The 72089-nt window shown below is 42.9% G+C and overlaps 2 protein-coding genes across 4 annotated transcripts; one reads left to right on the plus strand and one right to left on the minus strand.

The window, feature by feature from the left end:
* Positions 1-14323: 14323 nt before the first annotated feature.
* fli1b.L (Fli-1 proto-oncogene, ETS transcription factor beta L homeolog) lies at positions 14324-39676 on the minus strand. Of its 2 annotated transcripts, none has more exons than XM_018226569.2 (9): positions 39509-39676; positions 22900-23084; positions 20639-20802; positions 20336-20539; positions 19985-20062; positions 19056-19118; positions 18052-18111; positions 17896-17943; positions 14324-15353 (listed from the first exon to the last, which is right to left on the minus strand). In XM_018226569.2, exons 1-9 carry the CDS (start codon positions 39524-39526, stop codon positions 14842-14844), a joined length of 1332 nt encoding a protein of 443 aa, XP_018082058.1. In that variant the 5' UTR covers positions 39527-39676; the 3' UTR covers positions 14324-14841. The 2 variants fall into 2 exon arrangements, with proteins under 2 accessions (XP_018082058.1, XP_041425774.1); XM_041569840.1 differs by lacking the exon at positions 39509-39676 and adding an exon at positions 39133-39403.
* Positions 39677-65770: 26094 nt separating this feature from the next.
* Positions 65771-71785, plus strand: etv2.L (ETS variant transcription factor 2L homeolog). 2 transcript variants are annotated; one of them, NM_001096131.1, is given in 7 exon segments: positions 66049-66327; positions 68295-68367; positions 68646-68834; positions 69109-69477; positions 69653-69790; positions 70087-70208; positions 70865-71785. In NM_001096131.1, coding segments are annotated over 6 exon segments (1107 nt in total). In that variant the 5' UTR covers positions 66049-66327; the 3' UTR covers positions 71081-71785.
* The last annotated feature ends 304 nt before the right edge of the window (positions 71786-72089 follow it).

Here is a 72089-nt window from a genome sequence, read left to right on the forward strand (position 1 = left end):
AACAGTACATGTATCCCTTAATATTAAGGAATTAAAATAGCAAAACTCCTTAGACCATTTACCAGTATCATCAAAATTTTATTAAAAAAAATTCAACTTTAAAATCGCAAAGTCTTTATTAAGAAATAAGTTACCAAAACTCTGCTTGCTCCTCTTCAGAAAAGGCGATCGCGATCCATTGTGCGACGCTCTATTTCTCCTCCCTGCCTTCCTTATAGGAGATAGCCAGGGAGAAGAAATCGAGTGGCGCATGATGGATCGTCGCCCAGTCTGAAGAGGAGGTTTTTGGTTTTTTTTTTTTCAAAATGTATACAATTTTTAAAAAAAAATATTTGATGTTACAGGTCCTTTAACTGTCCGTACAGTGACATCTTCTGGCCACTCTGTGCAGTGCAGGTACAATCGTTGATAAAAGTGATGTTGCCGTTGTCTGTAGAGTGGAAAATTCTCAAATTTTATAAAACCACAGCCTTTATTTGTCAAAGGGGAGGGTTTTTTCTTTTGTTTTGTTTTTTAACTATTTTAGATAACTTAGTCAGGGCCTGGAAATGAATTATTTCAATGAGGCTGAAGAGGCAGTAGGTACAAGGGGTGACTGTACTGAGACACTGAACATCTGTAAATTAAAGCTCAGAGGAGAACTAATTAAGCTGGAGATGTTGTATTTTCTACACAGAACTGACTGTACCGGCCCAGAAGATCAGCAGCCCCACATCAATAATGATCGACCTTCAGCGTTATCCCCAGCAGTTTCCCGTCTTGTTGGGTCGTCTTGTGAGTCAGTGACTCTGCACATGCTCAGTGGGCTCTGGGCGGCTGCTGAGAAGCTTAACTTAAGGGGTCATGGGAAATGATCAAACTATTGGCAGAAAGTGAGGTCACATCTGTCGTAGAAGTTGCTGCTACAGGCAGTGCTGGAATTGGGGTGGGATGGCGGCATCCCGCTACTTCTTTTTCTTCTGTAATTTCCATCCCCTCAGGTGGGATGCCACATTTTAGAATACTGGAGCGGCCGGATGGAGCTTTTTCCCCCCCCCCCCCCCCAAGAAGCTCCGTCTATGGTGGCTATTTTGGGACATCATCAGCCGTCAGGAGAAATCACTGTAGACTGTCTCCCCTGGCAACAGAATGGCTAAGGAGTGAGGGTCTTGGCTCCTGTTTCTGTCTTGGGGGAGGTTACTATTGGGGTTGCCGCGGGATCCGGTTTGGGGGTAACTGGCCCCTCCCAGCCACAAAACCAGCCATGGGCCCGGAGTCAGAGAAGGCAGTGGTCGGTGAGGGGACTCCGAGGGCTTTGTGGGCACTGGTAGAGGCCACTTGGCCAGATCTAGAGGGTAGGGTTGGTTTTCATGGCCGGGCACAGACACAAGGTGGGAGAGGAAAGGTGCCCCTATGCCACCCTTTGAGTTCTGAGGGATTTATACATGAAATCCTGATTTACCTGATTTAATTCCTGACTTAATGGAGGTGTGGCTGCTTGACCTTTTGGTGGGTGTGTCTTTCTCCTGTGGGTGGGGCTTCACATTCCTCACACACTATTGGGAGAGGGTCTCTGAGCTCAGGTAAGTGACAGCAGCGAGTACTGGGGATCAGCAGAAAAGAAGATGGGGAGACACTGGTCCCTAAGAGACACAGATCTTTACTGCTAAAGGGCTGTGGGGACATTAGGCTGGTACAGAAGCACAAAACATCATGTACAACATTAGCACCAACCTTCCTAAATCTTCTACAGTTACATATTTAAATTGTGTTCAACCCCTTCTAATGAAAACCCAGCCCCATACTCACACCCCTCCCTACTGTCACATAAATTCTATATACCCATATCTATACTAACTATAGAGTTTAGTATCACAATAGCCTTTGTATTATGTCTGTCCAAGAAATCATCCAAGTCCCTCTTATAGTCATTAACTGAATCATCACCCGGCAGTGCATTCCCCAACCTCACTGTCCTCACTGTGATGAACCCCCTACTCTGTTCCTTTAAATGAAACTTCTTTTCCTCTAGTCTGAAGGGGAGGCCTCTGGTACGTGATTCTCTTTATGGGTAAAAAGGTCCCCTGCCATTTGTCTATAATGTCCTCTAATGTACTTGTAAAGTCTAATCATGTCCCCTCACAAGCGCCTTTTTTCCCCCAGAGAAAACAACCCCAACCTTGTCAGTCTCCCCTCATAATTTAACTCTTCCCTCCCTCTAACCAGTTTAGTTGCACTTAGTCTCTGCACTCTCTCCAGCTCATTTATATCCCTCTTAAGGACTGGAGTCCAAAACTGCCCCCATACTCCAGATGAGGCCTCACCAGGGACCTATAAAGAGGCATAATTATGTTTCATCCCTTGAGTTAATGCCCTTTTTTATGCAAGACAGAACTTTATTTGCTTTAGTAGCCACAGAATGACACTGCCCAGAATTAGACAACTTGTTATCTACAAAGACCCCAAGATTCTTCTCATTTAAGGAAACTCCCAACACACTGCCATTTAGTGTAGAACTTGCATTTATATTATTTTTGCCAAAGTGCATAACCTGCATTTATCAACATTGAACCTCATTTTCCAGTTTGCTGCCCAGTTTTCCAGTTTAGACAAATCACTGTGCAAAGTGGCAGCATCCTGCATGGAACCTATAGTTCTGCACAATTTAGTCTCATCTGCACAAATAGAAACAGTACTTTCAATGGCCACCTCCAGGTCATTAATAAACAAGTTGAAAAGCAAGGGACCTAGTACAGAGCCCTGCGGTACTCCACTAACAACACTGGTCCAATTAGAAAATGTTCCATTTAGCACCACTCTTTGTAGTCTATCTTTTAGCCAGTTCTCTATCCAGGTACAAATACTATGTTCCAGGCCAACATTCCTTCATTTAACCAGTAACCTTCTGTGTGGCACTGTATCAAATGCTTTAGCAAAGTCTAAGTAAATCACATCCACTGCCATCCCAGAATAAAGGTCCCTGCTCACCTTCTCATAAAAAGAAATTAAGTTAGTCTGGCAAGATCTATTATGCATAAAACCACGCTGGCACAAACTCATAGTATTATGATTTGCTATGAAGTCCAGTATCTTATCCTTTATTAACCCTTCGAAAAGCTTTCCTACCACTGACGTCAGACTAACTGGCCTATAGTTTTGAGGTTGAGAACGGGATCCTTTTTTGAATAGAGGCACCACATTAGCAATTAGCCAGTCTCTCGGCACTATGCCAGATCTCAATGAATCCTGAAAAATGAAGTAAAGAGGTTTGGCAATCACAGAGCTAAGCTCGCTAATTACCCTGGGATGAATACCATCTGGCCCCGGACCTTTGTTTATCTTAACATGTTCAAGTCTCTTTTGAATTTCCTCATGCAATAGATAAGAAGTCAGCACTCACCGAGTTCGTGTGCCAATCAGGTGCAAGTCTCAGGCAGCCACTTCAAGCCGAAATTTTGCAACTTTTGTATATAGACGGTACCATCCTAAGTAATTTTTCTTAAAAAGCCTTTATTTAAAGGGCTTCATCTCAGACAGAAATACAGCTCAGCAACGTTTCAGGCTTACACCAGCCTTTCCTCAAGCTACTGATTGCACTTAAGTGACCACATTTTATACAATTTGGTATAGCGCCATCTATTGGCTACTTAATACTTAAATACAAACAGGTGAAGTTCCTTCTAATACATCAGTCGCAATGTTACAAAATGACATTATATACATTTCGACATCTTATCATTGTTCTCTTCCTTTATGTAGTGGATGTCCATGCTTCCTACACCAGTCCAGTATTTTAATGTCTGAAAAATATAAAAACAATTTAAAATCTATTACAAGGAAATTTACCGAAAGATTTTGTGTAATTCATATTCCCTATTCAAACCTGATGGTGAAAGGGTCCCCAATAATCTTATCCACCGCGTCTCTTTTTTTTACCAACTCTTTAACTCTATCACCTCGGCGGTGCATCTTAGGGACTCCATCTACAACTTGAAATTTCAATTGGTGGATACCGTGTCCCTTTTCCAAAAAATACCGGTAGTTTTCCCCACATATGTGAATATCTATAGGAATAATTTTGAGACCACTTATGTATATACCAACAAATTATTTGAGGAATATGGCTGGCATTGGGTACGTTTTATCGATGATATTTTCTCCTAGTCAGCTTGGGGGACACAGGGACCATGGGTATAGCTAGTACCACTAGGAGGCAGGACACAACCCTAAAACAAAACTGACTCCTCCTTCACTGGCTATACCCCCAGTAGGCGGAGCTTAGGTCAGTTTGAGTTGTGTCCTCAGGAGGTTAGGACGTTTTTTATTTTTTGCTCATACTTCTATGTCAGCTATGCTAACACCAGGGGCAATGCGGACCCTTTACACTGCGTAAAGGCTCTAATGTCATCCCCCCACGTGGGAGCCTGTCTCCGGGGTCACCTTGTGCTCTGGCACAGACCATCCAGCTCTACTGATGTCTCCCTTTCCTTGCAGGAGGAGCAAGCTGGCCGGCAGACAAGGAGAGTACTGGATGCCGTGGGCTTGAGGTAAGTCTGAATCCTCAGCCCCTATCCCTCCCATACCTGACAGGGCGCCAGTTTCTTCCCTATTCCCCTACAAGTCTATTAGGGCTGGGACTTATTCAGGGGGCGCTCAGGCAGAGCGCTCTATGGGCGCTGAACTTCTGTCATTCCCCAGGGGTGTGTGTGTGTACTACACGCAGCGGGTATGTCAGGCCGTAGGGTAGCGCCGCCATTACTACAATTGTACGGAGCGGCGCTTCCCTTCTTTCTTCCTTGGCGGTTTTTTCCCTGCGCTGCGCACACGCGCGCATGCGCAGCTCTGCCAATGACACCATACGCGTCTCCTCCCCTCAGTGCGTGCCGCCATCTTGCAGCATAGGAGCGCACTGTGCAGATTCGCGCGCTTCCTCTTCTCTCACACAAGGGCTGCACGCAGGGGCACAGGGACCTCCACAGTACTCTCTGCCTTACCCGACCAGGCTACTCCTCCTTCCCTGCCTATACCTCGCAGGTTAGTGTGTAGCTCATAGATTGGGGGTGAGTAAGGTTTTTTTTTTTTTTTTTTTTACTTGAACCAAAGTTCAACTACCTCTGACGCTTCCTAGCCATTATCATGTCTGAGGGGCCAAGTGAGGGCCTTTTTACCAGGGCAGCACCCAATGCTTCTGTTACTTATTTGGCCTGTGCCAAATGCTGCAAACGTTTGCCACGGGGCCACAAGGACCCCTTATGTACAAAATGTAAGCCTCAGGTTACTGAACCCTCAGTTCTTACTCCACCTCAGGGGAATCAGTCTCAACAAGGTGAATCCCCAGCCTCCAGCAGACATGCTTCCCCGATCAGAGGACCTTCTACTCCAGAATGGGCTTCTCAATTGGCCACCGGAATTCCAAAATTGGCTCAGTCACTAGATAAACTACTTTCCCGTCTAGATAACCCTAGGCATAGACCTTCCAAACGTAGAGCCCCTTCTCCATCCGATGAAGACAGCGATTCTCCTCCCAGACATCAGTCTCCCTTTCCACCAGACTCTGAGGATGAGGACCGTTCGGATGGGGAACTTTCTTGTGGTTCCGGCCATGATGCGGAGGATTCACATAAATTTTCCTCAGAATCCGTGGATTCCTTGATTTCCTCTGTATTGGAAACTCTTAACCTCCAAGAAACGGAGGCCACAGCTGAATCCTCAAAGGCTCTTTTTAAAAGACACAGTAAAACATCACCTGTTTTTCCCTCTCATTCTCAGCTTGACCAGCTTATTCAACACGAATGGGACAAACCAGAGAGACGCTTCCAAGCAAACCGACGTTTCCTTAAGCAATATCCTTTCCCGGCTGATATCACTGACAAGTGGTCGTCCCCGCCATCAGTCGATGCTCCTGTGTCTCGACTTTCCAAAAATACGGCACTGCCAGTCCCTGACGCTTCGTCTTTCAAGGACTCTATGGACAAGAAATTAGAGAGTTTGCTACGTTCTGTTTTCTCTGCTTCGGGTTCATCCCTTCGTCCAGTCATTGCCATGGCGTGGGTCAGCAGGGCCATACAATCCTGGTCCGATACACTCATCGCTGCCATAGCGGAGGGAGCTCCGCGTCACGAACTGTCTCAATTAGCCTCACAAATTAAGGAAGCGAACGACTACTTATGCGAAGCTTCACTAGACGCAACACAGGTCATCAGCAGGTCATCAGCTCTTGCAGTTGCTGCACGAAGATCCCTCTGGATGAAATTATGGTCCGCCGACCTTTCCTCCAAAAAGTCTCTTACCTCCATCCCCTTCAAGGGTAAGCTTCTCTTCGGACCTGACCTCGATAAGATCATTAGCCAAGCTACCGGAGGTAAGAGCACTCTGCTACCACAACCAAAGGCTCGTCCCACCTTTCGTAGAGGAAAGTTTTTTCGTGTCCCCCACTCCAAGGGATCGAGGTCTTCTCCTCCACGAACATCATTCACGAACAAGGGTCGGTTTGGGAACAAGCAACGACCTTCCTGGCAAAACCGGAAGCACACCTTTAAGTCCACAGACAAGACTACCTCAGCATGACGCTATGTCCCTGAGTACTACGCCAGTGGGGGGGAGGTTAAGACTTTTTTCAGAAACGTGGGTTACTATCACCCAAGACTCATGGATTCAAGAGGTCGTCACCAGAGGTTACCACCTAGAGTTTTCTTCTCCTCCCCCTCCACGGTTCTTCATGTCACGCCTTCCGCAGGAGCCAAACAAACGATTAGCCTTCCAGAATGTGATTGCCAGTCTTCTTCTCGCAGAAGTTATTATTCCCGTACCTCCTGCGGAGCAATTCAAGGGATACTACTCAAATCTTTTCGTAGTCCCCAAAAAGGACGGATCTGTTCGACCTATCCTGGACTTAAAAGAGCTAAACAAATTTATCCGTCCTCGCAAGTTCAAGATGGAATCCCTGCGGTCTGTCATCGCAGCGATGTCACCAGGCCAATTCCTCATGTCTCTCGACATAAAGGACGCTTACCTACACGTGCCCATTTTCCCTCCGCATCAGAAATTCTTGCGGTTTGCTTTCAAAAATCGTCATTTCCAATTCACGAGTCTGCCCTTCGGCCTCACGTCGGCTCCCCGAGTCTTCACCAAAATTATGGCGGCAGCCACGGCAGAGCTTCGCAGCGAAGGGATAAACATCACTCCCTACCTGGACGACCTGCTGATCAAGGCACCTTCCCTTCAAGAGGCTCAACAATCTCTTCGGACCTCCATCATCAAGCTGCAGGACCTGGGCTGGGTTCTAAACCTCACCAAGTCTTCACTAGTACCCAGCCACTCCATGATTTTTCTGGGTATGACGTTCAACACTCAATCACAAACGATCTCTCTTCCAATGGAGTAAGCTGGTGACGACACTACTCCAAAAGCCACGTCACACAGCGAGATTCTGCATGAAGGTTCTGGGAGTCATGGTATCCTTGATCGAAGCAGTGCCATTTGCTCAATTCCACCTCAGGGAACTTCAGTGGAACATTCTCTAATCCTGGAAATGAAAATCGCTTCTACAGGAGATTCAACTTTCTCAGCTGACGAGATCCTCTCTCCTCTGGTGGTTACAGATCCCACATCTCACCAAGGGGAAACGTCTAGGGGAACCCTGCTGGCGCATTCTGACAACGGATGCGAGTCTCTTCGGCTGGGGAGCAGTTCTCAAGGGCCAGTCTGCCCAGGGACGGTGGTCGCAATCCGAACGCCGGTTGCAGATCAACCTGCTCGAGATTCGTGCCATACGGCTGGGTCTCCTCCACTGGCAACACGTCCTCAAAGGCCAAGCGGTGAAGGTTCAGTCCGACAACTCAACGGCTGTGGCCTACATCAACCACCAGGGCGGTACAAGAAGCAGGGGAGCGCTCAACGAGATAAAGCTGATCTTTCGGTGGGCCGAAGCTCAACAAGTTCACTTGTCGGCCATCTACATCCCGGGGTTGCTGAATTGGGAAGCGGACTTTCTCAGCCGTCAGTCCCTAGACCCGGGCGAGTGGTCCCTAAACGACGACGTCTTCCAGGAGTTAACGCTAAAGTGGGGCGTCCCAGAAGTAGACCTCATGGCGACCAGGCACAACCGGAAGGTTCCGCAGTTCCTGGCTCGCTACCGAGATCCCCTGGCTCACAACGTCGATGCCATAACGGCTCCCTGGCCCTTTCGGCTGGCGTACGCCTTTCCACCTCTGCCACTCATCCCCAGAACCATCAGAAAGCTTCAAAGAGAAAGGACCACCCTCATTCTGATTGCTCCACGGTGGCCCAGACGGGCTTGGTTCTCGGATCTCCTCAATCTATCCGTGGCAGAACCGTGGACCTTACCATCACTTCCAGACCTTCTCACCCAGGGACCGATCCGGCACCCAAACCTAAGCAACCTCTCCTTAACGGCATGGCTCTTGAGACCAAGATCCTAACCCAAAAGGGTTTTTCTGCAGCGGTTGCACACACTATGTGTGCAGCACGGAAACCGATTTCAGCCAAGGCGTATTATAGGGTTTGGTCCACCTACCGCCAGTGGTGCTCTAAATCCAAGGTGACGTTCCGGACCTTATCCATACCGCACATCCTGGAGTTCCTGCAAGACGGTCTCTCCATGGGCCTGTCCTTGGGGTCTCTGAAATCCCAGGTCTCTGCCCTTTCGGTTCTCTTCCAGAAACGGCTCGCTCTCCTTCCAGACGTCAAGACCTTCATGCAGGGAGTAGCTCATGTCGCTCCGCCAGTTCGCGCACCAGTTCCTGTGTGGGATCTGACCTTGGTTTTACATGCTCTTCAACTGCCTCCATTCGAACCACTCGCTTCTGTGCCTCTCCAGTGGCTCACCTGGAAGGTCGTTTTTCTACTGGCCATCGCCTCTGCGAGACGTGTCTCTGAACTCAGTGCACTATCCTGTACAGCTCCTTACCTCATCTTCCATCATGACAGGGCTGTTCTTCGGACTATTCCATCCTTCCTACCGAAGGTCGTCTCGGAATTTCACCTTAATCAGGAAATTGTCCTGCCGTCTTTTTGTCCTGCTCCAGCGAACCCTAAGGAACGAGCCTTGCACACCCTTGATCCTGTGAGAGCCCTAAAGTTCTACCTGCACAGGGTTCAGGACATCCGGAAGTGTGATGCGCTGCTGGTGATCCCTTCGGGACCCCGCCAGGGTACTCCCGCTACCAAACAGATCATTTCCAGATGGGTCAAACAAGCTATCCAACGGGCTTACACGGCAAAGGGGAAGGATCCCCCACACAGAGTCACTGCTCATTCCACCAGGGGTGTGAGTACCTCCTGGGCGTTCCGTAACCAAGTTTCGGCTGAGCAGCTGTGCAAGGCAGCTACATGGACTTCTGTCCATTCATTTTCCAAATTTTACCACTTTGATACCTTTGCGGCATCTGACACTCGCTTCGGCAGACGGGTGCTGCAGGCCGCGGTGGTTTCTTCTTAGGCCTCTTATCCCACCCGGTTCTGGGGACAGCTTTGGTACGTCCCATGGTCCCTGTCTCCCCCAAGCTGACTAGGAGAAAAGGAGATTTTGTTTACTCACCGTTAAATCTCTTTCTCTTCAGTCGCTTGGGGGACACAGGGCTTCCCTCCCTGGTTTGAGGCCTTCACTTCCGTCAGATGTTTTCTGGTTAATAAGTGTTATAATTGTTTTGATTGTTTATTCCAAAATTGGTTTTATTATTCCTGTTGACTTTGGTACAAACTGACCTAAGCTCCGCCTACTGGGGGTATAGCCAGTGAAGGAGGAGTCAGTTTTGTTTTAGGGTTGTGTCCTGCCTCCTAGTGGTACTAGCTATACCCATGGTCCCTGTGTCCCCCAAGCGACTGAAGAGAAAGAGATTTAACGGTGAGTAAACAAAATCTCCTTTTCGCATTATGGACGGGGCCACGTTGGGCACTTGATACATTTTTGCAATATTTGAACTCAGCTTCCCCTAATATCAGGTTTACTATGAATGTTAGTGGTGATAGCCTTTCTTTCTTAGACTATGATAACCCTGAGAGAAGGGGTACTGTGGCCGGATCTATACACTAAACCAACTGTTCCATTTTGACTCTTTTCATCCTTCCCATGTGAAGAAGGCTTTACCTAAATCACAATTTACAAGGGTGCAGCGCATCGTATCCGACCATGAGACTCTACAAGGGAGGCTAGACGAAATGTCTGTGAAGTTCCAGGAGAGAGGCTATCCCCCAACGTTATTAAAGGAACAGTAACACCAAAAAATGTAAGTGTTTTAAAGTAATGAAAATATTGTGTACTGTTGCCCTGCACTGGTAAAACTGATCTGTTTGCTTCAGAAACAATACTATAGTTTATATAAACAAGCTGCTGTGTAGCCATGGGGGCAGCCATTCAAGCACAGGATACACAGTAGATAACAGATAAGTACTACTATAGTTTATATAAACAAGCTGCTGTGTAGCCATGGGGGCAGCCATTCAAGCACAGGATACACAGTAGATAACAGATAAGTACTACTATAGTTTATATAAACAAGCTGCTGTGTAGCCATGGGGGCAGCCATTCAAGCACAGGATACACAGTAGATAACAGATAAGTACTACTATAGTTTATATAAACAAGCTGCTGTGTAGCCATGGGGGCAGCCATTCAAGCACAGGATACACAGTAGATAACAGATAAGTACTACTATAGTTTATATAAACAAGCTGCTGTGTAGCCATGGGGGCAGCCATTCAAGCACAGGATACACAGCAGATAACAGATAAGTACTACTATAGTTTATATAAACAAGCTGCTGTGTAGCCATGGGGGCAGCCATTCAAGCACAGGATACACAGTAGATAACAGATAAGTACTACTATAGTTTATATAAACAAGCTGCTGTGTAGCAATGGCGGAAATTGAAAAAAGGCTACATGGCACTGGTTAACTAATGGATAACAGATAACACCATTAGACAGACAGAGCAGGGGCGTAACTATAGAGGAAGCAGACCCTGCGCTTGCAGGGGGGCCCAGGAGGTATAGGGGCCCCACGAGGCCCTAATTCATATACAGTTTCAATAAATATTGGTAAAACAAGTCAACTGCTAAAAATTTTGGGGCCTGAAAATAATTTGCTGTGGGGGCCCAGTAGTATCTAGTTACGCCACTGAGACAGAGCTTATCTGCTATCTGCTGTGTAACCTGAGCCTTTTCTCCTTTGAATAGCTGCCCCCATGGCTACACAGCAGCTTGTTTATATAAACTATAGTAGTACTTATCTGTTATCTACTGTGTATCCTGTGCTTGAATGGCTGCCCCCATGGCTACACAGCAGCTTGTTTATATAAACTATAGTAGTTGGAGAGCAACTACTGGTTGGGGATCACTGTATTAGAAGGAACTTCACCTGTTTGTATTTAAGTATTAAGTAGCCAATAGATGGCGCTATACCAAATTGTATAAAATGTGGTCACTTATGTGCAATCAGTATCTTGAGGAAAGGCTGGTGTAAGCCTGAATCGTTGCTGAGCTGTATTTCTGTCTGAGATGAAGCCCTTTAAATAAAGGCTTTTTAAGAAAAATTACTTTGGATGGTGCCGTCTATATACAAAAGAATTTCCTCATGCATCATTAGTTGTATTACTAGAATTGGGACTATTCAGAAGGGATAATTAACTGGTTCCTTAACAGTTCAGAATCTCCACTTTTATTCTGCTCAGTCTTCCTGTTCCACTCCAGGACTCCATGTCTGTTATTCAGGACTCCTGCACTCACTCGGCCCCAGAAGAGCAGAATATGGGGGTGCTACAATGGTGAAACCCTGAAGGTAAGTGAATGAGTATTGGGTTATATCTCATTATGGGAAACCAGACATTAGCCTTAAATACCAACCACCCAGTTTGTTTCAGAGTGCGGCGACTCCATGTTTTCTGTGCTCTCTGCTGCCCCTTGTGGCCTGGGCACATGAACACTATAGTTACTGGAAGCACAGGAATAGTGCAACTACACTGCTCTACTTGCATATACCCTGGGTACATTTCTTTCTATTCCTGCCTGGGCTAATACATTAGTGACTATAATTTTTGAATTATTTGTCTTCTCTTTCCAGCTTCCAAATGAGGGTCACTGACCCCATCTAAAAAACAAATGCTCTGTAAGGCTACAAATGTATTGTTACTGCTACTTTTTATTCCTCATATTTCTATTCAGGCCTCTCCTATTCATATTCCAGTCTTTTATTCAAATCAGTGCATGGTTGCTAGGTAACGTGGACCCTAGCAACCAGATTGGTGACATTACAAACGGGGGAGCTGCTGAATAAAAAGCTAAATAACTCAAAAACAACAAATGAACAATAAAAAAATGAAAACCAATTGCAAATTGTCTCAGAATATCCCTCTCTACATCATACTAACAGTTAATTTAAAGGTGAACAACCCCTTCCATGTGTGTAGTTAATATGCAAGTTCTCCGGGCAGCACAGGGTTATTAGAGAAGGGCAATGGGTTATCAGTGTTACCAACCCCAGGTTAATAGCAGAGCCCTGAGCTCCATCAATAAATTGGGGATTTATTCTATGGCAGGGCTAATGGATGGGCCCAAATCTGTCAGGAGTCTGAATCTGTTCTACGAAACTCCTTAACGAGAGCTCCTGATTGGCCGACAGAGCCTTGGAGAGGAAGTGTGGAATGATCCTCCAGGAAGCAGTTAATTACTTTCGAATTGGGAAACCAGCGACCCAATCAGAGAGAGAAATTGTAATTACTCAGCAGGCTCCTTATCAGTGGGCGGAGGAACGAGGATAAATATACAGTTTTTATTCAAGGTTAATGCAAAATTGGTTGTTTTTTTTTTCTTTTACAAGTTTAGAAGAGAAACCAGATGGACATTCACATAAAGGAGATGTCGCCGACCCCACAGACACGTGGGAATCACTAGTTACAAACAATTTCTTTGTACATAAGTATCAGGAGTCACAGTAAATGATGGAGGCACAGACGGGCTATTTGATTGGCTCAGGAGGGGGTTGTCCCTTGGGGGGAACAAGGGGCTGATGTTGAGGTCCCCAATACTTTCATTACATCGATTGGTTTTTAATTGTAGCAGTTTGCTCTTCTCTTCTCTGCTTTCCAGACTACAGAAATACTTCCCTTTAATTCCCACAATTCTTATGTTGCTGCTCCAGTCTGTGAATCAGAGAGCATGATGGGCATCAGCATTGGACTGGGGTCCCCCCCACACACGGCCCCCCACCGCCCCAGACACAAAAGCTCCTCTTTTTTTCCCCCAGCCCAGTCTGACCCTGCGAGGCATGATGGGAAGCGGAGGAGAGTGGTGGGAGTAGTTGGGAAAGCATCAAACTGCTTTGAATGGGTTTTAAACCCAGTGAGAATGAGGAATGAATGGATATTGGGAAGTTGTATCAGGAGTCAGAGGCAGCAGTGCAGAGAAAGGGACAGACACAATGACAGTTACACAGAACTATAAACCCAGTGAGAATGAGGAATGAATGGATATTGGGAAGTTGTATCAGGAGTCAGAAGCAGCAGTGCAGAGAAGAGAAAGGGACAGACACAATAACAGTTACACAGAACTATAAACCCAGTGAGAATGAGGAATGAATGGATATTGGGAAGTTGTATCAGGAGTCAGAAGCAGCAGTGCAGAGAAGAGAAAGGGACAGACACAATGACAGTTACACAGAACTATAAACCCAGTGAGAATGAGGAATGAATGGATATTGGGAAGTTGTATCAGGAGTCAGAAGCAGCAGTGCAGAGAAAGGGACAGACACAATGACAGTTACACAGAACTATAAACCCAGTGAGAATGAGGAATGAATGGATATTGGGAAATTGCTCAGATTTAGATTTTCTGTTGTTAAAGGATAAGTAAACCTTAAAAAATAAGTGAATGTAAAATTGATGAGGGGGATATTCTAAGCACTTTTGCAATGTACATCCATTATTTATTTTTAATGCCAAGATATTAAGGGATACATGTACTGTTACTATGAATGAATTGTGTTACAACAGCGCCACCTGCTGGTCATTTTCCCACCAGTCTGACCAGCAAGTAGTCAAGGAAGTTGTCAGGAGAAAGAAAGAGGCTGATGTTCTTCTGCTTAGGAAAGATGTGAGAAAGGTTTCTAATTTTATTCCTAAGCAGAAGAACATCAGCCTCTTTCTTTCTCCTGACAACTTCCTTGACTACTTGCTGGTCAGACTGGTGGGAAACTGACCAGCAGGTGGCGCTGTTGTAACTAAATTCATTCATAGTAACAGCACATGTATCCTTTAATATCTTGGAATTAAAAATAAATAAATAATGAATGTACATTACAAAAGTGCTTAGAATAGCCCCTCATTCATTTTACATTCACTTATTTTTAAGGCTTACTTATCCTTTAAGGGAAACTTTATTTTTGGGTTTATTTCCCCTTTAATGAGTGAGATTACAGACAGGAAGTAGAACTATGACAAGCAGCCATTTCCTGTGCCTCCCGATGTTCGGTTTCGGTTCTGATCCTGTGATTTTGCAGTTGGACCTTCTGGTCTGTATTTCTGGGAGGAACCCAAAGTGTCTGTAATGCCGAGAAGGGGCCAAGTGAGTGGCCAGTGCTGAGCTCAGTCTTTTGGGGGTCCCACTCTCAGTCGGGCCCCCCACGTATTTGTTACAAAGCTACAGGTATTTGAAACCATTGGAACCTCTTGGCCCAGATGTGAGAGGGTAGAATTCAGTCGATTAGGGATCAGCCCCAGAGGTGCTTCAAGCTCGAGTTAGAGGAACGTCTATGGCATCAATAAGCCCAAATTCCACCCAAATTGGACATCAGACTGGGGCCCCTTGGTCCAGTCCTGCAATTTGGAGCCAGTGGAGTCGTCTCTCTGCTCAGTAGAAGGTCCCCAGGTGGGTTCCCAGTTGCCCCCCATGTTGCCTTGTGATGCCCTGGCCGGGGTACAGTCCCCCAGTGGGTGCTGAGCTGAAGTACTGGACTGGGATGAGGGTGGGGAGGGTGGGAGACTGAGGGTGATGGGAAGGTAAGGGCCCGGGGGGTTTGGCTTGGGGTGAATAATAGTTCCCTTCAGGGTATTTGGGGATGGGGGGGTCGTTGTTATGCGACTGCTGCACCACCTGGATCCCCTGGAAGTCAAACCTGTAGGCGTATCTCTTCCCATGAACTTTACTCATGATGTTCTTGTCATAATAATAGCGCAGGGCCCGGCTCAGCTTGTCGTAGTTCATGTTGGGTTTACTCTTGCGCTCGCCCCAGCGCCGGGCAACTTCATCGGGGTCCGTCATCTTGAACTCCCCGTTCAGTCCTTCCCACGCGATGCAACTGGAATTGCAACTGTCAGACAGGAGCTCCAATAGAAACTGCCACAACTGAATCTGCCCACTGCCTGTGGGAACACACAGAGAGAGAGGGGGTTAGGGGCAAATGGGACCCAGAATGGGGCAAAACAAAAGAGGGGGTTAGGGGTAAATGGGACCCAGAATGGGGCAAAACAGAGAGAGAGGGGGTTAGGGGCAAATGGGACCCAGAATGGGGCAAAACAGAGAGAGGGGGTTAGGGGTAAATGGGACCCAGAATGGGGCAAAACAAAAGAGGGGGTTAGGGGTAAATGGGACCCAGTCTGGGGCAGGAACACACAGAGAGGGGGTTAGAGGGATGTGTTTGCCTTTGCTAAAGGATTGTGCACTTCCCTATAGGATATTTGTATATATGTGATTATTCTTATGAGTGGGGGCAGCCATGATTTCTCGTATGAGTTACATCAGCCACGCCCTCTACTAATACAGGTCCCTGCAGTGGCCAAATCGCTGATCTTCATTGTCCTATAGTTTAGGGACATCCAATACAGTAACAGATCCCTCACCCCCTAACCGGCCTTTGGGAATGTCCCCTCTACCCACTATTTTGGGCCCCCAGTGTAAGAACCACTTCTCTAACGTTGCACTAATCACACCTTCTCTATTGTATATTTATAATTGTGACACGGGGCAAGTTGGATCTGAGGAAAGCCTTTGCCTTTAAGTGGAATCATTGTGAAACCTGAACTTTAATATAATCTACTCTCTTTCTTAGTTCCCCTTTAAAGAAGACTCACTGCATCTATAGGGGGGAGGACTCCCCATCAGAGATTACAAATTGCTGTCTGTCCGTCCATCGTTCAGTTAACGAGCTCTTGTCACATGGTCGCTAAGTGGCTTTGCTCCAGTAATTAAAACACTGGCACATTTGTCCCCTAAATCCGGGGATATTAAAGTGGCAGACGCACCATGTGGGGCGAGAATTAAGCACTCGCTGCCTGCTGGGCCCTTTATTCAGCTAATGGGAAACAAAAACACCAGGGGCCGACTGACTAAATACATTTGTTCAACATGATGATGGGGGGGGTTGAAACCTGAGCCGGGAGGAAATAGGGAGATAATTAGTCAACTAATGAAATAATCAGGTGCTTAATGGGGATTACACAGTTGTTTGTTTATAGACACGCTATTGGCTAATCCAGGGACGACATGGGGCCCCTGTAACAACCGTCCCTGAATTCCCTCCCCTGGGAGACAAGCAGCATCCAGGCAGCTAATAATATTATTGGATTTCATAAAAAGGGCTCTTCTCCTTTAAATTAACTGTTAGTATGATGTAGAGCGGGATATGATGACAATTTGCAATTGGTTTTCATTTTTTATTATTTGTGGTTTTTGCGTTATTTAGCTTTTTATTCAGCAACTGTCCAGTTTGTAATTTCAGCCGTCTGGTTGCTAGGGTCCAAATTCCCCTAGCAACCATGCACTGATTTGAATAAGAGACTGGAATATGAACAGGAGAGGCCTGAATAGAAAGATGAGTAATAGAATTAAAAAAAGTGTATCCTTAATGAGCATTTGTTTTTTAGATGGGGTCATAACCCCCCATTTGAAAGCTAAAAAAACTATAAAAAAAGAAAAAAGTAACACCAATTGAAAAGTTGCTTAGAATGGGCCATTCCATAACATACTAAAAGTTAACTTAAAGGTGAACCATCTCTTTAACACTTGGGGCCCAATAAGCTAGGGGTGCACCGACTCCACTATTTTGGATTTGGCCAAACCCCCAAATCCTTCTCGAAAGATTCGGCCGAATACCGAACCGAATCTGAATCTTAATTTGCATATGCAAATTAGGGGTGGGAAGGGGAAACATTTTTTACTTCCTTGTTTTGTGTCAAAAAGTCATATATTTTCCCTCCCCACCCCTAATTTGCATATGCAAATTAGGGTTCGGTTCGGCCGGGCAGAAGGATTTGGCCGAATCTGAATCCTGCTGAAAAAGGCCGAATCCTGTCAGAATCCCGAACCGAATCCTGGATTCGGTGCATCCCTACAAAAAGCACTACAGGGGCCCCAAGTATCGCTCTGTTTCTTGTCCCATGAAGGGGCAGAAGTAATAGCGCCCTCCTCATCCAATGGGATCACTAGTGCCCAGTCAATTACTCTCTACAATATGGAAATTGACCCTTAAAGGCACCACTAGTGATGGGCGAATAAATTTGCCGTCGAGAATTTGCTGTGAATTTCCGCATTTCGCCGCTGCAAATAAATTAGTGAAACTGGCACGAAAAATAAGCTGGCGTCCAAACATTTTGGACGTCGGCGGAAATGTCGCTCGCGTCAAAACCGCCGCGCATCAACATTATTCGGAAGCCCATTGACTTTAATGCCTGCGTCAAAATTAACGTTTTGCAATTTGTACGCTGTTTCGCGAATTTCGTGAGAAATTCGCACATTTTTTAGCAAAACGAAAAGGGAGAAATTGGCCCATCACTAGTGACCACCAGGTTCAGCTTTTTGCCTCCCCCACTTGCCCCATTACAGAAGTGGCCCCTGACTGATATTATAAAGGGGGTAAATGAACAGCCCTGCAAAACTTGAACTGGATTAGAAGCGATTGTGACTCACCTGGATTAGAGAGGCGACTGCTCGTGGGCCCGAAAACCTGGTAAGGATCTGTGGGAGAGAACGGAACTGGTTATTCTTTGTTTGAACAATAAGAACAGAAATAATAGGGGTATCACCAAAGACCCCCGTTAGATTGGCTGTAAATTCAATACTCACCTTCAGTGCTGCGCCCAGTGTTAGTGGTACTTGTGATTCCTGGTGTCAGCGGAGGGGAAACTGTGAGATAAAACATTTCCCTTGAGATCATACAGTAAACTAATTATAAAAACACAGTATCACCCCATTGGGGTCACAACACACATACCCCCCCATCCAATTTTGCTCATAGTCTGTACAGAGAGATCCCATAAAACTATGGCAGCATAGGTATTCCCTGTACTAAGCACAATTCAGCAGGAACAGCCCCTAAGTTTGCTCATAGTCTGTACAGAGAGATTCCCATAAAACTATGGCAGCATAGGTATTCCCTGTACTAAGCACAATTCAGCAGGAACAGTCCCTAAGTTTGCTTATAGTCTGTACAGAGAGATCCCATAAAACTATGGCAGCATAGGTATTCCCTGTACTACTCATTAACCCTAGTAAAAGACAAATAGGTTGAAGGGCTGTATGTGTGTATGTGATATATTTAGAATATAGGATGAGACCAAATACTATTTGTACATAGTGGATAAGGATGATCAGTAATTATTTGGAGCTTAAAAACATTCCTGGGGGTGTTCTGACTCCCTTCTGCTGCACACATGTTCCTTAGTGAGTATCTGGGAGGTACAAACTCTTCCCCTATAACAAGGTGTCACATAGTTCAGCCCAATGATGAATCCTCAGACCCCTCATTGGTCAGACCTTGGGTTACAGGTGCTCAGCTGGGCAGTGTTTAATAGAATAATAATAGGAATAATAATTCTTTAGGATTAAGATTAAATATATTCATTGATTACTCATTGTCATTAGGTTAATTGAAATGTAAATTATGGAATTAAAGTCATGTCTATTCTCAGCCACTGCCTGTCCCAAACTATTCTGTGCACTGCTGGTTATGATATCTGAAACAATGTAGCAGAGAACACAAAGGGTCGGTCAGATACTGCTCTCTGCATATTTATGTACAACTACCTGCCATAATTATAAAGCCAATGTATAGAGAAATGACATCTTACCTCTATGGACTGTACCACCCGACGAGCTCCAGCTCTGTCTCCTCACATCTTCATACAGGGGCTCTGTAATGTAACACAATAAAGTCAATAAAGGGCAACAAGACATTTACTTTTCCCCTGCTGCCATAGTTTTATGGGATCTCTCTGTACAGACTATGAGCAAACTTAGGGACTGTTCCTGCTGGATTGTGCTTAGTACAGGGAATACCTATGCTGCCATAGTTTTATGGGATCTCTCTGTACAGACTATGAGCAAACTTAGGGGCTGTTCCTGCTGAATTGTGCTTAGTACAGGGAATACCTATGCTGCCATAGTTTTATGGGATCTCTCTGTACAGACTATGAGCAAACTTAGGGGCTGTTCCTGCTGAATTGTGCTTAGTACAGGGAATACCTATGCTGCCATAGTTTTATGGGATCTCTCTGTACAGACTATGAGCAAACTTAGGGGCTGTTCCTGCTGAATTGTGCTTAGTACAGGGAATACCTATGCTGCCATAGTTTTATGGGATCTCTCTGTACAGACTATGAGCAAACTTAGGGGCTGTTCCTGCTGAATTGTGCTTAGTACAGGGAATACCTATGCTGCCATAGTTTTATGGGATCTCTCTGTACAGACTATGAGCAAACTTAGGGGCTGTTCCTGCTGAATTGTGCTTAGTACAGGGAATACCTATGCTGCCATAGTTTTATGGGATCTCTCTGTACAGACTATGAGCAAACTTAGGGGCTGTTCCTGCTGAATTGTGCTTAGTACAGGGAATACCTATGCTGCCATAGTTTTATGGGATCTCTCTGTACAGACTATGAGCAAACTTAGGGGCTGTTCCTGCTGAATTGAGCTTAGTACAGGGAATACCTATGCTGCTATAATTTTATTATATTGCTCTTCTATATGTGATGTCCAACAAGCTCTTGAGATCTCTCACCTGTTTTCACTGGGTGCCGTGGTGCTACCTGGTGTGCGGGTGCAGCTGGTACGACTGAGTAGGTGAATGTTGGACTGTCTGTAAAATAAAATAAATAACAATATGAATCCAAACCCATAATGAAACTGATACTATATTAATAAATAGATTCTGCATTTCGCCACTAGGTGGAGCTTGCATTGAGAATTAACAGCAGGGCAAATATTTGTGCTTAAGGTGTTGGAATATGGCATTGCTGCAAAGGCTCCAGATGCCAAAACTGAGCAATTTTATTGCTCAGTTTATCATTTAGGTTCAGGAGCCATTCAACTGCCCAACCAGGTGGGTTTAGGAATTATGACAATTACGTACTCTGACGCAGGTAGGCCAAGTGTGACATCAGCATTTCGGTGCTGTAAGACGAGGCCATTCGTAGGAAATCTTCGCGCGTCATACGACACAGTTCCTTCCCATCGACTCCCTGCATCAGAGAGGTATTTACATCACACAGTCCGTACTCCTTCACTGCCCAGTCCAACCACTGGGAGACGTGGTCCTGACTCCACACCAGAGGGTCTGGGATTGGAAAAGGGAAAAGTCATTAGTAGTCGGGCCTTGCGATTGGCTCTTACTCACTCTTTGATGGACCAATCCTGTTTCCCCACAACCTCTTACCCGCTGGCACTATCACTCTCTTCTCTTCATCCCCATTGGTGTGAGGTGGAGGGGCGGAGCCGTTGGTCGGGATGTCGGTGTAAGTGGAGTGGTAGGTTGAGTGCACCGCGTTGTCACCGACACCTTCCGTTTTATCAACTCGTATCGATCCCACCGTCTGGATCCTGAGGGCAGGGACAGAAAACAGGCAGTTGGACCATTGCCCTTTACCATATAGGCTCCCTCACTTTGGAGGTATTAGGTAAGGTTAGTTGGGTTCAGATTTGGGGTGAATAAGAACTTTATAAGATCACCTTAGAAAATGGATTCAGAGCATTGCATTAACCTCAGACATGCTGATAAAATCACTGCAGAAAACTGATTCAGAGCATTCGCTTTAACACCAGTCATGCCAGTAAGATCACTGTGGGAAATAAGTCAGTGCATTGTTTTAACCCCTAGACATGCCAATAAGATCACTGCAGAAGATAATTGAGAGCATTACTTTAACCCCAGACATGCCAATAAGATCACTGCAGAAAAAAATTGAGAGTACTGCCTTTACCCCAGACATACCAGTAAGGTCATTACAGAAAACTGATTCAGTGCACTGCATTAACCCCAGATAGGCCAGTAAGATCACTACAGAAAACTGATACAAAGAATCGCCCCACCCACTTTTGCAGAAGCAAATTCCCAGAGGAACAAAGTTGTGGTGCTCTTTTTTTTAACTGCAGAAAACATGATAGGCGCATTGCTTTAATGAAAAGTTCAGTGTACAGATACAAACTGGCTAAATAGATAGGCTGTGTAAATAAAAAATGTATCTAATATAGTTAATTAGGCAAAAATGTAATGTATAAAGGCTGGAGTGACTGGATGTGTAACATAATAGCCAGAACATTACTTCCTGCTTTTCAGCTCTCTTGCTTTCCACTGATTGGTTAAGGGTAAGGACACACGAGGAGATTCAGGGAGATTTTGTCGCCTGGCTACTAATCTCCTTGTCTTTTGAGCAACTATCTCCCTGAACTGCCTCAGCGTTTTTCCCCATAGGCTACAATGAAAAGTTGCCTGCGCTAATGCACACACGGTGATGCGTTTTCAATAGTTGCCCAAAGTTGCCTCAGTGAACTGCAGAATACTGATTCAGAGCATTGCATCAACCTAAGGCATGCCAATATGCCATGGATGTTAGATCACTACAGAAAACTGATTCAGAGCATTGCATTAACCCTGGGCATGCCAGTATACCATGGCTGTGAGATCACTACAGAAAACTGATTCAGAGCATTGCATCAACCCCAGACATGCCAGTATGATCATTACAGAAAACTGATTCAGAGCATTGCATTAACCCCAAGTATGCCAGTAATCCATGGCTGTTAGATCACTACAGAAAACTGATACAGAGCATTGCATTAATCTCAGGCATGCCAGTATGATCACTACAGAAAACTGATTCAGAACATTACATTAACTCTGGGCATGCCAATATGCCATGGCTGTTAGATCAGAAAACTGATTTAGAGCATTGCATTAACCCAGTATGTCATGGCTGTGATATCACTACAGAAAACTGATTCAGCAACGATCCAGCCTCCTCCACCATCTCTAACATCACATTATGTATAAAACTGCTGTGTGACACGTAATAACCCCCCGCATTACCTCCTTCTCCCTCTCTCTATTTTCTACACTTTCTTCTCTTTCCTTTTAATTTGTTTTATTTTCCTTGTCTCTGACATGTTGCCATATTTTTATCAGAAACCTGCGCTGCAATGACAGATTTGGGTCTAAAATACTGTAGCAGCAACAGTGTAAGTTTCCTTGTTTATTTCTGTTCTTTTTATTTAGAAATCCAACAGTTTGATATAGAATATGAGATACAGACAATAGCAACAACCCCAGTCATGTCAGTAAAAGAACTGCAGAAAATGGATTCAGAGCATTGCCTTCAGCTGATAGTCTAGCTTTTAGCAGTTGCTGGTGGGTGCTGTGGATGCTGTGGGTGCTGATGGTTGGAAATGAGTGTTCTACTGTTTTCTAGCTTGTAAGATCCTAATAAGGATGTACGGCACGTGGACAGGGTTGCCAACTTTTTTGGAAAAAAATACCGGCCTTCCTATATACTTCGATTTTTTCCCTATTAATAACATTGGGGTCAAGCTTCATTTTTACCGGCCAGGCCAGTAAAATACCAGCCAGGTGGCAAGAGAACACGTGGAAAAGCTGCACAGAAACAAGTACAGGTTGAAGCAGTAAAACCGACACAGACTCACCTTGTTCCAGGTATATCCTCTGCCTCCTGCTTGATGCTATGATGCCTCTCTGTGGATGGCACCCAGGGGTGCTCCGTTAAGGCTCCGCGCTCTTTAATGCGAGGTGAATAATCGTCTGGAATCTCCGTCTTGAGCGGCGGGTGAGAAAACATGGTGTGATCCTCACTGACCACTGACAGAGCCTCCTGGGAGGAAAGAGAATCAGTGGTGAATTAGCCCTCGGACACTTTTCTCTTAGAAATGTTAAAATTGGTTCAACTCCAACTTCCCCTTCTGCTGGTGGGTGCTGGGAGTCACAGATAAACAAAAACAGTGGGAAACATTCATTTCCTATCCCAGTGTAATACCTCATATCAGTACTGAAACCGTTATCAACCAATCAGCAATTACCTCTCATCTGTCTAGTGAAGGTAGAATAATGAAAGCAGACATCTGATTGGTTGGTAAAAGAGACCATTTAGTTCCAGGTACAGAACAGACTCACTTTAGAGTTCATTGTCCTGACCCATAAGAACTATGCTGCCAAGATTTTATTGGAACTCTCTGTACAGACTATGAGCAAACTTAGTGGCTGTTCCTGCTGAATTGTGCTTAGTACAGGGAATACCTATGCTGCCATAGTTTTATGGGATCTCTCTGTACAGACTATGAGCAAACTTAGGGGACTGTTCCTGCTGAATTGTGCTTAGTACAGGGAATACCTATGCTGCCATAGTTTTATGGGATCTCTCTGTACAGACTATGAGCAAACTTAGGGGACTGTTCCTGCTGAATTGTGCTTAGTACAGGGAATACATATGCTGCCATAGTTTTATGGGATCTCTCTGTACAGACTATGAGCAACGCTTGGCCTGTACAGAGATAGAATTAGCCTGTGTAGCAGAAGCCAGGAGTAAACAGAATTGGAGGAGAACTCACTTTTGCTACTTTGTGTCAAGAGTCAGAACCAGAAAACAGAAAGGGAAGGACTGACACAGTGACAAATAACCATAAGGCCAGTGAGAATGAGGAATGAATTGATATTGGGAAGTTGCTCAGAATTAGATTTATTTTTATAATAAATGGTCCCAGGACAATGAACCCCAGAAAGAGATCAGAGGGGCACAGAGGTGACAGTCAGGGGGAGTTGGTACAATGTATGAGGTGAGAGGAGTAAAACAATAGGAGGGTCGGATACAATGTTGGGTCGTATGAGGAGAGAGATAGGAGGGTCGGTGCAGCATCTGTTGCCTCTTCCTGTTTATTGGGGGTTCCCTGCAGTCTATAGATCAGCCCAGCACTGACACTCACAGCTATTTCTGGCTGATAAAATACGAGAAACAGTTAAACTCAAGGCTGCGGCACTGCCTGCGACCCACTAATAATTCCCTATAGGAACTTGTTCTCATACACGACTTCTGCCCCAAACCCAGGGAAACAGAAGGGGAAATGTTTCTCACCCAGTCATCCGTCTCCCCCAAACTCATTATATATTCCTCTCATTTATATAATGTCTCCCCGATATCCATTCATTCCTCAGTCTCTGTAACTGTCATTGTGTCTGTCCCTTTCTCTTCTCTGCACTGCTGCCTCTGACTCCTGATACAACTTCCCAATATCCATTCATTCCTCATTCTCACTGGGTTTATAGTTCTGTGTAACTGTCATTGTGTCTGTCCCTTTCTCTGCACTGCTGCTTCTGACTCCTGATACAACTTCCCAATATCCATTCATTCCTCATTCTCACTGGGTTTATAGTTCTGTGTAACTGTCATTGTGTCTGTCCCTTTCTCTGCACTGCTGCTTCTGACTCCTGATACAACTTCCCAATATCCATTCATTCCTCATTCTCACTGGGTTTATAGTTCTGTGTAACTGTCATTGTGTCTGTCCCTTTCTCTTCTCTGCACTGCTGCTTCTGACTCCTGATACAACTTCCCAATATCCATTCATTCCTCATTCTCACTGGGTTTATAGTTCTGTGTAACTGTCATTGTGTCTGTCCCTTTCTCTTCTCTGCACTGCTGGTTCTGACTCCTGATACAACTTCCCAATACCCATTCATTCCTCATTCTCACTGGGTTTATAGTTCTGTGTAACTGTCATTGTGTCTGTCCCTTTCTCTTCTCTGCACTGCTGCCTCTGACTCCTGATACAACTTCCCAATATCCATTCATTCCTCATTCTCACTGGGTTTATAGTTCTGTGTAACTGTCATTGTGTCTGTCCCTTTCTCTGCACTGCTGCCTCTGACTCCTGATACAACTTCCCAATATCCATTCATTCCTCATTCTCACTGGGTTTATAGTTCTGTGTAACTGTCATTGTGTCTGTCCCTTTCTCTTCTCTGCACTGCTGCCTCTGACTCCTGATACAACTTCCCAATATCCATTCATTCCTCATTCTCACTGGGTTTACATTGTTTATATTCACTGCACTGCTGGTTCTGACTCCTGAAACATTAGCAGAGCCAGCTGGGGAAAAACGGATTTATTTGTTTATCTGTGGTCTCTTTTTGTCTTTCTCTTGCTCTAAACTGGCCCCACCCAAAGGTGCCACTATAAGAACGTGAGGCGCGGGGGGGGGGGGAGTGGGTCTCATAGAAACTGCAGCGTTTGCTGATACAACGCTTTGCCTTTATCTTGTGGGGAAATCAATAGAGCAGCTTTTATTTTCCTGTAACATCTCTCCCATCATCTCCCATGAGCAGAACATTAACTATTTATTGTACCCCCCCCCCAGTTCTGCCCAAAGGCCCCAGAATAATGTAATTTAGAGCACAATGACGACAGTTACAATCTGTTCCCCCCTCTCTCTCTCTCTCTCTCTCTCTCTCTCCCGCCTGGGACTCGTATTCGTCTCGACTTCTGAAATCTGGGTAACCACATGCAGCGTCCCACCCATGCACCCCACCCTGCGATCTGTCTGCCTCCTCCAGACGTTACTGATATGTCAGAGCTGGGAAATAACAATGAGATACGGCACAATCTGAGGCAGGGGGGACCCTAACCCTGTGGGAAAAGTTTGTAGTTGGGACAACAATGTTGGATGTTGGGGGGGAGGGGTTACTGACCCTAAAAAAACAGGGCAGTAGTTCACTTAATATGTGCACAGGGTCCCCCAATCAGGAGTCTGTATGTCACTCCACCTCCTCCCACTGCACCCATAGGAATTCTGTGCTTCAGTCTCACATAACTCCACTGCTGCAACAATAAGTTCTCCCCTTACCCCACAGTAATACACCCCAGGGACACTTACCCCTCCTGAACCAACAGCAGGACCTTCTTTATTGTGCATTTAAATTACTCCCTCTCCTACTCACAGTCGCTTCTACCCCTAGTGCAATTACACCTGCTGCACCCACAATGGATCATCCCCTGAAACTCTCGCCCTTTTTCAAAGGGGTTGTTCACCTTTAAATTAACTGTTAGTATGATATAGAGAGGGATATTCTGAGACAATTTGTAATTGGTTTTCATTTTCTATTTATTTGTTTATTTGTCTATTATTTGTGGTTTTTGACTTATTTAGCTTTTTATTCAGCAGCTCTCCAGTTTGCAATTTCAGCAGTCTGGTTGAAGACCAATTGAAAAATTGCCTAGAATTAGCCATTCTATAGCATACTAAAAATTATCTTAAAGGGGAACCAGTCCTTTAATTAAGGCTGATAAGGACAGGAGAAATGCATTTAATTATATGTACGTATGTGTGCATTAACTAACCTCTACAGGGATTCTTTAACCACTTCCCAACACCCACGTGCACTGCTCTGTCTGCCCAATGAATTGAGAAACACCTTTAGGTGAAGCAGTAATGGCCCTTATCTGCCCAAAGCAACTTCCTCTTGTCTGTTACTTCTCCTTTAACTCGACTCTCTCGGCTCTGAGCCAACCCACCCCCAATAGGAGAGTAGGACACCTTCAAGTTAACTTTTAGTATATTATAGAATGGCTAATTTTAAGCAACTTTTAACTTTTTTATTGTTTTTGACTCATTTGCCTTTATCTACTCTTTCTTGCTTTCCTTTAGAGGTCACTGACCCCATGTCAATTGTTATTGCTACTTTTTATCCCTCATTTTTTTTTATTTAGGCTTCTCCTATTTATATTCCAGTCTCTTATTTAAATCAATGCATGGTTGCTAGGGGAAATTTGGACCCTAGCAACCAGACGGCAGAAACGGAAGAGCTGCTGAATAAAAAGCTAAATAACTCAAAAACCACAAATAATGAAAAATTAAAACCAATTGCAAATTGTCTCAGAATATCCTCATACTAAAAATGAATGTAAAGGTGAACAACGGCTCTCTGTTGCATTGCTTCAGGAGTCACAACTAGCAGTGCAGAGGAGATAAACAGCCAGAGGGATCATTAATTAAATCGATTTAAAACGAGTGAGACAATGGAATGAATGTATATTGGAAAGTTTCTTAGAATTACATTGCCATCTTTTTCAGGATTACATCCTTAGGGCTGGGACACACTGGACGATTTGGGGAGATTTAGTCGCCTGGCGACTAATCGCCGCGACTTTTCTCCCCGAATGCCTCCCATCGCTCTGCGCCTGGATAAAATGAAAAGTCACCGGCGCTAATCACACACAGCAATTCGTTTTCCAAAGTCGTCCAAAGTTGCCTCATGAGGAAACTTCAGGCGACTTCGGAAAACGAATCTCTGCGTGTGATTAGCGCAGGCGATTTTTCATTTTAGCCAGGCCAGAGCTAGGGAAGGCATTTGGGGAAGATTGGTCGCGGAAAGTCGCGGCGATTAGTCGCCAGGCGACTAAAACTCCCCAAATCACCCAGTGTGTCCCAGCTCTTAAAGGGAAAGACACAGCTTTGACAATAATATAAAGAAATATGGAATGGGGCCTCTAGAGGGCTCAACATGTAGCTATTGTAAAACTGCAACTCCCAGAATCCAAACTTGAGTATGTTATGGTAGATTTTGCACCTGCAATTCCCCAGCCCACCAGCTGGGGGCCCAAGTGTACCAGGCTGTACATTATACCGGTGCTTTATAGAAAGTTTATAGTAAAAAGTAACAAGGCGCTGATTTCCTATACACATGTCTCTGGATAAGGTGGGGGTCGAGGGCCAGTTGGGGGTTTGGGAGGAGGTGGGTGCCTGGTAGAGACTCAGGATGCTGAGCCGGAAGTTTCAGGTCTTCTGGTGCTTGTGATAAGCTCAGATAATGACTGTCACCCTCCTGCTTCCTGTACTGGGGGCGGCAGTTGGGGATGGGGAGGCTCTGGCTCGATTGAAAATAAGGAGAGATTTAGAAGAGAATAAAAATAATCATTAGTAGAAACTCTCTTTCCCAGAGAGAAGTAAATTTCACTTTAATTAGTGACAAAAAGTGAGATTATTGCCACCAAAATTCCTATTTTATAAATCCTAGCTGAGTGGGGAATAGAAAATATATTGAAAATAAAACTGGGGACAGTAAAATGGTATACACCCATTCAGATTGTAAGCTCTGTGGGGCAGGAGCCTCCTTCCTCGGCTGGAGCTGTCATATTGCTTCCCTCAACCAGTACAGCTTATTGTGTGCCCAGAACTTCTCTGTATTGGAACATTTATAACTACTACTTAAAAGTAATTGTATCCTAAACTGACTCAATGGACACAACTAAATATCAAGGCTGCAGGCTGAGTTATACAGGGAACTCTGAGTATCACTCATGTATTATAAGGAATAATGTACCCCCTACTGTAAATGATAAGGATATTAGAAGTCACTGAGGGGTTGTTCTGTGACCATATAAAGGCACAAGGCTGCAGGCTGAGTTATACAGGGAACTCTGAGTATCACTCATGTATTATAAGGGATAATGTACCCCCTACTGTAAATGATAAGGATATTAGAAGTCACTGAGGGGTTGTTCTGTGACCATATAAAGGCACAAGGCTGCAGGCTGAGTTATACAGGGAACTCTGAGTATCACTCATGTATTATAAGGGATAATGTACCCCCTACTGTAAATGATAAGGATATTAGAAGTCACTGAGGGGTTGTTCTGTGACCATATAAAGGCACAAGGCTGCAGGCTGAGTTATACAGGGAACTCTGAGTATCACTCATGTATTATAAGGGATAATGTACCCCCTACTGTAAATGATAAGGATATTAGAAATCACTGAGGGGTTGTTCTGTGACCATATAAAGGCACAAGGCTGCAGGCTGAGTTATACAGGGAAGACCAAAGGCCGAGTGCTTTTCTACAGGGTAATTACTAATATCATATATTTATAATAATACACAAATTTCAATGAATCATGTAACCAAAATGACATCACTAAGCACAGATTATAACTAAGTGATATCATTAGTGTATTCTATGGCATAATATACCCCCTACTGTAAATTCTAAGGATATTAGTAGTTACAACAGGAAATTCATGCCCATATAAAAGAATTCATACACAGGTCATGGAACAAAGAGGTGATTTCTATTCTCATATTTAAATGTAATGTAACGTATTTCTGATATTACACAAGTTTCAGCAAACAGAATTCTCATTAAATGTCAGTTGTCAGTGACAGGTTAAAGCTGAGCCCAAACTGCCAGATCAACAGATTGTGGGAGATTCTTTTCTGTCGAATTTAACAAAGACATTTCCTGCAATTGTTCAGACTGGGAGAGGCATTTGCTAATTAGGGGCATGAAAATCAACCAAATACTTGTGGTTTCCTTATGCAAAGCTACATTTGCATTATCAGAGCAACCTTGTGTAAGTGATGGACAGAGCTCTGTCCACTGTGTAAATGGTGGTGATAAGTACTAAATACTATATATTCACTATTCCCTAATGAGACAGTTAGAAGAGAGATAGGGAGATAAGAGGCAAAGTTGGGCAAGAGAGGGACAGTAGGACAAGATGGAGACAGTAGGACAAGATGGAGACAGTAAGGTAAGATGGAGACAGTAGGGCAAGATGGAGACAGTAGGACAAGATGGAGACAGTAGGACAAGATGGAGACAGTAGAGCAAGATGGAGACAGTAGGACAAGATGGAGACAGTAAGGTAAGATGGAGACAGTAGGACAAGATGGAGACAGTAGGACAAGATGGAGACAGTAGAGCAAGATGGAGACAGTAGAGCAAGATGGAGACAGTAGGACAAGATGGAGACAGTAGGGTGAGATGGAGACAGTAGGACAAGATAGAGACAGTAAGGTGAGATGGAGACAGTAGGACAAGACGGAAACAGTAGGACAAGATGGAGACAGTAGGACAAAAGGGAAACAGCTGGACAAGATGGAGGCAATAGGTTGAGATGGAGACAAGATGAAGACAGTAGGACAAGATGGAGACAGTAGAACAAGATGGAGACAGTAGGGTAAGATGGTGACACTAGGACAAGATGGAGACAGTAGGGCAAGATGGAGACAGTAGGGCAAGATGGAGACAGTAGGGCAAGATGGAGACAGTAGGACAAGATGGAGACAGTAGGGCAAGATGGAGACAGTAGGGTGAAATGGAGACAATAGGACAAGATGGAGACAGTAGAGTGAGATGGAGACAGTAGGACAAGACGGAAACAGTAGTTCAAGACAGAAACAGTAGGACAAGATGAGACAGTAGAACAAGATGGAGACAGTCGGGCAAGACAGAGACAGTAGGGCAAGATGGAGACAGTAGGGTAAGATTGACAAGATTGAGAGAGAAAGCAAAGACAAGCAAAGAGGAGTTACAATGCAAAACAGAGATAGGGCTGAGGTAGTGCCTAATAAGTTAGAAGAGGAAGAGGAGGGAGACAGAAGGGCAGGACAGAGATATTTCTTCTTTTAGGTTTAACCATTGGGGCACCCAAGTGTAAAAAATTTGTAAGCTTAAATAAATAAAACTTAATATATATATATATTAATAAAGAAGATGATTTTATTTTCTTGGGTTGCTCCACCTTACAGTGGTGTAAGATGTTACTGGTGCAGACATGTAAGTTATTTTATTGCCCTCCCAGGGGTCTTTTTACTGAGCTCTGAAATACTCACAGACAAGTGCTCATTACTTTTTACTACTGCAAGTGGGAATTGGAGTCCTTAGTGAGTGTTATAGTTCCCCTGTCTGAGCCCATATATATCTGTCTGTCTGTCCATTTATCCTTATGTCCAGCTTTACACAGGAGGGTTCAGGAGAGATTTTGGCTGATTCTTCCAGGTGCATTTGCTCCATGTTGTTTCGGTTGCTCAGACAACACTTGAGGCCTTGGTTTTTTCTATAGTCCCAAAGATTCTTGGTTGGATGAAGACCAAGGCTTTGATGATGCCACCAGCACTCTAGTGTAAGACGTGTGGGCAGTGTCAGTGCCATACATATATAAATATATATATATATATATATATATATATATATATATATATATATATATATATATATATATACATATAACCTTGACCTTGGGCATCATCTTATAACAGAAGGAAGAATGGATGGGGCAAGAGAACATGTTTCAGGTTACTCCACACTCAATGCTCTCGGCAGGACAATGGTCCAAACACAAACACAAGGCAACAAAGTTAATCCTACAATGGCCCAATCACAGGCCAGATCCCAATCCAACTGAGAATCTGTGACCCAATTGGAAAACAGAGGTGCACAAGCAGGACCCAACCAACCTGAATTTCCCAAAGCAAATGAGAACAACCCCCCCCCAAACAGTGTATGAAGTTGGCACAGCCCATGTTTTAGCACCAGAGATATAAAATGATGCCTGTGTTGTTCTACGACCTGCACTCACCTCCCTACAACTCCGAGCAGGGCACGTTACTATATCATTTTAACAATCCCCAATAAAGCGACTGCTGCTTCTTTACAATATTTTCCTTCTCGCCAGATGGAGAGTTAAACCCGCAATGTTTTCTTTTAATTTGGGGAGCAAATAAAGTGAACTTTAAAGCCTCTTTTAAACTGAGCCATTACAAGGAAACATTGATGTTAATCTGATGCTGCCCGGATCAGTTGTTACTCTCCCCCCAGCCAATCTGCTAATAGTTCCAGCTGACACTGCAGAGATGTACAAACCACACTGAGCAGCTTCTTGTGTTCTCCTACTAGTGGTTTCACTTCTAACGGCTGCACTGAGACTCCTTCCAACCTGAAAACGAATGCAGCTGATCTTACACTTACTGGAGCCCCCCTATCTATTAACCCTTTCTGTGCTGTAAATCAAGCTGCCCTGCATCTGTGTAAAGGTTCATCATACATTCACCTCTTTACTATGCTGAGCAGCACCTAGAGTATCACTTAAACTATGGGATAGCAGGTATAGTAGGGAGAGATGGTGTCTATAGTAACAGTGGATAATAGTCTCTGGGAAGGGAGTGTGACTGTGGGATAGCAGGTATAGTAGGGAGAGATGGTGCCTATAGTAACAGTGGATAATAGTCTCTGGGAAGGGAGTGTGACTGTGGGATAGCAGGTATAGTAGGGAGAGATGGTGCCTATAGTAACAGTGGATAATAGTCTCTGGGAAGGGAGTGTGACTGTGGGATAGCAGGTATAGTAGGGAGAGATGGTGCCTATAGTAACAGTGGGATAATAGTCTCTGGGAAGGGAGTGTGACTGTGGGATAGCAGGTATAGTAGGGAGAGATGGTGCCTATAGTAACAGTGGATAATAGTCTCTGGGAAGGGAGTGTGACTGTGGGATAGCAGGTATAGTAGGGAGAGATGGTGCCTATAGTAACAGTGGGATAATAGTCTCTGGGAAGGGAGTGTGACTGTGGGATAGCAGGTATAGTAGGGAGAGATGGTGCCTATAGTAACAGTGGATAATAGTCTCTGGGAAGGGAGTGTGACTGTGGGATAGCAGGTATAGTAGGGAGAGATGGTGCCTATAGTAACAGTGGATAATAGTCTCTGGGAAGGGAGTGTGACTGTGGGATAGCAGGTATAGTAGGGAGAGATGGTGTCTATAGTAACAGTGGATAATAGTCTCTGGGAAGGGAGTGTGACTGTGGGATAGCAGGTATAGTAGGGAGAGATGGTGCCTATAGTAACAGTGGATAATAGTCTCTGGGAATTGAGTGTGATTGTGGGATAGCAGGTATAGTAGGGAGAGATGGTGCCTATAGTAACAGTGGATAATAGTCTCTGGGAAGGGAGTGTGACTGTGGGATAGCAAGGTATAGTAGGGAGAGATGGTGTCTATAGTAACAGTGGATAATAGTCTCTGGGAAGGGAGTGTGACTGTGGGATAGCAGGTATAGTAGGGAGAGATGGTGCCTATAGTAACAGTGGATAATAGTCTCTGGGAAGGGAGTGTGACTGTGGGATAGCAGGTATAGTAGGGAGAGATGGTGCCTATAGTAACAGTGGGATAATAGTCTCTGGGAAGGGAGTGTGACTGTGGGATAGCAGGTATAGTAGGGAGAGATGGTGCCTATAGTAACAGTGGATAATAGTCTCTGGGAAGGGAGTGTGACTGTGGGATAGCAGGTATAGTAGGGAGAGATGGTGCCTATAGTAACAGTGGATAATAGTCTCTGGGAAGGGAGTGTGACTGTGGGATAGCAGGTATAGTAGGGAGAGATGGTGTCTATAGTAACAGTGGATAATAGTCTCTGGGAAGGGAGTGTGACTGTGGGATAGCAGGTATAGTAGGGAGAGATGGTGTCTATAGTAACAGTGGATAATAGTCTCTGGGAATTGAGTGTGATTGTGGGATAGCAGGTATAGTAGGGAGAGATGGTGCCTATAGTAACAGTGGATAATAGTCTCTGGGAAGGGAGTGTGACTGTGGGATAGCAGGTATAGTAGGGAGAGATGGTGTCTATAGTAACAGTGGATAATAGTCTCTGGGAAGGGAGTGTGACTGTGGGATAGCAGGTATAGTAGGGAGAGATGGTGTCTATAGTAACAGTGGATAATAGTCTCTGGGAATTGAGTGTGATTGTGGGATAGCAGGTATAGTAGGGAGAGATGGTGTCTATAGTAACAGTGGATAATAGTCTCTGGGAAGGGAGTGTGACTGTGGGATAGCAGGTATAGTAGGGAGAGATGGTGTCTATAGTAACAGTGGATAATAGTCTCTGGGAATTGAGTGTGATTGTGGGATAGCAGGTATAGTAGGGAGAGATGGTGTCTATAGTAACAGTGGATAATAGTCTCTGGGAAGGGAGTGTGACTGTGGGATAGCAGGTATAGTAGGGAGAGATGGTGCCTAAAGTAACAGTGGGATAATAGTCTCTGGGAAGGGAGTGTGACTGTGGGATAGCAGGTATAGTAGGGAGAGATGGTGTCTATAGTAACAGTGGATAATAGTCTCTGGGAAGGGAGTGTGACTGTGGGATAGCAGGTATAGTAGGGAGAGATGGTGCCTATAGTAACAGTGGATAATAGTCTCTGGGAAGGGAGTGTGACTGTGGGATAGCAGGTATAGTAGGGAGAGATGGTGTCTATAGTAACAGTGGGATAATAGTCTCTGGGAAGGGAGTGTGACTGTGGGATAGCAGGTATAGTAGGGAGAGATGGTGCCTATAGTAACAGTGGATAATAGTCTCTGGGAAGGGAGTGTGACTGTGTGATAGCAGGTATAGTAGGGAGAGATGGTGTCTATAGTAACAGTGGATAATAGTCTCTGGGAAGGGAGTGTGACTGTGGGATAGCAGGTATAGTAGGGAGAGATGGTGTCTATAGTAACAGTGAGGTTAACAGGACAGAATAGTTATAGCAGAGCAAGATTGCACCAGTAGTAGTTTATATCACTTGCTATTACAGTTTCTCAGGCAGTGCTACTATTAGTATTACAGATGACTGTGGATGATATACAGTGTGAGTAACCCATTGTGTGCTGTTAGGAGGACTATACATATATATATATAGAAAGAAAACCTTAATGCAGATGGTTGGGTTCCCTGCTACTATAGTATCACAGTATATAATAAAGACAGGAGCACTTTTTTCTCTTCTTTCAAAGCAATTTCAGTTTGTGGGTTGATTTCTGTTTCTTTGTTCCCCTTTTGAGAGAGGCTATAAATACCCGACATTATCACCTCGCAGTATATGTGACCGGGGGGAGATGGAGTGAAATACGAAGCAGCGAGCCAAGGAAATAGAACTGGTTAATTCCATTAAGAAATCCTATTCAAACTCTATTTGTGTGCACCTATTAACCCTTTATACATGCTCATGAGCCCACTGGCACTGAATTAGTCCCGGGCCTGTGGCCTGTGTTGACATAAAACATCTTGAGCCCAATATAGAGAAGTTCTTCGCTTTTCTTCTGCTTTAACCCATGCAGTGCCAGGTTCCCTCTCACCAAATGCCGCCCATTCCTCATTGTGTTGGCGTGGGAGTGAGAGAGTTAATATGAGACATGGCAGTTAGTGCAGGGCTTCTCAGCATGGTGAGGGTTACTCACTTCACTTATGAAAGCGGCGCTGATAAATAGCTGCAAAGCATCATGGGTAACTAACCGCAGAGCAGGAGGGAGCGAGCGTGAAAGAGAGTTTCATAAGAAAAGTGCAAATACACAAGCACATATACATCTCACCCAGTATCACACTTTGTATACACATGTTCATATACACATATATCTATAATCAGCGATATACACCCAGCACTATTGATGGGCGAATTTATTCGCCAGGCATGAATTTGCGGCGAATTCCCACAATTGTACGCCACCTGTTGCCAGGCTGTTGCTTTGGACCCGTATACAGCCCAATAATTAACCAAATTGTTCTGGAGGGGCCGAGGCAGACCCGGTATAGAAGTCCTATATCTATTGATTTACATTCATTTGTGCCAATTGTGAAAATTAGGGGCAGATTTATCAAAGCTAGAGGTGAATTTTCAAATTAAATGTTTTTTTTCGTGTACTTCGACTAGGGATTAGTCCAAATTTGATTCGAATTTGAAAAAAATCCAAAAATCCGAATATCGAAATTTATCATGTACTGTGTCTTTAAAAATTCGACTTCAACCATTCGCCATCTAAAACCTTCCAAATTGCTGTTTTATCCTATGGGGGACCTCCTAGAACCTATTTGGAGTCAATTGGTGGACTTTGAAAAACATGTTTTTTTTGGGAAAAACGTAGAATCGAATTCAATCGAATGCGGTTTTCCTTTGATTCGTATGATTCGAATTCAGCCGAATACGTACCTATTCGTACAAAAACTGACCTATTTGCCCAAAAAATAAACTTTCACTCAATTTTGGTTGGTCTACTTGAATTCGAATTTCGAAGTTTTTTCAATTGAGAGTTCCACCCTTGATAAATATGCCCTTATGTGTGTGATTGTGAATAATCAGCATTATTCCTGTGTTGGCTCAGTCCCTGGTTTGTGACATAGTTATAGTTATGTGCAATAGGAAGTTTAACCAAAACAACATTTCTTTAAAGGACCAGTAACACCAAAAAACATGTAACTTTTTTTTGTGCATTTGAAAACCAGGCCCTGTTACCCAGCAGGGGTGTCAGCCATGTGTAGGATTTAAAAAATGTAAAAACTAGTTTATAGGAAAAAGGTTGCTTAGTAACCAGGGGGAGCTATTGAAGATAAAACAGGTTCTAGGGGCCACACCATAACTGAAGCTTTGCAGAATAAAATGGGTTTAGTTCATGCTCAAATTCTATTTCTATAACCCTAGAATAAAACCCTCTCATGTAAAATAGAACCTGTGTTGCCAAGAAATCATTTATTTGTAGGTATTAAACGAACAAATACACTTTATGGGATTACTGCGCCTTTAAAAAAAAAAAACGAAACCAAAACAAAAATTGTACTCGATATAAAGTAACAAGAGAGGCTGATACATAACGAAATTTAATAATTAATAACTATTTTACCTGTCCGGAATCAATTTACTCTCATTCTATTCAATTCCAGCCAAGATCTAGCGCCAGATTTAGCCCCTTGCGCCTGAAATTAGCGTCACATTCCTGATTCAATACGAAGAACTGACGCCCCGCCCTTCCTTTCTTTATTAAACGGAAAATATTTATTTTTATCTTTGTTTAAACTGTATTGCGCTGGTCTGTTTTAAAAATAATGGCTTTTCATGCGAAAATTCGTTCTACTTATTAATATCGAAAAACTGTAATTGTTTTAAAACCAAAAACTGCTCTAATTATTGTGAACTAAGGAAACTGCGCCAATTCTGCGTTAAACGAGTTTTTATGCTTAAAAACGGCAATTCTCGCAAAATGTACGGCAAATAATGTTATGAAAATGTACAGTTCGTTTTGGAATAATTAGTGACATATATCATAAACAAAAATATAAATAAATACACATTTGCCTCCCTGGAAAACGCGGCTTAAAACATAAATCTGCATTAGTTTTTTTTACGCGCCTATTTATACAGTTTGATTTATTCTTCATAAAGAATCGGAAATATCGGTGTTACTGGGGGTTACACAATTGTAATTATTTCTTTTGTATTTATTTCTTTTTATTCATCCCATTTTAGAGTTCAGAATTCAGAAATAATAATATTCGAGTTATTGAATTGCCGGGAGGAAGTTTTCGATGCGATTAATTATATATTTAAATTGTAACTTAAATGAAAGGGTAAAATCGAAGCGAAAAAGTAAAAAAAAACAGTTTCTACATCTGCAGAAGGGGGAAATCAAATAATCGAAAAAAATTTGGTTCATAAAAATCCAAATATAATCGCAGAAAGATTGTTTTTTTAAAAATAAAATGTGTGTAGGGCAGTGGATTGAAACGAAAAGACTGGGGGGAAAATGAAAAGTAGAAATAATGGGATTGGTAGAACTGGGTTTCTTATAAATACACTCCCCCATACACACAGGGGCTCCCCAATAAAGGCACAGGGGTCTCAGATACCCAGAGAGGAGTAGGAGTCAGTCTGGGATGTGAATTTGTTATTTTGTTACGAATTATCGGTTATTTTGTGGTTTAGATGTTCCAGTTGCAACATTGAAAAAGAGAACCCACAATCTGAGTGGGGGAGGGGTAGAGAGAAGTGGGGGGTCATAAAGGCGGTAGATGAGACCAAGATTTTGGGGGGGGACAATTCTGAATGTGTGTTAGAGGTGACACTAGACTCCAGGAGTGTTTTTGGGGGAGCTGAGATATTAATAAGGGGTGCCATAAGATTAAACACGTTGGTGTGATGGGGAGGGGAGATGTTGAGAATTTGAAAATAAACAAAAAAATGACTATATCTATATATATATATATATATATATATATATATATATATATATATATATATATATATATATATATATATATATATATATATATATATATATATATATATACACACATCAAGATAATTATACACCGGCCAAACAATGTAGATAAATAATTTGTATAAATAACCAATAATTAAACTTTAGAACAAAAGAGTTAAACATAGTAAATAAATATATAGTAAATAAATATATAGTTAAATATATGTTAAATATATAGTAGATAAATATACTGGCCCACTATTGATTTATATATATCAGAATAATTCAAGATTCATTTTGAGAAAGGGCATTATAAATAGTAGATAAATATAAAGTCAAGGTGAGAAAGGCCTTGGAATACGCCAAAACGTTGGTCCTTTTTATCAATAAACAAATCTAAGATTTTATAAGACCTGAGAGTGTGGATCTTTTCTGTTGGACTATATATATATATATATATACTATATATAAATATATTGATAATGGGTTGAGTGCAGAGGACCTCTTGTAGTTGACTATATATATATTTATATACAAATAAGTCATGATTCATCTTGAGAAAAGGGGATTATAAATGGTAGATAAATATACAGGTCCACTATTGATTTATATATAAAAGAATAATTCATGATTCATCTTGAGAAAGGGGATTATAAATAGTAAATAAATATATAGTAAATAAATATACAGGCCTACTATTAATATATATATATATATATATATATATATATATATATATATATATATATATATATATATATATATATAAATATATACACGAATAATTCATGATTCATCTTGAGAAAAGGGGATTATAAATAGTAGATAAATATATAGTAGATACACAAAGATACACAGGCCTCCCTCCTGCCATTTGCTTATGAGTAGCACATAAATGTGTAGGGGGAATATCTCAAGTAGAGAAGATTTGGGTCCCCCCCATAGAGATTGTTACTGTGGGTGCCTGTTCTCACATAACACATAATTCTGTGACCTGATAGAGTTACAGAGAGTTGGTTTTAGGGAAAGTTCTACCCCCCCCCCATTATTCCCAACTCCCCCGTTTCTCCCTATCTAATTTCCCATCATCATTACCCACCTGTACATCTAGTGACTATCTGAGCCAGGGGATGGGACCTTCCTCCTCCATCATCTCCTCCTCCTCCTCCTCCTCTATCAGCAGGTGGTTCCTGGGGACCCCACTGAGGAGAAGACCCCCTAATCAGCCTGAAGTCCCCCATTGTAAGTCCCAGGCTTTGTCAGGACTCCCCCTGTCTGTTCGCTTTTTCTGGTGGTTTCGAGTGTTATTTAAGCTCAGACATGAACCACCAAGGGGAAGGAAGAGGAAATTTGGTACCAGAAGGAAAGAGTGGGGGCCCGGATTACCGCCCCAAGCCTGAGTGTGAGAAGAAGGGAGGGGGGATCCTGATCCAACGTCCAACAGACACAGGGGGTACAGGGGGTACAGGACTTACCTTGATAGTACAATCCATAGTACCTGCTGGAGCTGCTCTCCTGTGTAGGAGCCTCCCTATGCCATGATAAAGGTGCAGCTGAGTGTGCAGAGAATGGGGCCGGATGAGAGGCTGCGAGTGTGTGGTGTGTGTGTGTTAGTGTGTGTGAGTGTTAGTGTGTATCAGTTTGTGTGTGTGTCCCCTCTAGTTTTGGGAAGTGAGGTCACAGGCTGGTTTCCTTTGGTGACAGATGTTGCAAAATGAAACTTTCAGCTCATTGTTGCTCTTCTCTCTTTGGCTCTGCTGCTCTGTTAGAAGAGGGGGTGCAGGCAGCAATGTGGGGGCAGGTAAGGAGTGTCTGTGCGTAGGGGGTGATACAGAGAATTTGTAATAAAGGGGTAGTAACATTCTGCATAAAGACTTGCAATCAGCATTCCTTTATTGGGCCAAATCGCATACTTGGGTTTACTTCCCCTTTATTTAAAGGAACAATAAGTCTTGCTTGTGTCTCTTGGGACATGTCTGGGTAGCAGGTGCTTCACTAGGTGGGGAAAGTAGATAAAGGGATCAGGACTAATATTTCTTAGTATGAATTCTACCCACTGACCAATCAGCAGCTGCCGTTAATCAGTTCAATTTGAGTTGAACAAGAAATGCAGGAGTTGATTGGCTGCTCTTAGTGACTGCACTGTGGCAATGGGGCAGGCCTGTCTCTGGGGAGGGGCGGGGCCACATGGGGTGGGTGGTCCCTATTATTAGAGATTTCTGACTTTTTGGGAAAGGGGCTTCAATGGACAAGCTGTTGCTGAACTTCACTTAAGTAGCAGCTGTAGTGCCCCAAATCTGGGGGGAGAAATGCCTGTGATAAAAATGTCAGGATTACTATATTTTTACTATAATATTAAGTTAACTTTTAGTGTGTTACAGAAGGTCCTATTCCTAACAACTTTGCAATTGGTCTTCCTTCACATACATATACAGACTATATACTGTTGTATGTGCTCAAAGGGATTGTTCACCTTTAAATTAACTGTTAGTATGATGTAGAAAGGGATATTCTGAGACAATCTGCAATTGGTTTTCATTTTTTATTATTTGTGGTTTTTGAGTTATTTAGCTTTTGATTCAGCAGCTCTCCAGTTTGCAAATTCAGCAATGTGGTTGCTAGAGTCCAAATGGCCCTAGCAACCAGGAATTTGTTTGAATAAGAGACTGGAATATGAATAGGAGAGGCCTGAATAGAAAGATGAGTAATAAAAAGTAGCAATAACAATACATTTGTAGCCTTACAGAGCATTTGTTTTCGATGGGGGTCAGTGACCCCCATTTAAAAAAGCTGGAAAGAGTCAGTAGAAGAAGCCAAACATTTTTTTAAAATATACCCTATAAATAAAGAAATAATGAAGGCCAATTGAAAAGTTGCTTAGAATTGGCCGTTCCATAACATACTAACATGTAACTTAAACTTGGGTGACCCACCCCTTAAAATATCCTCATGAGAAATGTGGGACCTACAGAGACACACACAAATATACACTCGGTTACACACAATATAATTATACACACACATTCCGAATTTACACAGGAACTTGAGCTCTGTGGGAAAAACCTCTAGATTGTAAGCTGTTTGGGTTTCCCAACAGTTGCAGTACAGTGCCTCAGAATACATTGGTGCTTTAATAAATATACTATAATAATATAATATTGGCTCAGCGCACAGTAAATAAGAGCAACACATTAGAAAGGGCTTGTAGAAACCATCGTGAATTAACCCCCGGCTTGGGGGTTAATTTAGGATCTGTTACCGAATCTGGTCTATGAAGTGAGCAAACTTAGGGGACTGTTCCTGCTGAATTGTGCTTAGTACAGGGAATACCTATGCTGCCATAGTTTTATGGGATCTCTCTGTACAGACATAAAAAACGTCTTCATATTTAATGTGATGTTTATTTCAGATATTGTTCTGTGTAATAACAGTGGGGGGAACAGACCTTGCAGATGTGGGGGCTCAGGGGTAGGAGTCAATACATGTAGTAGAAGGGGCTGTTTTGGTAACACTTGGACTGTATTATTCTGGGACAATCTGCAATTGGTCTGTATTATTTTTAACCTCTTATTCTGCATCCAGTTTGCAATCCGGTTGCTAGCATTACAGACCCTAGCAACAAGGTTGGATTAGTCCGTGAGTTGAGCAGCAGAGAGGGATGTTACGAGGCACAGGGGGGTGGGTGTGGCCCTTGTTTGTGGTTAATACTTTTGTTTGTGGTTAATATTTGGTGATGCAGCTGTCGGCTCTGGGGGTGAATATTATTGTTTTGATAAATAAGTGACCCCGGTGCAGCCGCAGAGGCAACAACATCTGTGTCACAACAAGGAGACGCACAAACACAATGTAACAATGTCACAACTATAAGTTACAGGGCCTCACAACAAACTCATTTTAGGGTTCCTAATATTAAAGGGTTAAAACAATGTTTAGGAATATGAGACACAGGTGTGGCCCTTGTTATGCAAATTGTTACCTGATAATGCTCCGCCCACTGGCTCTTATTGGCCCCGACAAAGATCAATACATTGACCTATTTTACCAATTAACATTGACAATGCTGATTAATTAGTGCTTCCTGGGCCCCTGTGCACCCCACTGATTTCCAGAAAGCAGCAGTTGTGGGGTAACAAATAGGGCGTTTGCTCGGGGCCCCAAGAATCAAAGGGGAAAGTGAATCAGAAATTCTATGTAAAGAATAAACTCATATTCCTTTTGGGAACTTGATGACGGGATTGGGAGCCTCCCAGTGACACCTTTCCATGTAGGTCAATGTAATTAGTGTAATTAAGGGCAAAAGTAGCAGAATGGGAGAATATTTGGTTGTTCCCCTTTAAATTAACTGTTAGTATGATGTAGAGAGGGATATTCTGAGACAATTTGCATTGGCTTTCATTTTTTATTACTTGTGGTTTTTTGACTTATTTAGCTTTTTATTCAGCAGCTCTCCAGTTTGTAATTTCAGCCATCTGGTTGCTAGGATCCAAATTCCCCTAGCAACCATGCACTTATTTGAATAAGAGACTGGAATATGAACAGGAGAGGCCTGAATAGAAAGATGAGGAATAAAAAGTAGCAATAATAATACATTTGTAGCCTTACAGAGCATTTGTTTTTTAAAATGGGGTCAGCGACCCCCATTTGAAAGCTGGAAAGAGTCAGAAGAAGAAGCCAAATAATTCATAAACTATAAGAAAGAAATAATGATGACCAATTGAAAAGTTGCTTTGAATTGGCCTGTAACTAAACTGATCCATTAGTTGATCCATTCCTTATCTTTGTCCCAGCTGAATCCCTGAGTTTCAGTAAAGGCAGCTGTTAGAATTGATACAATAGTTGCTCTTATATTCCCCAGATTCCCCTAGATCCTACTGAGAAATGGAGCAACTAATGGATCAGCCGATTGGAACAGAATCTGCACCCGTATCACTGCCTCACTCACACTCACACTCACACTCACACAGGCACAAACATTACACTTTACACTTTTTACAGTTTTGGGAAAATGCTAAAAAATAAAAGATGGAAAGTAAATGAAATATGCGTCTGTATTTCTGGCGACTAATCTGAAAACAACAGAAAAAAAAGTGAGCAACCCCTTTAACATGAGAAATATCAGTCCCCTGAGACTTTCGGTTTTTAGGAGCAATGTTACAAAAATGAATGAAGAGCTACAGGTTGGGACAAAAATTATAAAGATTTTTGCCAATTTACCCTGTTGCCTCCAGCTTGCTCGATTGTCTCCAGCTTCATCTACTGTTGCAATTTTGCCATACTGGTACCATCTTTTCTACTGTTGTCCTACTGTCTCCATCTTGTCCTACTGTCTCCATCTTGTCCTACTGTCTCCATCTTGTCCAACTGTCTCCATCTTGCCCTACTGTCTCCCTTTTTCCTAGTATCTCCATCTTGCCCTACTCTCTCCATCTTGCCATACTGTCTCAACGTTTCCATCTTACCCTACTGTCTCCATCTTGTCCAGCTGTCTCCATCTTGCCCTACTGTCTCCATCTTGCCCTACTGTCTCCATCTTGCCCTACTGTCTCCATCTTGTCCTACTGTCTCCATCTTGCCCTACTGTCTTCATCTTGCCCTACTGTCTCCATCTTGCCCTACTGTCTCCATCTTGCTCTACTGTCTTCATCTTGTCCTACTGTCTCCATCTTATCCTACTGTCTCCATCTTGCCCTACTGTCTCCCTTTTTCCTAGTATCTCCATCTTTTCCTACTGTCTCCATCTTGCCCTACTGTCTCCCTTTTTCCTAGTATTTCCATCTTGCCCCACTGTCTCCATCTTGCCATACTGTCTCCATCTTGTCCTACTGTCTCCATTTTGCCCTACTGTCTTCATCTTGCCCTACTGTCTTCATCTTGCCCTACCATCTCCATCTTGTCCTACCGTCTCCATCTTGCCTTACTGTCTCCATCTTGTCCTACTGTCTCCATCTTGTCCTACTGTCCCCATATTGTCCTACTGTCTCCATCTTGCCCCTACTGTCTCCATCTTGTCCTACTGTCTCCAACTTGTCCTAATGTCTTCATCTTGCCCTACTGTCTCCATCATGTCCTACTGTCTCCATCGTGTCTTACTGTCTCCATCTTGCCCTTCTGTGTCCATCTTGTCCTACTGTCTCCATCTTGCCCTACTGTCTCCCTTTTTCCTAGTATCTACATCTTGTCCTACTGTCTCCATCTTGCCCTAGTGTCTCCATTTTCCTAGTATTTCCATCTTGCCCCACTGTCTCCATCTTGCCATACTGTCTCCATCTTGTCCTACTGTCTCCATCTTGCCCTACTGTCTTCATCTTGCCCTACTGTCTTCATCTTGCCCTACCATCTCCATCTTGTCCTACCGTCTCCATCTTGCCCTACTGTCTCCATCTTGTCCTACTGTCCCCATATTGTCCTACTGTCTCCATCTTGCCCTACTGTCTCCATCTTGTCCTACTGTCTCCATCTTGTCCTACCTTCCCCATATTGTCCTACTGTCTCCATCTTGCCCTACTGTCTCCATCTTGTCCTACTGTCTCCAACTTGTCCTAATGTCTTTATCTTGCCCTACTGTCTCCATCATGTCCTACTGTCTCCATTCATGTCCTACTGTCTCCATCTTGCCCTACTGTCGTCATCTTGCCCTACTGTCTTCATCTTGTCCTACTGTCTCCATCTTGCCCTACTGTCTTCATCTTGCCCTACTGTCTTCATCTTGCCCTACCATCTCCATCTTGTCCTACCGTCTCCATCTTGCCCTACTGTCTCCATCTTGTCCTACTGTCTCCATCTTGTCCTACTGTCCCCATATTGTCCTACTGTCAACATCTTGCCCCTACTGTCTCCATCTTGTCCTACTGTCTCCAACTTGTCCTAATGTCTTTATCTTGCCCTACTGTCTCCATCATGTCCTACTGTCTCCATTGTGTCCTACTGTCTCCATCTTGCCCTTCTGTGTCCATCTTGTCCTAATGTCTCCATCTTGCCCTAGTGTCTCCCTTTTCCTAGTATTTCCATCTTGCCCCACTGTCTCCATCTTGCCCTACTGTCTCCATCTTGCCCTACTGTCTCCATCATGTCCTACTGTCTCCATCGTGTCCTACTGTCTCCATCTTGCCCTTCTGTGTCCATCTTGTCCTACTGTCTCCATCTTGCCCTACTGTCTCCCTTTTTCCTAGTATCTTCATCTTGTCCTACTGTCTCCCTTTTTTCTAGAATCTCCATCTTGCCCTACTGTCTCCATCTTGCCATACTGTCTCCATATTGCCCTACTGTCTCCATCTTGTCCTACTGTCTCAATCTTGTCCTACTGTTCCCATATTGTCCTACTGTCTCCATCTTGTCCTACTGTCTGCATCTTGCCCTACTGTCTCCATCTTGTCCTACTGTCTCCATCTTGTCCTAATGTCTCCATCTTGCCCTACTGTCTCCATCATGTCCTACTGTCTCTATCTTGTCCTACTGTCTCCATCTTGCCCTTCTGTGTCCATCTTGTCCTACTGTCTCCATCTTGTCCTACTGTCTCCATCATGTCAAACTGTCTCAATCTTGTCCTACTGTCTCCATCTTGCCCTACTGTCTCCATCTTGTCCTACTGTCTACATCTTGTCCTACTGTCTCCATCTTGTCCTACTGTCTCCATCTTGCCCTTCTGTGTCCATCTTGTCCTACTGTCCTCATCATGTCAAACTGTCTCAATCTTGTCCTACTGTCTCCATCTTGCCCTGTCTCCATCTTGTCCTACTGTCTCCATCTTGCCCTACTGCCTCCATCTTGCCCCACTGTCTCCATCTTGTCCTAATGTCTCCATCTTGCCCTACTGTCTCCATCATGTCCTACTGTCTCCATCTTGTCCTACTGTCTCCATCTTGTCCTACTGTCCTCATCATGTCAAACTGTCTCAATCTTGTCCTACTGTCTCCATCTTGCCCTGTCTCCATCTTGTCCTACTGTCTTCATCTTGCCCTACTGCCTCCATCTTGCCCTACTGTCTCCATCTTGTCCTAATGTCTCCATCTTGCCCTACTGTCTCCATCATGTCCTACTGTCTCCATCTTGTCCTACTGCCTCCATCTTGTCCTACTGTCTCCATCTTGTCCTACTGTCTCCATCTTGCCCTACTGTCTCCATCTTGTCCTACTGTCTCCATCTTGCCCTACTGTCTCCATCTTGTCATGCTACACCTACAACGGATGCTCTTCAGATCCCCACTTTGTGCAGGGCCATCAGCATTCACCCCCAACTTACACCCCATACAAACATGTCTGTTCCTCCTTGATATGAAGCTATTTATGTTTGTTATTGTTATGCAGCCCCCATGCTCAGAGAGAACAGGTCTGGGTCACAAGATCTGGCTCAGAACTGTCTAATCTCACAATCTTTAAAGTGGCATCACCACTTCCTCTTCTCTGTCATAACATCGCTCTGTGAGGCCAACTTCCTGCTTGCCCCCTGCCCCCACGTCCTGCCTTCAAATGGCTCCCCCTCAGACAATGGAGCAGCAAACTCAATATTGCAGCTTTGTTTGAACACTCTGCCTATCTAATTATTAGAGACTGTGTCCCCCATCCTGTTAGGCCATTAAATCTCTGCAGGATTCTGTCTTCCACTTCCTCACCAGGTGACACTTGCTACTGACAGTGAGTGATGCCTCCCCCTCTCCATCCCTGGGCTCCTTATTGCCATTTAGGGACTGCAAATTGCCATGTATTCCATGTTTAGCCAACGTGTATGTGTATGTATATATATATATATATATATATATATATATATATATATATATATATATATATATATATATTCTGCTTTCCCATCTTCCCATTGTGACATCACTCCCGTCCTGTAATGAACAATATACACCCATTGAAATATTCATATTTATTTATGAGAGAGGGGGAGGCAGCAGAGTGGTATAGCTTCAGAGCATCAGAGTGGTATAGTAGCTGAGGATGAGGAAAGACACACCAGTTTGTCCCAGGATCAGCTTTGCACTAAGGGTTAATGTCAGTAACTCTGACATCATCAATCACAGTTGTGACGTCACTCATGCCAGCAGGTGCTTATCTACACATTGCATTCATGATTAACCCTTCTCACCAAGCGTGTTGTCAGTATATGGATCAGTAGAATAACTTTTGAGCTTCCTATTCCCACAGGGCCTATTGTAACCAGACCTATAAATAACTATGATATTAAACAATATAAATAGCCTTTACTATACGCTTTTTCTTTTTATCCTTTATACTTCGGAATTGAATTCTTCTGCTTTTTATTAAGAAGGTAAAAGATGCTCGGGCTTCTTCTTTCTGAAGAATTAATTGTAAAATCATGTAAAACCCAATGATTGCACAGGAATGATAAAACATTAAAGGGGAAGTTCTGCATTATGTTAGCGATAGTTGTGTTATAAACCTATTCTGAACAACTGTTTGTTTGTATTGGTCCTTATTATTTCTTTTGTATGGGTTTTGGTTTTTCTCAGTATTCTGCTTTATTCCAGCATGTAGTTAAAAATAATATCTGGTTGTTGGGGGGGGTCACAGACCCCGGCAACCAATAAAAAAAACATAAAATGAAATTCATTGGAAGTTTTCACATTTATTGTTCTTTTTAGGCCTCTCCTATTCCATTCTATCTTCCAGCCTCTTCAGCCACTCAAATCAGTGCATGGTTGCTAGGGGAATTTGGACCCTAGCAACCAGATGGCTGAAATTGCAAACTGAAGAGCTGCTGAATAAAAAGCTAAATAACTCAAAAACCACAAATAATAAAAAATGAAAAGCAATTGCAAATTGCCTCAGAATATCCCTCTCTACATCATACTAACAGTTCATTTAAAGGAGAAGCGCCCTTTTAATGAAATCCAATAATATTATGAGCTGCCTGGACGCTGCATGTCACATGCAAGGCACACAGCTCCTTAAGGCCAGAGACACAGATTTGGGGAGATTAGTCGTCCAGCAACAAATCTCCTCTTCTTTGGGCGACTAATCTCCCCGAACTGCCTTCCTGTCAGCTAGAATGTAAATCGCCAGCGGGATGGCCAGGGCCGACATCAGGGGGGACAGGGGGGAGAGTTGTAGGGGGCCCGAGGGTAAGAGGGGCCCGGCCACGCCACACTTACTTTATTAGCCGGGCCCCCCATCTTTCTGAGAGCTGCTGACATCGGGAAGGCATGGACGTTTAAGGGGCCATGGCCACCAATGTTCTTATAATGTTGGGGGCCTGGCCACCAATTTTTTTTCTCATGTGGCGTCCTAGCCACCAATATTTTTTAATGGGGGGGCCCTGGCCAAAAATGTTTTGTTTTTATGGGGGGCCCTGACCACCAATATCTTTTTATTTTTTATTAACATGTGGGAACCCTAGCCACCAATGTTTTTTTTTTATTTTTATTGTTGTGTGGTGGGGGGCGGACCTGTGGGGTGGGGAGGGCGGACCTGTAAGTGGGGCTTGCGGTGGGCGCAGCCCAGGGGGCCCAGGAAATGTTGTCGTATGGGGCCCTGCGATTTCTGAGGGCGGTCCTGGGGATGGCACTCGAAGCGCTTTGTTTCGGGGCGACTAATTTCCCATGAACTGCCTTCCCTGCCTTCCCGTCGGCTAGAATGTAAATCGCCGGTGGGATGGCACTCGGAGTGCTTAGTTTTCCGAAGTCGCCTGAAGTTGCCTTACGAGGTTGCCTTTCCTCGAAAGGCAACTTCAGGCAACTTCGGAAAATGAAGCACCCCGAGTGCCATCCCACCGGTGATTTACATTCTAGCCGACGGGGAGGCAGTTCAGGAAGATTAGTCGCCCGAAGAAGAAGAGATTTTTTGCCAGACGACTAATCTCCCCGAATCTGAGTGTGTCTCTGCCCTTAGCACATGACACTCGTGTGTTTCTCTCAGTCCCAAGCAACTGAACTATTGACAAAATGATCAGCAATGTCAGGCTTCATTAACTCCCAAAAATGTGTCCCTTGCTCCACCTGGGATAACCCTATTAGTCGTGCCGTTTATCATCTACTTGCCCTTTGTACAATCACTGCCAGGCAGACCAGCTCTGCATTTACTGATCACCCCTCTTTGTTATTCTGCGCCCCCCAATCACTCCATTCACATGCCAAAAAAGTGCCAAATATTATCACGTCCCTTTGTCAGAAATCAGAGCAGCATTTCCTGCTATCAATAATATACAGATTATTGGAATTTGTTTAATTAAGGTACTTGTATGGGAACTATTATCCAGAATGCTTGGGAGCTGGGGTTTTCTGGATAACAGGTCTTTCCATAAGTTTGATCCCCATACCTTAAAGGGGTTGTTCACCTTTAAATTAACCATTGGTGTGATGTAGAGAGTGATATTCTTAGACAATTTGCAATTGGTTTTCATTTTTTATTATTTGTGGTTTTCAACTTATTTAGCTTTTTATTCAGCAGCTCTCCAGTTTGTAATTTCAGCCATCTGGTTACTAGGGCCCAAAATCCCCTAGCAACCCTGGACTGATTTGAAAATGAATAGGAGAGGCCTGAATAGAAAGATGAGTAATAAAAAGTAGCAATAACAATACATTTGTAGCCTTACAGAGCATTTGTTTTTTAGATGGGGTCAGTGACCCCCATTTGAAATCTGGAAAGAGTCAGAAGAGGAAGGGAAATAATTCTAAAACTATGTATAAAAAAAAAATAATGAAGACCAATTTAAATATTGCTTAGAACTGGCTATTCTATAAAATAATAAAAGTGAACTGAAAGGTGAACCACTCCTTTAAGAAACAAGAAAGTGAACTCCAGTTTGCAAACTGTGAGTGTATTTTAGACTCAATTGTTTTCCCTTATAGTTCTCTCCTCTTTTCTTCCCCTGTGTTAATGAAATAGAACAGAATATAAATACAAATAATAGTTCACAGTCACAAATAACTAAAGGTCAATTCTAATTACAGGCGTGGGATCTGTTATTTGGAACTCCTTTATCCAGAATGGCTGCCCTTTTATTAGACACCAGTGGGATCACCTGACTATAGCTGGGAAGGGTGGGAGCTACAACATGGAGCTGGTCACTGCTCCTGTATAACTATAACAAACAAGGGAAAGTTGCAATGAGGCTGTGACCACAAAATACATATAGTCAACTACAAGAGTCCTCTGCACTCAACCCACTATAGTCAGGTGATCCCACTGGTGTCTAATAAAAGGGCAGCCAAGTTTGGGAGTTTTACTTTGAAAGCAGCAAGTAAGTTGCAGGTAAAACTTAGTCCCTGTGTAAAATGTATAATGAAGCAATAGAATTCTTAATGAATCAGATAAAATTGAGCGTAGGACTGGCCAGATATGGGATGAGTGTGACGTAGTTGTTCAGCTTAAATATATTGCAATATATGGACAAACAATCCCTGTTTTGTTTAAAGGGTAAGGCATTTTTCAGTAGCAGTAGCACAAATATAAATATAAATTAAATATATTGATAATGGGTTGAGTGCAGAGGAATCTTGTATTTGACTATATGTATTTTGTGGTCACAGCCTCATTGCACCCCCGCCTAATGGTTTTAAAAATTAGTTGTGAGCACAACTTTCCCTTGTTTGTTAGAACCCTGGAGGCAGACCAGAGGCGAAACAATAGGGATTAAAAATTTACCGGCTAATACATTGACGGTAAATTTGTAATAGCGGTAAGGTTTTCACCTGGCCGGTATTTTGCTGGCCTGGCTGGTAAAAATGATGGCTGATCCCAATGTTATTAATAGGGAAAAAAGTTAAATACATAGTAAGGCCAGTATTTTTTTCCAGAAAAGGTGGCAACCCTAAATACTGGCCCAGACCTTGTCTGGTATTTTTCCGGCTAGGCCTGTGAAATACTGGCCAGGTGGTACCCGTAGTCCCCAATCTTTTTTCCCCATGAGCCACATTCAAAGATAAACACAGGCATGCAAAAAGTTCCTGAGGTGCCAAATAAGGGCTGTGATTGGCTATTGGTAGCCCCTATGTGGACTAGCAGCCTATAGGAGACTGCACCTGGTTTTTATACAACCAAAACTTGCCTCCAAGCCTGGAATTCAAAAATAAGCTCCTGCTTTGAGGCCACTGGGAGCAACATCCAAGGGGTTGGGGAGCAACGTGTTACTCACGAGCTACTGGTTGGGGATCACTGATGTAGAAAGTGATATTCTGAGATAATTTGCAATTGGTTTTCATTTTTTATCATTTGTGGATTTCGAGTTATTTAGCTTTTTATTCAGCAGCTCTCCAGTTTGTTATTTCAGCCATCTGGTTGCTAGGGCCCAAATTAGCCTAACAACCTAACATTGATTTGAATAAGAGACTGGAATATGAATAGGAGAGACCTGAATAGAGAGACGAGTAATAAAAAGCATCAATAACAATACATTTGTAGCCTTACTGGGCATTTGTTTTTAGATGGGCTCAGTGACCCCCATTTGAAAGCTGGAAAGAGTCAGAAGAAGAAAGCAAATTAGTAAAAAAAAACTCTAGAAAATAAATGTTGAAGACCAATTGAAAAGTTGCTTAGAATTAGTCATTCTATAACATACTAAAAATGAACTTAAAGATGAACCACCCCTTCAACCAAATTGTCCACAAAAGCTGGTTACTACAGCAGGGGCCCCAGAAGGACTGTGGGTGCCCCCTGGGGAAGCAGTATCGGTGGGCCACCCACTTCCCAGTCCAGCCCTGGGTGACTCTATGGAGAGGATACAATATGGCCGCCAGGATGAAATCACTGATGTTCCCTGTGTCTCCCTGCTGTCACTAGGTTCTGGAAATAAATTATTACCTCCCAACTGTCCCTTTTTAGAGGGACAGTCCCTCTTTTGACAGCTTAACCTGCTGTCCCTCATTTGTACTGGAAAGTCCTGTTTTTCTCTGCACTGAACAGCCAGAAAAAGAAACAAAGTTTCTAACTTAATTGGCTTTTGGCAGTGAGCCCAGAACAGCCGCAGCTTCAGATAAGATACTTTTGTAACAATTTTGAGATAAGCAAATAAGTAATTGTAACAACATAGTCCCTTGGGAGAAGTTAGACTTGCAGCTTAAAGGGCAATTCACCTTCGTTAGCAAAACTGTAATAACTGAAAAAAAAAAAACCTCAGAAATATGTTCAAACTTTCATAACCTGCCAAATTTTGTAAAATGAACATGGTAATTAGGGGGTGTGGCCACAAAATGGGTGTGGTCAAAAGAATTTTTGCTGTGCTACGAGCTGCAACTATTTTTTTTTTTTGTTTCCAAAAACTGTAATAACTGGAAAAATGTTGGGAGGTATGCTACTAGTAACATTGGGATCAACCATCATTTTAACCAGCCAGATGGCAACCCTAGCTGTCACCCGTCCCTCTCCCCCTGAATAATGTTCCCCTTGAGCAGTTGGTTTGGCCCCTCACATCACACTTCTGCCTCTCAGACACTGGGTAGAGGCCACAGGAGGGAGGTGAGAGGTGAGGGGTCACTATTATTACTGATGGGGTATAAGGTGTCTGTACAAGTGATGGAGGAGGAGGGGGGCAGCTTTATGGCTCATTTTCCAGCCTCTTCGCTTTTTGCTATTTCAGCCGAAAGTTTCCAAATCAGAGTCCCTTATCTGTGAGCCCCAGTCACACTCTGTGGCCAGTCCTCTGGGGGCTCTGGAAGTTCAAACAGAAGGGCTTAAAATAGCCACAGACTGAGGGTCCAGGGGGGGGGGAGGAAACAGGTTAAAGCCCTTCACTTTGCTGTTATTCTATAAAGTAACACTGATTGATGTGACTGCGCTGCCCCCCTGTAACTGGATCCCCAACTTGTTATACAACATGTAACATTACAGCTACCGGCCCCGCAGGGGGGCATTAACCCCTTCACTGGCCCCTTTAACCCTTCCCTGTAACTACAGGCTCAGCACATCTGCCCCAGGTGACCCTTTCCCCTTCTCAATGCAAAACCACAGGAATCCCGTTCCCTCCAAATTTCCATTTTTACTGAGCGAAACTGCAAATGATGGTGCAAAGTGACTGTGTAATGTACAGTTTTCACTAATGTAACTGCACCCAGCTGAAAACTGGAATTAGGAAAAGTGGGCCAATTAGATGAAAATAGTTTTTACAGTATATAATAAGCACTTAAACTACTGCTAGACATTAAGGGGTAAATTTATCAAAGAGTGAAGTTCCGCCACTAGAGTGAAATTCCGCAGCTCTCAATTCATTTCTATGGGATTTTGAAAGGCGTATTTATCAATGGGTGAAAGTGAAAGTTCAGCCTTTGATAAATACACCTATAAAAATCCCATAGAAATGAATGGAGAGTGGCGGAATTTCACTCTAGTGGCGGAACTTCACTATTAACTTCACTTTTTGATAATAAGGGTCAGGGCACACGCTCAGATTTGGGGAGATTCGACGACATATTCTTCAGGGGGACTAATCTCCTCGAACTGCCTCCACCTGCTAGAATGTAAATAGCCGCTACGTCACCCAAAGTTTCCTCGTGAAGCAACTTCGTGCGACTTCGGAAAACAAATCGCTCCGAGTGCCATCCTGTTGGCGGTTTCCATTCTAGCAGGCGGGAGGCAGTTTGGGGAGATTAGTCGCCCCAGGAGGAAATTTGTCGCCAGGCGACTAATCTCCCCGAATCTGAGCGTGTGTCCTGACCCTAGGGTTGTGACCTGGCTGGTATTTTACAGGCCTGGCCGATAAAAATGATGGTTGATCCCAATGTTATTAATAGGGAAACAAGATAAATATATAGGAAGGTCAGTGATCCCAATGTTATTAATAGGGAATAAAGATAAATATATAGGAAGGTCAGTGATCCCAATGTTATTAATAGGGAATAAAGATAAATATATAGGAAGGTCAGTGATCCCAATGTTATTAATAGGGAATAAAGATAAATATATAGGAAGGCCAGTGATCCCAATGTTATTAATAGGGAATAAAAATAAATATATAGGAAGGCCAGTATTTTTTTTCAGAAAAGGTGGCAATCCTACCTGACCCTAATCCTTCCAACACTTTCCTCTTGTCTCTATATATTAGGTACCTATCTAGTGTTACCAATCCCTATTTCTGTAGGGAAATGAGAGAGAGCAGACAGTAACTCTTCCAACACTTTCCTCTTGTCTCTATATATTAGGTACCTATCTAGTGCTACCAATCCCTATTTCTGTAGGGAAATGAGAGAGAGCAGACAGTAACCCTTCCAACACTTTCCTCTTGTCTCTATATATTAGGTACCTATCTAGTGTTACCAATCCCTATTTCTGTAGGGAAATGAGACAGAGCAGACAGTAACCCTTCCAACACTTTCCTCTTGTCTCTATATATTAGGTACCTATCTAGTGCTACCAATCCCTATTTCTGTAGGGAAATGAGACAGAGCAGACAGTAACCCTTCCAACATTTGCCCCCATTTCCGTCCCTGTATATTAGCCCTGTTGTTTTATTTCTAATGTACCAGACACACAGCCATGTTCCAGGCTGTAGAATTTACCCCCAAACCAGTCAGCTTTTTCTATGACTGTCCCCAGGCTGCAGCACAGAGACAAATATCCCAATGAATACATAAGATTTGGGCTACTGAGCACACAGAGAGACAGGGCCCTGTTTTATCTGCCCATGAAATGCCTTTGCTCAGCAGTGTCTGTGATATTGATAAGGGCCCGAGGGACTGGGCTGCACAGATAACAAATTATTTCACAATTCTCACTGCCAGACCGTCACTATCATTTTTATAAATCTTTAATGTTTATTACCGTATCCCAGTCAAATCTCTGGCTTGGGCTCGGCCACACAAGCACAGATTTCCCATTCCATGACTTTCCAGCTGAGGCGTATGGAGGCCAGAGCATGTGGAAACCCCAAAAAAGCAAATATATATGTGTGTGTGCCATTGCATCAAAGCCAAACAAAAACCTGATCATGTAATTGCTATTGAAAGCCGTGTCTCTCTGTCTCTATCTGGTTCTGACTCTTGATATAAAGTAGCAGAAATCAGTCCTCTTCCAGGTCTGTTAATTATCTCACTTTTGCTTTGTTGTTTCAGGAGTCAGAACCAGCAGTGCACCCTGCTCTCAATAACATTAAAACAAAACAAAAAAAACAGTGAGAATGTGCAATGTATGTATATGGTAACATTGATATGACGAAAGCTACAGAATTCTTAGTGACCCCCCTGATTCAGTCTCGGGGGCAGTCAGGAAACTGTCGCTGAATGACCCCAGGAATGAGGGGGTCGCCTAAAACAAACAAAAGCTCCTTTCCATAAACAGACTGCTCAGTGCTCATAAACATCACCCCCTGCTGCCCCCCACTACTTATTCCTTTACAAGTTGATATTAAGAGGGAACCTTTATAGGCCCTGGTGCTGTTTATTGGCTTTTCCAGCGTAACAGCTCGGGCTTTTACTCAACCAATAAAAGGATCATCTTTACCCGAGTTTGTTGTTTTTCCCTGTAACTTAATAACATTTCCTGATGCTCTCACCCTCCCACCCCCCTGGGACCCCTGTCCACTTGTTGTTCTGTTTTATGGCTTCTGTGCCTTTAAGCTCTCCCAACTGCCAAATTGTAATACCTGTTACCTGGTCTCTACTTCTTTGTGCCAGTGCAAATATGTGGCATTTTGGGTATGGCTAAAGTAATACTGGAGAATAAACAGACACACTCTGATTTGAAGAAATAGGCTCTTAAATGAAGGTTCCCTAGGGGGCAGGATTTAATGGGTGCACTGCTGAGTTTATAGGTAATAAAAGGAAGCCTGAAGAAATATTGTACAGCAAAGTGGGGGCTTTAACACCAAGTCCATAAAATCTGTGTCCTAATTTGCACCTCCGACACAAGCAACATAAATACATAGTAACACAGTAAGTTAGGTTGAAAAAAGACACACGTCCATCAAGTTGAACCTTTTAACTTTTTTTTAACCTGCCTAACTGCCAGTTGATCCAGAGGTATCTTTATACCTTAAGTCTACTAGAAAATCATATAAACATGAAATAAACCCAATAGGCTGGTTTTGCTTCCCAGGAATGGGATCTGAAACCCGTTATCCACAAAAAGCTCCGAATTACGGAAATACCATCTCCCATAGACTCCATTATAATCAAATAATCCAAATTTTTTAAAACCAATTTCCTTTTTCTGTGTAATTATAAAAGAGTAGCTTCTACCTGATCCCAACTAAGATATAATTAATCCTTAAAAAGTTGAGCAAATCGGGAACAAAGTCCGAAAAAAGTAGGATTCTGAATTTTCGCCCGATCCGATTTATTTGAGTTATTTTATTAATGAATAAGGCAAAATCGGGGTTGAGCTTTTTTATTTAAATTATAAAATAAACACTTAGGTCGCCACTTTTTCTGATAAATAAATTCCTATATTTTTTATATCTTTCTCCCCTGGCACCAGGTATCATTTTTACTGGCCAGACTAGTCAAATAGTGGCCAGGTGGTAAACTCTCTGCCGTTGTCAAATTGATAAATAACTTTTCTCATGGCCCCCCAGCCCAATGGGAATTTAAAGAAGGGAAGGAAGAATACTGGTGTTTCCACTTTACAGTAATATTTCCTGGCTTCTGGAGGATTATTGTCTGAACATGGAAGTCCTCGTGGGGTCTCCTGATCCTCCCACATCTACAGGTTTTTTTTAAAGGGTAAATCATCTCAACTTGAGCAGATGCACAGACTTTTTTTTTCACATTGACTGATATTGACATGATTGCAGGAGATGGTTCAATTTGCAATAAAATCAAAGGTTTGGCCCCTACCCCAATCTGATTCCTTGGCAGCTGGTTCTGATCTAATTGTACTGGATTTGGATTGTAACATATTGCACTGTGGGTAGACGTCAAGGAAGTTGTCAGGAGAAAGAAAGAGGCTGCTCTGATGTTCTTCTGCTTAGGAAAGATGTGAGAAAGGTTTCTAATTTTATTCCTAAGCAGAAGAACATCAGCCTCTTTCTTTCTCCTGACAACTTCCTTGACTACTTGCTGGTCAGACTGGTGGGAAAATGACCAGCAGGTGGCGCTGTTGTAACACAATTCATTCAGATTAACAGCACATGTATCCTTTAATATCTTGGAATAAAAACAAATAAATAATGAATGTAAATTACAAAAGTGCTTAGAACACCCCCCTCATCAATTTTACATTCACTTATTTTTTAGGTGTTTAGCAAATGAGGGGATACAGGGATATGGGAGATAGCTCATAGTACAAGTTGATCCAGAAACTGGTCCAATTTGCCATTTTGGAGTCAGGAAGGAATTTTTTCCCCTCTGAGGCAAATTGGAGAGGCTTCAGATGGGTTTTTCACCTTCCTCTGGATCAACTGGCAGTTGGGCAGGTTAAAAAAAGTTAAAAGGTTGAACTTGATGGACGTGTGTTTTACTATGTTACTATGTCTGACTAGTAATAATGAATATAATTATCAGTGTATGAATATTATAATTGGAACAAGCACCACTACATTTATGGGTCTTTGGTTCAGCTCCCAGGCCTGTGGCTCACACATACTCACTGACTGCTGTCAATTCATTTTATAAATGATATAATACACAAAAGCCATGAATATCTTATCAATTATATGATTATAAACAGTGAGTTCTGATGTCATTTCTGTCACATGACTCACTGAAACTTGTGTATTATAATAAATGGTCATGAAACTCCTCACTAACTTATAATATCCTTATAATTTACAAGAGGGGCTACTTTATTCACTATAAATAAAGTATATATTGTAAGTTATAGTATACAGGTCATGTAACTCTGAGATTACTTCTAATATCCTCATATCTTTCAACAGGGGGTACATTATTTTATAATATAAATATTTTTAATACACAGTGGGGGACTTTATAGACACTGGGCAAATTTTCACCTGGGCAATTACTTATGGCAACCAATCGGATGCTTGCTTTCAGCGTTCAACCGGAAGCTGACTGAAAAAAGCTAATCACTGATTGGTTGCTATGAATTACTGCCCAAGTTCAAATTTGTCATGTGACAGAAATTATATCACTAAACTCCGATTATAAGGATATAATTTACAGGATATCCGTCCTGTAGAAAATTACTTGTTCCCTGTATAACTCAGCCTGCAGCCTTGTGCCTTTATATGGTCACAGAACAACCCCTCAGTGACTTCTAATATCCTTATCATTTACAGTAGGGGGTACATTATCCCTTATAATACATGAGTGATACTCAGAGTTCCCTGTATAACTCAGCCTGCAGCCTTGTGCCTTTATATGGTCACAGAACAACCCCTCAGTGACTTCTAATATCCTTATCATTTACAGTAGGGGTACATTATCCCTTATAATACACGAGTGATACTCAGAGTTCCCTGTATAACTCAGCCTGCAGCCTTGTGCCTTTATTTGGTCACAGAACAACCCCTCAGTGACATCTAATATCCTTATCATTTACAGTAGGGGGTACATTATCCCTTATAATACATGAGTGATACTCAGAGTTCCCTGTATAACTCAGCCTGCAGCCTTGTGCCTTTATATGGTCACAGAACAACCCCTCAGTGACTTCTAATATCCTTATCATTTACAGTAGGGGGTACATTATCCCTTATAATACACGAGTGATACTCAGAGTTCCCTGTATAACTCAGCCTGCAGCCTTGTGCCTTTATATGGTCACAGAACAACCCCTCAGTGACTTCTAATATCCTTATAATTTACAGTAGGGGGTACATTATCCCTTATAATACATGAGTGATACTCAGAGTTCCCTGTATAACTCAGCCTGTAGCCTTGTGTCTTTATATGGTCACAGAACAACCCCTCAGTGACTTCTAATATCCTTATCATTTACAGTAGGGGGTACATTATCCCTTATAATACAGGAGTGATACTCAGAGTTCCCTGTATAACTCAGCCTGCAGCCTTGTGCCTTTATATGGTCACAGAACAACCCCTCAGTGACTTCTAATATCCTTATCATTTACAGTAGGGGGTACATTATCCCTTATAATACATGAGTGATACTCAGAGTTCCCTGTATAACTCAGCCTGCAGCCTTGTGCCTTTATATGGTCACAGAACAACCCCTCAGTGACTTCTAATATCCTTATCATTTACAGTAGGGGGTACATTATCCCTTATAATACATGAGTGATACTCAGAGTTCCCTGTATAACTCAGCCTGCAGCCTTGTGCCTTTATATGGTCACAGAACAACCCCTCAGTGACATCTAATATCCTTATCATTTACAGTAGGGGGTACTTTATTTGCTATATAATGGGGTCCGATCATTATTACACTGTATCAGGGTATATGTTTCACAAAGTGGATAAAGAAGTTGTTTTGTCTCCCAAACTCACCAGGGGGCTACGAGCTTGACCAGGTCTGTGGCCTCTTTGGCTGCAGCTGCAGAAGTGTGGCTTTCGGAGGGAATGTGCTAATGACTAGAGCCCTGATACAGTCTCCCCTGATATAGTCGCACTGCAGTCTCCCAAGATAAAAGCTTATGTGGCTGTTGTGTCTGCGGCTGGTTAATGACGTCCTACTGGGAGAACAGGGGCCACGGCAGTGAAAGGGCCGTCAAGTGACTAGTGGTTGAAATGTCTAGTGTGGGCACACAGCATTCTCTATTTATACATATGAGTAATGTCCATATTAAAGGGTTTGTTCACCTTTAAATTAACTGGTAGTGTGACGTAGAGAGAGATATTCTGAGACAATTTGCAATTGGTTTTCATTTTTCATTATTTGTGGTTTTTGACTTATTTAGCTTTTTCTTAAGCAGCTCAACTGTTTGCATTTCTAGCAATCTGGTTACTAGGGTCCAAATTCCCCTAGCAACCATGCACTGATTTGAATAAGAGACTGGAATATGAATAGGAGAGGACTGAATAGAAAGATGAGTAATAAAAAGCAATACATTTGTAGCCTTACAGAGCGTTTGGTTTTTAGATGGGGTCAGTGACCCCCCATTTGAAAGTTGGAAAAAGTCAGAAGTCAGGAGACTTTGGAATACGAATCGCCGAGTGTGATTAGCGCCAGGGATTTTTCATTTTAGCCAGCGCAGAGTGAGGGAAAGCATTCGGGGAGATTAGTCGCCACAAAGTTGCGGCGATTAGTCGCCAGGCAACTAAATGTCCCTGGATCGCCTAATGTGCCCTTACCCTTAATGATAGGAGCTGCCCTATGGCTTGCCTCTACAGACCTGTATAAGTACAGTCACTCCCTGGAGAGTCCTAGTCAGTCTGCCAGACTCAATTATGATTTATACATCCCATTTTCTTTAGCAGCATCAACTGGATATATTTCTTTTAACTAAATGGCTAGGCTGTAATGGTAAGGGCACACGCTGCTATTTTGGAAGATTAGTCGCCCAGCGACAAATCACTTCTTCGGGCGACTAATCTCCCCAAACTGCCTTCCCGCTGGCAAGAATGTAAATGGTCATGGGGTGGCACTGGGACCACTTTGTTTTCCAAAGTCGCCCGAAGTTGCCTCACGAGGAAACTTCGAGCGACTTCGGAAAGCCGAAGCAATCGGACTGCCATCCCGCTGGCGATTTACATTCTAGCCAGCGGGAAGGCAGTTAGGGGAGATTAGTCGACCAGAAGAAGAATCTATTTTTCGCTCGGCGACTAATCTCCCGAAATAGCAGTGTGTGTCTCTGCCCTAAAATTACCCTCCGCAGTGGCCGCATCACTAATTGGAGGAGGTGGGTATTAGCATAGGTATTCCCTGTACTAAGCACAATTCAGCAGGAACAGTCCCTAAGTTTGCTCATAGTCTGTACAGAGAGATCCCATACAACTATGGCAGCATAGGTATTCCCTGTACTAAGCACAATTCAGCAGGAACAGTCCCCTAAGTTTGCTCATAGTCAGTACAGAGAGATCCCATAAAACTATGGCAGCATAGGTATCCCCTGTACTAAGCACAATTCAGCAGGAACAGTCCCCAGTTTGAGTCTTCTATTTGTTTGCCTGGTAGGCTTGCAATCAAAATGGGGGCAGTCCATACTGGGGAGGGGGCAGTAAAAGACAAATGGGGTATTTTATCGTACAGAGAACTGGCAGAGAGTTGCCCCAAACTGGTGGCTGGTGTCTCTGTTAATGGCGAAGGTGCAGCTTTAAGTCCAAAAACCATTAAGTAGAAATAAGCCAATGGTTTGTCTGTATAATGTTAATTTAAATCAAATGAAATGTGTTGAAATGGAATCTCTAGGGGGGAGTAACTTTTACTGATTAACCAGCCCCAGTAACTCAGAAGCCTCACTTGAAACCACTTCCACCTCATTTGTCAGTGAGAAATGTTCCAAAATAAAAGATCCGTCTCGAGTCGGCTGGAAATATCCATCAAACTGCTCTTTGCTGCACTCACTGCTGGAGAAACCTGATCTAAACAGCAGCCCCTGGGGTTGTGGGGTCAGAGGGGGCGGGGTCAGGCGTGTGCCGGGGGTGGGGCTGCTGAGAGATTTAGTGACGCCACAATGGGTCCCAGGTGGGCTGCACATTCACAAACACAAGGGACTGCAGGCAGATCTGGCCAGGACTAAAGGGAAACTAAACCTACTAAATACATTTATATGTAGCAAGTCAAGTAATAAAGTCAGGGAGTCAGGTGGCAGCAAAGGTTGGTAAAATGTCAGTCCTGTGTATAGAGAGAAATGCAGGAGCCCTGGTACAGGCAGAATGAGCGAGAGCTGCAGGGGCCCCTGAATCATGTTTTCTGCGTCTCACATAGATGTGGTTAGTAGATAGTTAGGGCGTGGGTGCCACTGAGCTGCACTTCTCTTACTATTTGGGTGCAGATACTGGATCAGATATACACTCTATATACAGGTCTTATCTGTTATATGGAAAGACCTCTGTATAACCAACCCGAGGCTAAAACTGCCTATAAGGGGCCAGCCAGCAAATCCCTTGCCCATGTGTTATCTCGGGTAACGCTGGGTATTTCCCTAATCACTGCAGGGCATTAAATTGTGGTTCACCTTTAGGTTAACTTTTAGTATGTTATAGACTGGCTCATTTTAAAGCACCTTTTTACTTAGCCTTCATTATATAGTTATTTTTTATAGTTTTTTTCATTATTTGCTATCTTCTCCTAACTCTTTTTACTTTTTATTACTCATCTTTCTATTCAGGCCTCTCCTCTTATTCAAATCAATACATGGTTGCTAGGGGAATTTGGACCCTAGTAACCAGATGGCTGAAATTGCAAACTTTAGAGCTGCTGAATAAAAAGCTAAATAAGTCAAAAACCACAAATAATAAAAAATGAAAACCAATTGCAAATTGTCTCAGAATATCCCTCTCTACATCATACTAACATTAACTCAAAGGTGAACAACCCCTTTAAAGGGGCAGCGCATCTGTAAGTTAACTTTCAGTATGTTACAGAATAGCTAATTCTAAGCAACTTTTCAACTGGTCTTCATTTTTTATAGTTTTTTAATTACTTGTCTTTTTCTTCTGACTCTTTCCATCTTTCGAATAGGGTTCACTGACCCCATGTAAAAAAAACAAATGCTCTGTAAGGCTACAAATGTATTGTTATTGCTACTTTTTATTCCTCTTTCTATTCAGGCCTCTCCTATTCATATTCCAGTCTCTTCATCAAATCAATGCATGGTTGCTAGGGGAATTTGGACCCTAGCAACCAGATGGCTGAAATTACAAACTGGAGAGCTGCTGAATAAAAAGCTAAATAACTCAAAAACCACAAATAATAAAAAACGAAAACCAATTGCAAATTGTCTCAGAATTTCACTCTCCATATCATACTAACAGTTAATTTAAGGTGAACATCTCCTTTAACACTTCTTTATAAAGAGTTGGCCGCCCTCAGCAAACCTACATGGCATCTCCTGCACGACTATCTATGTAGAACTGCTAGGGATGCACCAAATCCAGGATTCGGCCTTTTTCAGCAGGATTCGGATTCGGCCGAATTCTTGTCTCTGGCCGAACTGAATCCGAATCTGCATATGTAAATTAGGGGCGGGTAGGGAAATCACATGACTTTTCGTCCCAAAAAAAATAATTTTTTCCACTTTTATCCTTTCCAGCCCCTAATTTGCATATGCAAATTCAGATTCGGTTCGGTATTCGGCCAAATCTCTCACCAAAGATTTGGGGATTCAAATCCCAAATAGTGGATTCAGTGCATCCCTAATAAATGCCAATAATTCAGATGTGATGTGAGTTGTAGCAGGGGGTTCACTGTGTGTCTCTTCTTGCTCCAGAGCCCCCCTCCTTACTTTTCTAATTCCCTCACTATTACTTTAACTCTTACTTCTTTGCTGCAGTCTGTAGTCTGGCTTCTGCCATAAACCACAATGTTACAAGTTACTCATGTGGCTGAAAGAGTAAAGAAGCAATAGGGGAGATCAGCCTGAAATGGGAAGGAATTGAGATGTATTAAATCTTTTAGTAAATCTGGGGCAGATGAATTGGCCAGGGTTCTGCAGGAGGGATCCCCATAGACTCCAGTAGCTTATCAGCCCGGCCAGTGATGGGATCAGCACTTTCTTATCTCCACTAATTGGATCTTCATCAGGTCTGAGCCCAGGAGACTCGCTGATAAGGGTCAGATTTAACCCTTTTATCTCATTCCACTACTCAGGGAAGAGATTCCCCCCACCATGTTTTACCCACCTGCCTGTGTATTAGCTACTGGGCTTTCTCTGCACTGCTCCCAGCGAGTCCAAGAAAAGTCTCTGCGCTCAAAACTCTACCCAAAAATGAAAGAAAATATCATTCTAAGCAACCTCCCAATATCCACCCATTAACTGTATCACATGGTTCTATGTGTAAATGGAATTGCTTTCGAAATCAGTGTCTGCCCAGTTGTTTATAGTCTATGCACTGCCAGTTCTGACTTAGGAAAAAAGGTAGCAGAAGCCAGCTGAAAGAGAACCGACAGCTGTCGATAGCAATGGCATGTACAAATAATATTCACACCAACAAGAATGAGGAATGAATGAATATTGGGAAGTTGCGAATTAATTTAGAATCATATTTGCTGTCATTAAAGGGGTTGTTCACCTTTAAATTAACTGTTAGTATAATATAGAGAGTGATATTCTGAGACAATTTGCAATTGGTTTTGATTTTTTATTATTTGTGTTTTTTTACTTTTAATTCAGCAGCTCCCTAGTTTGCAGTTTCAGCCATCTGGTTGCTAGGGTCCAAATTTCCCTAGTAACCATGCATTGATTTGTATAAGAGACTGGAATATGAATAGGAATGGCCTGAATAGAAAGATGAATAATAAAAAGTAACAATAACAATACATTTCTAGCCTTACAGAGCGTTTGTTTTTTTAGATGGGGTCAGTGACCCTCATTTGAAAGCGGGAAAGAGTCAAAAGAAGAAGGGAAATAATTAAAAAACTTTAAATAAATAATGAAGACCAATTGAAAAATTGCTTAGAATTAGCCATTCTATAACATACTAAAAGTTTACTTTAAGGTGCTGCACCCCTTTAATTAAAGGAACAGTAACACCAAAAAATGAAAGTGTTTTAAAGTAATGAAAATATCATTTACTGTTGCCCTGCACAGGTAAAACTGATCTGTTTGCTTCAGAAACACTACTATAGTTTATACAAACAAGCTGCTGAGTAGCAATGGCGGAAATTGAAGTCTATATGGCACAGGATAAATAGTGGATAACGGATAACATTATGTTCTACAGAGCTTATCTGCTGTGTAATCTGAGCCTTTTCTCCTTTGAATGGCTGCCCCCATGGCTACACAGCAGCTTGTTTATATAAACTATAGTAGTACTTATCTGTTATCTACTTTGTATCCTGTGCTTGAATGGCTGCCCCCATGGCTAAACAACAGCTTGTTTATATAAACTATAGTAGTACTTATCTGTTATCTACTGTGTATCCTGTGCTTGAATGGCTGCCCCCATGATTACACTGCAGCTTGTTTATATAAACTATAGTAGTACTTATCTGTTATCTACTGTGTATCCTGTGCTTGAATGGCTGTCCCCATGGCTACACAGCAGCTTGTTTATATAAACTATAGTAGTACTTATCTGTTATCTACTGTGTATCCTGTGCTTGAATGGCTGCCCCCATGATTACACTACAGCTTGTTTATATAAACTATAGTAGTACTTATCTGTTATCTACTGTGTATCCTGTGCTTGAATGGCTGCCCCCATGGCTACACAGCAGCTTGTTTATATAAACTATAGTAGTACTTATCTGTTATCTACTGTGTATCCTGTGCTTGAATGGCTGCCCCCATGGCTACACAGCAGCTTGTTTATATAAACTATAGTAGTACTTATCTGTTATCTACTGTGTATCCTGTGCTTGAATGGCTGCCCCCATGGCTACACAGCAGCTTGTTTATATAAACTATAGTAGTACTTATCTGTTATCTACTGTGTATCCTGTGCTTGAATGGCTGCCCATTAGACCTGGACCTAAAGCTTTATGCCAATGCTCCATAGAACCGATGCTGATTCTGAAATAAAGAATTGTTGTTTTTTTTTTACCAAAAAGTCCCTTTTCTGGCCATTGGCCGTCATTACGCCGGACTTTTCATCAAGATCCAGAGCAACATGAAGCAACATTGGAATTGTTTCTGAGTATCCGTCTTCCAAGGAAACAATGTCTTGTGTAATTGTTGCACTGTCTGTTCCCCCCGTCTGTACGAATGTATCATATGAGTGTCCAGCACATTGTATAAAGCTACTGTATGTATGTATGTGTATATATATATATATATATATATATATATATATATATATATATATATATATATATATATATATATCTGTACTGGGGACACAGTGAATGTGCTTCATATACATGGATATACAATTATTTGGGAATTAATTTGGGATATAAGAAGTGTGCATGGAGGGAGGGGGGATGTACCTGGCTAATAACCCCACTATCAGTTATACCATAAATATTTAGAAATGGAATCTGAATGGAAGGGATATTTTTAGCCGGTTAATGAGGGCTGGAAGCTATTTTTGTCCCTGATCCCTTCTTCCTCCCTCCTGAGTGATGGATTGCAAGCTGTTTGTCCACCCCTCCCTCTCCTGGTTGGTGTCAGGCTCCCATGTCACCCCCCTCTCAAGGTGGCTCAAGTGGGCTGCTCTGATTTGACCTCCTCTGTGATGTCACGGAAACTTACTCCTCTGAGTCCCTAAAGATGTCACAGTACAATGAGCCAATGAGAGAGGAGCTGGGTGTATATAAGGGGCAGGAGACTGGCGCTGAAGCAACAATCAGGATTGTCCTGTCCAAAAGGCACCAAAAACTCCTTGAGAGAAGAGATCGGAGATTTGGTGCAAGCAGAGCCTGTCCCGAAATTCAGCAAGGTAAGTGAGCTCCTTAAATGGGTTGTTCCCCTTTAAATTAACTGTTAGTATGATGTAGAGAGGGATATGCTGAGACAATTTGCAATTGGTTTTTATTTTTTTATTATTTGTCTTTTTTTTTTTTTTTTTTAGTTATTTAAGCTTTTTATTCAGCAGCTCTACAGTTTGCAAATTCATCAGTTTGGTTGCTATGGTCCAAATTCCCCTAGCAACCATGCACTGATTTGTATAAGAGACCAGGAATATGAATAGGAGAGGCCTGAATAGAAAGATGAGGAATAAAAAGCAGCAATAACAATACATTTGTAGCCTTACAGAACCTTTGTTTGTTTTTTAGATGGGGTCAGTGATCCTCATTTGAAAGCAGGAAAGAGTCAGAAAAGGAAGGCAAATAATTAAAAAACTATAAAAATTAAATAATGAAAAGCAATTGTAAAGTTGCTTAGAATTGACCATTCTATAACATACTAAAAGTTAACCGAAAGGTGAACTACCCCTTTAAACGGGTTGTTCACCTTTAAATTAACTGTCAGTATGATGTAGAGAGGGATATTCTGAGACAATTTGCAATTGGTTTTCATTTTTTTTTTTATAGTTATTTTAGCGTTTTATTCAGCAGCTCTCCAGTTTCCAAATTCATGAGTCTGGTTGCTAGGGTCCAAATTCCCCTAGCAACCATGCACTGATTTGTATAAGAGACCAAGCATATGAATAGGAGAGGCCTGAATAGAAATATGAGTAATAAAAAGCAGCAATAACAATACAGTTGAAGCCTTACAGACCATTTGTTTTTAAGATGGGGTCAGTGACCCCCATTTGAAAGCCAAGTCAGAAGAAAAGGGCAAATACTTATAAATGATACAAGAATAAATATTGAAGACTTATTGAAGAGTTTCTTAGACTTAATCATTGTATTATATACTAAAAGTTAATTTCCCTTTTAACTACCTAGTAACCCCAATATCCCTACCCCCCACTAACCATTATCCTTATAATCCAGATAGACCCCCATTACCTACCCCCACATACTTTACCTCTTGGCTATACCCATTATCCTCACACCCAACCCAGATCCCACTTACTACCCCTTGTACCTCACTTTAGAAAATAAAACTTAGCACCCATGTTGCTTACCCCAATACCTACCTCCCCAAATCTTACACCCTTCTTACATCCCAGGATCTACCCTCAGCTCCCTTAAATCCCAATCTGACCCAATTAACTACCCCAGAATATTTTGATCCCATTTAGATTCAAGGCAGTATCATGTTTTATCATTTCCGGCTTTTGAGTTTTTGAGCTTTTTATTCAGCAGCTCTCCAGTTTGTAATTTCAGCCCTCTGGTTGCTAGGGTCCAAAGTCCCCTAGCAACCATGCATTGATTTGAATAAGAGACTGGAATATGAATAGGAGAGGCCTGAATAGAAAGATGAGTAATAAAAAGTAGCAATAACAATAAATGTGTAGCATTACAGAGCATTTATTTTTTAAATGGGGTCAGTGACCCCCATTTGAAAGCTGGAAAGAGTCAGAAGAAGAAGAAGGCAAATAATTAAAAAATAAATAATGAAGACCAGTTTAAAGTTAGTTAGAACTGGCTATTCTATAACATTCTTAAAGGGGAACTGCCCCGTTAATAGAGCAAAATGATTATATATATATATATATATATATATATATATATATATATATATATATATATATATATATATATATATATATAATAGTGTTGCCATAGAGATTTTCTTTTGCAAGCATGGAGGGATTTATCTGCCCTGGAGGTGGCAACAGACTCTTATGTTGGTTGTCAAGCATAGTGCTGTGTGCCTGACCCCCAGCGGGGCCCTATCTGCACCAGACGGAGAGGTAGATAAGTGAGGAGAGAGGCTGAAGGATAAGTGAAGTGAGCGCTGAATGTGCAAAGTGCCAGATGATGATGTTTATCTTCCTGTCTCCCCCTCCTGCAGATGGATCCCAGTATCTACTACTGCCCAGAGCTCGCCCCGCAGGAGGTCCCAAGCCTGGAGGGCAGGTCAGAAGGTAATTCTCTCTCTCCTGCTCTCTGTGTGCCATATAGGGGGGTCACCTGAATGGGAGTGGAAGCTGTAATGTGATGAGAGGCATATTAAAGGGGAAGTAAAATGAAGTCATTCACTGATTTGTACAATTCTACAGCTATCAGCAGCCCTGCACTCTTATTTCCAGCTCTTTGCATGCCACACTGTAGAGATATAAAAAGTGGGGACCAATGTGCATTATGGGGTACCCGAGGCAGGAGGAGGGGGTGTATTAAGGATAACCAGGCTGTTTTTTTGCAGATTTATTATATGATGACTCTGGCTTTCTCCATGACTATGACCTGAGTGGCTTTCAGCTGAGTGCAGGGAAGGGACTGTACCCCGACCCCGAGAGCCTGAGAGCTGCAGTGGGTCAGAACAGCTCCACCCCCTCCTCCGGGCCCTTTCCCCAAGAACAGTCTCTGTATCACTGGGAGCACTACACCGCAGGTAGGGGGTCTCTGCCTTTGTTTTATGCACTTTTCTGTCTGTCCCTTTCTGGTTCTGACTCCTGAAACAATGTAGCAAATGTCAGTTCTCATCCGTTTGCTTCTGCTACATTTCTTCAGGAGTCAGAACCAGTAGTGCAGACCATAAAAAAATCCTGGCTTTCAACAGCAAGTACATGTAAACAGAGGGGTGGGACGTACATAAAAATAAGCAGAAAGAGTGGAAATATGTAATATAAATTAAATCTTATTTATTTATTTTTTTACTCTTTAAGGTTCAGGCACCCTCCCGACTCCCGGCAACTCCCTGCCATGTGATGAATTCCTGCCCTCTTTCCAGACGTTGTTACCAGCACTAACAGAGCAAATACAGCCAGGGCAGCAGGAGACGATGATGATGCCCCCTACTGGGGATTTGCTGTATCACACTCAGCACCAATCTCCCTTCACTGCTATGGATGAGAGCTACTCCCAGGGCGCAGGCTCGGTTGGGGATCAGAGTTTCTCGTGGGCATCACAGGAATGGCACAGCTGGGACGAAACCACCTGGATGGGCTGCAACTCTTTTGAGGCTTCAGTTCCTCCATCACCACTTGTTAATCCTGGAAGTCAACACTCAGCAGCAAACAGAGCTCCCCCTGCAGGTGAGAAATTCCCTTCTAATATAACTTCCTTTACTGGCAAAAAAACAGCAATTCTGCTTTGCTTTACGGCAGTGATTCTACATGTGTGTATATATATATGTGTATATACACAGGCCCACTGCAGGGAGCTTTATGTTGCTGACTCTGGAAGTCTGACTTTGCCTTTATTTTGCAGCCTTTCCTCTCAATGACTCTCCTCACCATCAAGCCCACAGCTTGGGCCCCCGCCGCTCCAGTACAGAAAATGAGAGATACCATCATCCCTATAGACTGAACAGCACCGGGATCAAGGACAAGAAACCACTGCCAACAGGTGAGTCACAAGTAGGTTTCCCTGCACATTATATCTATCCATCTCTCTCTCATATCTATCTATCTATCTATCTATCTATCTATCTATCTATCTATCTATCTATCTATCTATCTATCTATCTATCTATCTCTCTATCTATCTCTCTATCTATCTCTATCTATCCATCAATCTATCTCTCTCTATATCTATCAATCAATCTATTATCAATCAATAAATCTATCTCAATCGATTGGGGGCAGTTCCCATTATCTGCCTCTCACCCTCACTGATCCTGTTGTTTCTTTTCTGTCCAATAGCAAGCTCCGGCCCAATTCAGCTCTGGCAGTTCCTCCTGGAGTTACTGCAAGATTCCTCCTGCCAGAAGCTTATCAGCTGGACGGGGAATGGCTGGGAGTTTAAACTTTCTGACCCCAACGAGGTAAGGAAAATCCTCATTTTCTTTTGCATAATTCAGCAGGAACAGTCCCTAAGTTTGCTCATAGTCTGTACAGAGAGATCCCATAAAACTATGACAGCATAGGTATTCCCTGTACTAAGCACAATTCAGCAGGAACAGTCCCCTAAGTTTGCTCATAGTCTGTACAGAGAGAGCCCATAAAACTATGGCAGCATAGGTATTCCCTGTACTAAGCACAATTCAGCAGGAACAGTCCCCTAAGTTTGCTCATAGTCTGTACAGAGAGAGCCCATAAAACTATGGCAGCATAGGTATTCCCTGTACTAAGCACAATTCAGCAGGAACAGCCCCTAAGTTTGCTCATAGTCTGTACAGAGAGATCCCATAAAACTATGACAGCATAGGTATTCCCTGTACTAAGCATAATTCAGCAGGAACAGTCCCTAAGTTTGCTCATAAGTCTGTACAGAGAGATCCCATAAAACTATGGCAGCATAGGTATTCCCTGTACTAAGCACAATTCAGCAGGAACAGTCCCCTAAGTTTGCTCATAAGTCTGTACAGAGAGATCCCATAAAACTATGGCAGCATAGGTATTCCCTGTACTAAGCACAATTCAGCAGGAACCTAAGAGGTGTATAGTTAATTACAGAAGTCTCTCTCTTTGGTTCGGGCAGGTGGCCAGGCGATGGGGCAGACGTAAGAACAAGCCACGGATGAACTACGAGAAGCTGAGCCGTGGGCTGAGGTATTATTATCACAAGAACATCATACATAAGACTGGAGGTCAGCGCTACGTGTACAGATTTGTCTGTGACCTGCAGGACCTTCTGTCCCGACCCACTCAGACATCACAGCCTCCCACCAAAACCCAGAGATCCAGGATTCAATAATCATGTGAGGGGACCTGGAGCGGATTCTGGACTTCTGAGAATGAGCCCAGGGCTGCTGCTACATCACAGTCATGCACTAAAGCAAATATCTGCTCTTGCTGAACTAGAAGTCTTACGTTGGAGACAGTTGCAGCCTGAGGGGGCGGTACAAGCAGACAGTGACTGCACTAGGCTCCGCCCACTGGGCAGCAGTTGGATCCAGTGGAAAAGTAAAAAACACTATTGAGCCCCAAAACTTCTGCCTCTAAATTCACTGACGAAAAGTCCGGAGCAGATCCATTAACTCTAGAAGCAAAAAGGCCTCGATTGTATTGTACAGAGAACAGCACAGGCATCACTTACACTTTTATATTAGGGCAGGAGAACATGTGGCTTCCTTCTATTATGAATTAAAGGGCCACACACATTCCGATGAAGACAGCCATTACTGGAGGCTGCTGGGGGTTAGAATTCAGCAACAAACAGAGGCTCCCTGATAAAGCACTGAATAGAAATAGTGATTGGCTGCCTTTCTGGGTTCTGTGAGCACCCATTGGTCCAATCCTAAGGAAGTGGGCGGGCACACTGGCTGGAAAGCAGGTTACAGTCCCGCCTTGTCTTTATAAGATGCTCTTTCTCAGGTACAAATCTACCCAGTGTTTTGTAAATAGACAGATGTTTTCTTATATTTGTATTTTCCTATTAATAAATAATTTTATTTACTGAGAAACGTCCAAGTCTTTCTTGCAATAAAAGGGAAAAGCTCTGAGGCTCATTTCTCGCTAATTACGGTCTTGTGAATAGAAATACACGACTTATTGCCTGTACAACATTCCTACTCTCTATATTTGTATTTATACAATAAACTGGTAACTGAGTTAGTTACAGGACAGGGTGCAAGTCAGAAGCAGTCTGCCCCCTAGTGGTTATTAGAACTGCATGAGACTTTGCATAAACCTGAGCCAACTAAATCCAACTAGTTTGTGATTATGTGAGTTATACAGGGAACTCTGAGTATCACTCATGTATT

The sequence above is a fragment of the Xenopus laevis genome, chromosome 7L (genome assembly GCF_017654675.1).
Source record: "Xenopus laevis strain J_2021 chromosome 7L, Xenopus_laevis_v10.1, whole genome shotgun sequence".
Lineage (NCBI taxonomy): Eukaryota > Metazoa > Chordata > Amphibia > Anura > Pipidae > Xenopus > Xenopus laevis.

Excerpts from the sequence above, each read along its gene's own strand:
- fli1b.L (XM_018226569.2), bottom strand. Across the intron at positions 20,803-22,899 it reads GAGGATATACCTGGAACAAG|GATCCAGACGGTGGGATCGA; the intron begins GTGAGTCTGTGT and ends CCCTGCCCTCAG. Across the intron at positions 19,119-19,984 it reads ACGGCACCCAGTGAAAACAG|AGCCCCTGTATGAAGATGTG; the intron begins GTGAGAGATCTC and ends GTTACATTACAG.
- etv2.L (XM_018224627.2), top strand. The coding sequence starts at position 68,295 with ATGGATCCCAGTATCTACTACTGCCCAGAGCTCGCCCCGCAGGAGGTC. Across the intron at positions 68,368-69,108 it reads CCTGGAGGGCAGGTCAGAAG|GTTCAGGCACCCTCCCGACT; the intron begins GTAATTCTCTCT and ends TTACTCTTTAAG. Across the intron at positions 69,478-69,652 it reads AAACAGAGCTCCCCCTGCAG|CCTTTCCTCTCAATGACTCT; the intron begins GTGAGAAATTCC and ends TTTATTTTGCAG.